Below are 66079 nucleotides of genomic sequence, written 5' to 3' on the forward strand. Positions count from 1 at the left end.
GCCCAACTTTGGCCTGATTTCAGAGCACTGACGAAAGGTTACCATAATTTTGCTGATGTTGGGCCAACAATGCAGTGCTATTGGATACAATTACAATACAGTTTTTCCTGCTTACATCAGGAAAAATAATGATGACAAAAGGATTTTAGAAGTTAGATAACGCAAAGTGGATTTACTGGTTTGTGAGCTAACTGGTTCATCATAGTTATAGATAGATTAAAAATTTTTTGGTCCTGTATGGAAGTTTGTAACAGACATCACATTGCACTACATAAAAAGCATAGACTACAAGGTTGCTGTAAACTATTAATCCAGGTTGCAGTTAGTTCTTCTACACAAGCCTTTAAATAATTGTAGTAGGTTGGGGATCAGACAAAGTGCCTTGGTAAAGCTGTCAAAAACCATCAGGATGGTGGTATTGTTTTGAGATGGAGGAAGGTCAGTTATAAAGTCAATGGCTAGGTCTGACTTGGAATCTGAGGCGTGGAAAGTGGCATGAACTGACCAGCTGACACAGTAAGATGTGCTTGAGTGCAAGTAAAAAACAAAATTGTTCTTAAGGGAATTCCAAACATACAGTAGCAATGAGGACAGTAACAAAACAAGTTTTTAATTGTGATTGCAGTTGTTAGGAGACATGTGAGATAATTGTCTAAGATGACTAATGCTACAAGTAGTGCAACATAAAGGAAGTGACAAAAAGCATATACACTGATCAGCCATAACATTAAAACCATTAACAATAAAATCACCTACATTTTCAGTTCTTGTTGTGCAACCAGGCATCCCTGGGTCTCTGGGTGTGCTGTAGTGTCTGGCACCAGGACGCTGACAGGAGATTCTTTAGGTGCTGTGGGTTGCGGAGTGGGGCCTGCATGGTTTGGACTTGTAAGTCCAGTGGATTGGACTTGTTAGTTCATATGATGGGTACCTAATCAGATGGGAATCTGGGGAGTTTGTAGGCCAGGTCAATGATCATTTCGAGCTGTTTGTATTGAATTTGTATTATGATCAGCATTGACATTTTTCAGCAATTTTGGGCTGCATTTTGTTTTCTGTGGAATTAAATTGCTTAGGCTGGCTTTTGGTCTCTATGTAAATGGGTGAGCTTGGGAGCCTTGGGATGGTCCTGTCATTTACTGTTATGTAAATGTTAGTTGGTGAAAAACATTGATCAGGTTCTGCAACATTACATTTACTTTCACATTCAGGCATTTGGCAGGCACCCTTATCCAGAACAACTTACATTTTATCTCATTATACATCTGAGTAATTGAGGGTAATAGGTCTTGCTCAAGGACCCAACAGGGGGCCCTTGAGCAAGGCCCATCACTCAAGTATTTATTTAGCCAAATGTTTTGTGAATATGGTAAGAGTGCAGGTCTGGGGGCTCATAGACATAGAGTTTTATGGTAAACTGGTAGATTTGATGCTGTCTTCCCCCATCACTCAGGTTTGTTGACAGTCAGTGATATTAGTTGTATTGTTTTTCAGGGAGCATTTGTGGAAGTGTGTTTTCTTTTGGCTCTCTTTATATAGTATATTTAGACCCTGCTTGCACTCTGCATTAAATATAAACTTACCTTATTAATTACATGATTGTTAGCATACCTAACCATTCTCTCTCTCTCAATCTATGCATGGCACTGTTGAGTTACCAGTGATGCTGACTTCTTTTGCCCTCCAGACCTGTCTGACTGGTGACCATGGTATCATATTGGCCCACTTATGGTCTTGGACTTGCATGCGCTTATTTTTGTGATGACTTGTGACAGCGTTTTTTTTTACCCAAATCTCCAAAAATGAGAGCGGACCTAACATAATCTACTAACTTGAACACTTTTTCTGGGTATATTGACCTTTCAAACTCATAGCACACAGATGTACCAGGGACTGATTAATGGTAATATTATTTGATATCACCCCAATTCCACGACTCAAATTGTGATTCTCAGAGCACACATTCTCATTTTCACACTCAAACTGGTCACCACATTGTGTTCTGCAATTAAAGTTTAAGGTGAATGAAAAAAGGATGCCAGTCAATGTATGTAAACCTGAAAGTGAGTGAACAGAGACTTCAGGCTAAAAGATAGGAGAGTTATATGAGTACTATATAAATGTGTGTAGCAAAAACCCTCAGCATAAAATTTGGAATCCAAGTTTCTATGCCCCATAGAGAAGTGTTAAAAGCCAAATGACTTTGAGGACAAAGGATTTTCTGAGTCTGACAGTTGAACTGCTTTGTGACAGAGGTCTTCTACTGACTTAAATCACAACTTTGAGGAACAGTCGGCTCTGCCCTTCCTTGTACAGGTTGTTAATGTTCACTGTCCAGTCCAGTTTGTCATCCAACTGCAGCCCCAGGTATTTGTATGTCCTTATCCTCTTAACATCCACTCCCTCATTGGAGACCAGCAGGTCAGACCTGGGCTGATGAAGGTCTATCACTATGTCCTTGGTCATGGTGATGTTTTGCTGTAGATAATTTAATCTGCGCCAGGCCACAAATTACTATCCGTCTCTGATATTACCCACAATAGCAGTGTTATCAGAGGACCTCTACATGTGGCATGACTCCTATCTGTACATGAAGTCAAAAGTGTAAAGAAAAAACAGGAAGGCAAAAGTACAGTTCCCTGAGGTGCTTGCATGCTTCTGACCATCTCTGATGTGTAGGCCTTGATCTTGAGATATTGCCATCTCCTTGTGAGGTAATCTGTGACCTAGGTTACCAGATCTGTATCCACCTGCATGTCAGTGAGCTTGTCTCTCAATAAAGTTGGGGCTAGATTGTGTTGAAAGCACTGGAGAAAACAAAGTACATGATCCTCACAACACATTTCCCCCTAATGAGGTGGGGATACTGTAGGTCTGATGAAGTAGGTACTGTAGCATCACCACATTAACTGCATTACAGAGTACATAAACTTCTGTACAGACTGCATTACAGAGTACATAAACTTCTGTGTGGACACCTGTGTACCTATAAGTAATATTTACTGTTTCCCCAATAATAAATCCTGTGTCACCAAGGACATTAAAGCTTCCTTAAATGAGAAAAAAGGGCTTTCAGGTCTGGTAAAAAAAAAAAAAAACTGGAACAAAGGCTGAAGAACAACAACATGAGAGAGGTGTGGAGAGGCATTAGGAGCATTACTGGCTACAAGATGAGTGGCCAAGCTATTTAGGGCGATGTTGAACATGCTACAATCTCAACACCTTCTTTAACAGATTTGATTTTCCTCTGTCTCACACCACCTTCAACTTTAGCTTTAATACAGGCTCCCCTGCTCCCCCATCCACCCCCACACAGAAAACAGCCACTACTTCTTCTGCAATCCCATCAATCAACATTTCACATGACCAGGTAAAATCTGAGCAGGCTCAGCAAAAAAGCTGTAGGTCTGGACAAAATCAACCCAAGAGTCCTGAAATCCTGTGCCTCTCTAACTATGTGGGGTCCTACAGCACCTCTTTAGCCTGAGTCTGTCTCTACAGAAAGTCCCTGTCCTGTGGAAAATATCCTGCATTGTTTCTGTCCCCAAGATACCACGACCCTCTGCCCAGAACGACTATAACAATAAAATTGTTATTAACATTAAAATCTCTAAAATCACATATTATGAAGGTGTTTGAGAGACTTATCCTGGTTTGCCTATTAGCCATTCCTGGGAGTAGATGACACCATTATACAGTTGCTCCACAGAACCTTCTCCCACCTCGACAAACCTGGGACCAGTGTTAGGATTATGTTCTTTGACTTCTTCAGTACTGGGGAGAAACTAAGGATCATGCAAATTGACACTCCCTTGGTCTCCTGGATAATGGACTACCTGACCTGCCATCCCCAGTATGTCATAGTTGAGAGAGCGCAAGCGTGGGTCAGAGCTGTGAAATCTGTGAGCGTGGTGTCAATGCCGAGACGTTGAGATGAGCCGTAGTCGAGAGAGTGCGAGCGTTGGGTCGGAAGCCGTAAATCCGTCAGCGAAGGAAACAAATCCGAGTCGTGAAGATTAAGAGGAAACGAGGTAAGCTTGGCAATGTGAAAATAATCAAAATAAACAAAAGAAAATCGGGTAAGGGCACTCAATATTCTGGGTGCTGCGCTTTCTTATAAACTCAAAGAAATCAGCGCCGGATGAGAAACCGGTGTGCAGGTGGGGCGGTCCGGGGGCGTGGGAAGTGACATAACAGGGTGGTAAAACAAGCCCGTGTGGTGAAGAGCATGACAGCGTGGGAACGGAAATGTCAAGAGGCGGAAGTGGTCTTTGATCAGCGCGAAAGCGCTGAGAACGTGACAATACAGAGTTCAGCCAGAAACTGATTATGACCAGGTGTTCTACAGAGCACCACAGGAGACCTTTTTTCGCAATGGCCATAAAATGATATAACTCTCCTCTGTTTTCACTATGCGACAGGGACTTTCAGTAGTTCCTGTTCAATAATATTTTATGACACTGCTGTTCCCACAACTTAAGTTTCAGATGCAATACCTGATTACAATACATTTGTGCAATATTTCTTTTCATTTACATTGCATTTCTGCATTTCAATATGTAACTTGATTGTGTGCTTTATTTAATTCTATTCTATTTTACTTTTATTTACTGTTATTTTTCTTTAAAGTGCCCCTATTATGCCATTTTAAAGGTTCGTTCAGCGAGAATGAAAGGAAAGGTGTACAGGACAGTGGTGAGACCAGCGATGCTCTACAGCTAAGAGACAGTGGCACTGAAGAAAAGACAGGAGGCAGAGTTGGAGGTAGCAGAGCTGAAGATGTTGAGGTTCTCTTTGGGACTGACAAGGATAGATAGGATCAAGAATGAGTTCATCAGAGGGACAACCCACGTTAGATGTTTTGGAGATAAAGTCAGAGAGGCCAGATTGAGGTGGTTTGGGCATGTTCAGAGGAGAGATGATGAATATATCAGTAGAAGGATGCTGAGGTTTGAACTGCCAGGCAGGAGGTCTAGAGGAAGACCAAAGAGGAGATTTATGGATGCAGTGAGAGAGGACATGAAGTGAGTTGGTGTGAGAGAAGAGGATGCAGAGGATAGGGTTAGATGGAGGCAAATGATTCGCTATGGCGACCCCTGAAAGGGAACAGCCGAAAGACAAAGAAGAAGATTATGCCATTTTAAAGGTTGCTAATATTGCTTTATGAGTCTCTTAAAACAAGTTTACATGTATGCAAGGTCAAAAAACACTTTAGTTTTCTCCAAAAATAAATTTAATTTAACCCCATTTCTAAATGATTCGTAAACAACTCGTGTGAAGCAGTTCGAAGAATCATCTGTCTAAACCTCTTCTTTCCGTGAGCCCTCACTGCTGTGATTTGTCAGATGGCGCGTCCTTTATGATTGGTCTACCGCTACAACGAAACGCCCATTACCATAACTGAACGACAGCTCTCAGTGGTAAGTGTCAAATGTTAACAAGAGTATGGTAACGTTAATTGTAATTTTAAAAATTGCCCGCGATGTAGAACGTTTTGCAAATATGTCACATAGTGACGTGGATCCGTAACAGAGAAAGATTCGAATGGCTAATGACTCATTTAGGCGAATGTGAGCAGACTCTTTTTTTTAATAGACAAAAACTTTGAACATTTATCGCGCACTGTCGGCGTTAAAACTTTGCAGATAGTTTATGATTACATACAGCTACATGACACACTGCATGAAATAATTTATTATTTCCTAATCTTCTTTTCTTTTCTTTTTTCACAGTAAATTAATCAGAGCAACTGTATAACCAAGACAAAGCAATTTCCCTCTGCGATTAATAAAGTTCTTTGAATCTTGAATCTTAACCATGTACTAAACAACTGTCTACTAAGGTCAATATCGTTGCATTTTAGGGCTGTTTTTCTTTGAAACTGGAATGAGGCATGATATTCACCGGTGTTTGTGGATCCATATTTCCAATCTCAAGTTAAAAACATACAGGAGGGAATTACTAAGGTTCCTTAGCATTCTCCTGTGGCGGAGTCTACTAGTTCTTTTCTGACCTGATGTTCTTCTTACAGCCTGTGATGCTTTTATACCATCCCAGACATCCATCATGTTGTTTTTTTTACTTTCTAAATGCCTCTTTGACCTGCTTCAGTGTGATCTTTAAATGCATGTGAGTTTAGTCACTATCATTTAAGGTCTTCTTTTTAGGTTAAGGAGGTGCTTGATTACACTGGTAATCCAGGACTTGTTGTTAGTCAAGTAGTTCAAACAGGCACAATGATGTCCATATATTAAAGTTGAAGTTGTCAGTTTTGCAGTGTGTGATCCCCTAAATGTTACCATCACATCATACTTAGTTTCCTAAATAAGCATGTTGTTTGTTGGCACTGCCACTTCCCTTGACCCTTCTTGAACTGGGATTCATGGAAAACAAACGTGGTACCCCTGGATAACACTAAAACAGACCCCGGAAACTATTGCAATATGGGAAGTTTAAATTACTTTTAACTAGGCGCAATATATGCAAAATTTCGGCCTCAACTGTAAACATTTAATGGTATGCTTAACATTGTATTTTTTACTTTCACTTAAGTCGGTTTTGTCTTTGCCTTCTAATTGCAAAATGTGAAGGAAACCAGTTCTAGATCAGTGTGTTAAACAATCCGTTGCGAGGAAATGTAAACATGTGACGCAGGTCTGGGAGGTTACAATTTCCATGTGCTTTGAATGAAACTAGGAGGAAATTCTATTACACAGCACATCAACAGACAGATAACTACCTGAAACCGGGAAAACTAAAAAATCATGGATATTTATTTGTGGAAAGTTGTGTGTATTATATGTGCTCTACTCTTTAATGCTACAGGTAAGTGTTAATGGAGTGCTGGCTCTAACTTATTATGTATTTAACGTATCACATTTCAGGCAAAATACTAAAGTTTTTTTTAAAACAGTAGATATCACATTTGTTATCAAGACTGTTATAAATAATAAAAATAATTATTATTATTTTATTATATTTTTTAACTGAAACATCTAAACAAACTAAACAAAATAAAAACTAAAAGAGTGACCAAACTCTGCTTCCTGTGGTGTTTTGTAAAAGTGACATTGCACTATATTCTTTACACACACTGCCTTAATTATAAATTATGCTGTTTTTTAACTATAAAACAAATATGTATTTTGTTTTCTATGCCCAAAAGAAAAATTGCTTTTGTGTTCAAAAATGAGTTATGAATTTTATTAATTTGGCTAAATCAATAATATTCTCATTCTTAAGAAAGCTTCAAACTTTGTTCAATAACCTACATGTTGGCTACTCTTTATGTTATTTTAAAAAGCAAAAGCAATGAACATACAGTGTTAAATCTCTTTAAAATTGTTTGATAAAGCACTGAACATTGTGTTGCTCTTTCTTTTCTATTAGGTTCACTCTCCCAGTTGAATGGTAAGATCTTGATAAAACCTGTGCGCACACCCACACTTAGAGAATAATGAGAGAGAGAGAGAGAGAGAGAGAAATAGAAGTTAGACAACCAAATGTGGATGTACTGGTTTTTGAGTTACCGTGATTGTAATGCTGTGATAAAGCGAAATAAATTCACAGCAAATTAACTAGTATCTGGGGATCAGATGGTCTGTTGAGGCAAGCCATTAAAGGGAGCAGCAACCACATGTAATTCCCACTTCTGTAAGCCTTAATTAAACACTCATGCCCATGTTAGCATTTTAACATACTAGTTACTTTTAAATGTTTAATTTAATGTACAATTAATGTGTTCGTCTTTTTAGTTTAGTAGAAGAAACTGAGTGTAATTTACATATACACCTTAAAAAATGTCTTATACTATTGTGACTCAATTACCATAGAGTACATTACAACCATAAACAATATGTGTATACAGTAATCATCTGATATTTTAGCATCACTACAGTTTTTATTTTTTCACACTATGTATTTATATATTTATTTTAATTTATAATTTAGCAATTTTTCTTACACAGGATTTTTTCCCTCATTGTTTCCACTCGGTTGCAATCTGCTAAGCAGTTAAAGCACAAAAAATATGCTACAAAGCAAGACTTAAATAACACAATTAATTAATAATAAACATTTTTATAGCTCATAATCCTCTCCTTCCATTCTGTTTGGAATGCTACCAATACAGTTCGACACCATTTACAGTACATTCTAGTTTTCGAGTGGTTTGAAAGTGCATGTGCGATCATTAAACCAGAGTCCACAGTTGTTCTGTCTTTTGTTCTGTAAGTCGAGATACATAATCTAGATTCTAATGGAATGTTGACTCCAAGCCAGAAGTCACATGGTGATATAGTTGTATTTGACACCTCTCACCTGACCTGCTTTGTGTACTGGTGCGCAGTCATGTTGGAACTGAAAGAAAAGCGTTAAGAGTTCCTTTCACTTCAAGTAAGGCGCTCAGCCCAACTCCTGAAAAACTACCCTACATCAGTTGCAACATGACTGCACACCAGTGCACATAGCAAGGACCATAAAGACATGGATGAGTGAGGTGGTATAGAAGAACTGACCTCAACCTGATAAAACACAGATGGGATGAATAGGGGTGGAGACTGTGAGCCAGGCAATTTCATCCAACACCAGTGTCTAATCTCACAAATGCTTTTGGAAGAATAGTCAAAAATTCCCATAAACACACTCCTAAACCTTGTTGAAAGTCTTACCAGAAAAAGCTGCAAAGGGTGGGCCAACATCACATTAAACCTTATGGATTAGAATCGGATGTTACTCAAGTTCAAATGCATGTGAAGGCAGGTGAGCAAATAATTAAATTGAATAAGATCCTTAAACTTCAAATTAAAAGCCATGTGTGTTACAAGATAATTCCCAGCACAATTTAATACTTACAAACTTAAAAAAAAATGGTTAATCATTTCATTATATAAAAATAATACCTATACTGCTGTATTTGACAAAGGGTGTGTATTTAATGACTTGTAGAGTATATTTATTTACGTAACAACAACCACAATTACACACCCTGTATAGGCAGTATAGGTTTTTTTTTTTTGTCTGAATAAATAGGTATTATTTTTTGTCAGACAAGGGAAAAAGCAGAAAAACTGTAATGAACTGTAATAGCTTGGACAAAGGACAAATGCATAGTTATGGCATAAACTCAGTAAAGAGAACAGACACAGATGGATAAACAGTATACAAACAAAGCACTAAGCTCAAACTAGACATCTAAATAATGAGATAAGCCAATAACAATATGGGCTGGACAATAAAAAAAAAACAAAAAAAAAAGCCAAAACCTGTGATGCCATCGTCATATACAGTAAGCTGAGACCCAAGACAGGGCAAAATCATGCTTCATACGGCATATCAAAAAAGAATTCATAAGAAGGTTTGAAAACTAAACCTTAAAGACAAGGAAATATAGCTCTATGAAAACAATTAAAATATCTAAATAATAAAATAATAGTGTAATACTGTAGAGCATGTGCTTTTCTGAACAAATTATTCTACATCAGAGAACTTGTACAATATACTGTAGTATAAGAACAAGTCATTAACAATTTGAGTCCTGGAATATGCTTGTGCCATCAGAGAAAAAAAAAACATTAATATGGTAACCTGGTCATTCATTACATTCAGTTCATCAGCTGACTTCATTTTTTTTTGCCATATAATGATGCTAAGTCTAGACCTGTCCAACTGAAGCAACCCCACATCATACCACTGCTTTCAGAGGCTTGTACAGTGGACACCATGCATGATAGGTGCACCACTTTATATACTTAACTTCTCTCCCGCCCATTACTCTAGGATAAGATCAGTCTGGACTCATTAAACCGCATTTCCTTTTTCCTTTGCTTCGAAGTCCAGGATTTATGATCCCTAGCAATTTTTCTTCTGATTAGGTTTACTAACAAGTGTTTTTATTAATTTTTTAAATTATTTTTTGTGTGTCTGTGAGTGAGTGAGTGCATTTATATTTTCACTATTAAACATACTGTAGCTGTAATTTCTACTGACCATTTTTAATAATGTAACTTTTAAGTGATCTCCAGTCATGATTTTTTTTTTAACCACAAAATTAACAGTTCAGCACTATCTTTACAGGTATTATTAATGTGTTGCTGAGTTTTTAATCCAATTCCAGTCATTTAAACTGGAATTGGATTAAACTGTGTAACTGCCGGCATCACTTAATATTAATTACAGTAACCTGGCAGAGCCATGTTAGTATAGAGCCTGTGTAGTTACTCTGTGGTCTCTTATTTCAGGAATAATCAGGATGATGCTTTAAAAAGCCTGACAAGATGAGAGAACACTAATATCAGTGGGCTGAAAATGAATTAAAAATAAAAATTTCTTGCATTTTACAATTCAGTATCTAGCATGTAATGTAATAATGGCTATTCCTCATACTGTGCAGTAAAGTTCCGATTTGAATAAGAATGTGTGCATTTGTGACCTCCCTCTTTTTTTTCAGTGTGTGGCCGGGCTCCACTGAACACCAAGATTGTCGGAGGTGAAGATGCTGCTGCCGGGTCCTGGCCGTGGCAGGTCAGCTTTCAGAGAGGAGGCAGCCATTTCTGTGGTGGAAGCCTGATCAGTGAGAAATGGGTCTTATCAGCTGCTCACTGTTTCCAAAGGTGAAGAAGTTATTGAAAAAGTCTAAAATAACCACACAGTGATAATGTAGATATTTGCATTTTTATTGTGTACAATATGTACAGTGTCTCATAGTTTACTGTAAGCAAGTTATTAATGTCTACTGTTGTAAATATAAAGCATAAAAAATAAGGGAAAGGCAGAAATAAATAAATAATCTTCTTTTCATTTTCAGCATTACTGCACCTGATATCACAATCTTTCTGGGATTGGCAAGTCTGCAGGGTTTTAACTCTAATATGCAGACAGCAACCACTAGTAACATTATCATCAACGAAGCGTATGATCCTGTCTCAAATGACAATGATATTGCACTAGTCGAGCTTGACTTTCCAGTGACTTTCAGCTCTTATGTTGTGCCGGTCTGCCTCACAGCAAGCAACAGTTTTCTTCCTGCTGGCACTAATGTCTGGGTCACAGGATTTGGTAGAATTGGTACAAACGGTAAATATGCTACATGCAATGGATTGCATATTTAAGCAGTTTAATTCAATGTATTAAGTTGTTTTGGGGGAAAAAATTATAACCCACTAGCGTTCAAGTCAAATCAGGACGTTTGATTTTGCAGAAAACAGAACACAATTATGAAAATAAAACCTCTAATAAAATAATCTGATACTCTAAGAACCAGGGTTTCAGTAGTGCTTAGATACCATCAAAGAAGAAAGTTTTCTTTGTACAATAGAGTCAGAATTTCTTTGCCAAATACGTAACTGTCTTGCAGTGACATCAGGACTGCGGCAATATCTCCCAGACAGTTCCTGTAATGTGCAAGTTGTCTTCGTGAATGCTTGCGTGTACACTTTATCAGTACAGTTTATCAGTTTTTTACTTATCCATAATTTTTGAAATTTCATCTACTGAGCGTTAATATTAACAACTAAAATGGCCTTTTTTTTTTTGCTTTGTTTTACATCTCATCACCATACTGTGCTAGAAGTCTTCCATTTACGAGACATTCTTCACACACACCAGTTCCATTCAAACACCCTTGTATAAAATAATTATAAAAATATAATATCTTGTATAATATCTTTTTATTTTATTTTATTCAGTAACTTTGGTAATTGTGTATAACCCAACCAAAATTTAAAATTTTATATATATTTTTTTTTATTGGAACTCTTTAGTATAACTCTTTGAAAAATCTTTAGTTTAATTGTATTCTCTTGTGCATTTTTTTTTTCTTTGTATTGAAATCTTTCTATTCTAGTCTGATCTTTTGTTCCATTTTAGGTCACAGACAGTCATTCTGTCATTGCCAAAGGATTTTACTGAATATCATACTGTGATGTGACGAATATAATTTGCATTTTAAAAGAACCGATCCTTCTTTTGGAATCTAAAATATGCTTACCCCATGTGCTGATATATTCAGAGTTTCTAAACTTTTGCAACTAATGCAACATCATAGATTAGCTTACGGAAATAACACAGCAAAAAAAAAAAAAAAAACTTACTCAACTCGTTCTTTGTTTCGGTGGGTGTAGCTGGTCAGACCAAACTTTTTTTTTTTTTTTTTTTTTTTTAGGAATGTTTAAAAATTTGAAAAACATTTCACATTTCCATGAAAGCATATTAATCTAAAGTTCATCTTGGATCTTTACAGTCAATCTGCCACCCCCTGAAACCCTGCAGGAGGTGGAGGTGCCGATTGTCAGTAACAGTGACTGCGCAAACAGTTACAGTTCTATCACAAACAATATGATATGTGCTGGCTTATCTCAGGGAGGGAAAGACTCGTGTCAGGTAAGAAACTTAACAACTGTCATAATCTTACTGCTCATAGCACAGTGTTATAGAAAATCAAAAAACAGAGGTGTAGCTAAAAGCTTGTTGTTTATGCAGGGTGATTCTGGAGGTCCATTGGTGATCAGGGTCAACGGAATCTGGGTTCAGGCTGGGATTGTGAGCTTTGGCCATGGCTGTGCACAACCTAATTTCCCTGGTGTGTACACCAGAGTGTCTCAGTACCAAGGCTGGATAGACGGCTCGAGCGGCAGCAATCAAACAGGATTTGTTACAGTCTCAAATGGCAATCAGAGCTCCCCCAACCTCTTCTGTCTGTTCCTTTCTTTTCTCATTATCCCCTTTCTCTTATCTCTCAGCAGCTTATGGTAGTTACTCAGTCACTTTACATGAACAATTTAAATAGTTGTAAGAAAACTCATAACATGGAACTTTGTGTAACAGAACAAGCAAGCATAATGTAATTATGTACAATGATATAATTTATTAAACTTTGACAATGTAATTATTTTTGACACTCATTTGTTCTTTTTCGAACATCGTATTCCAGATTTGTTATACCTTTGTCATTATAATAACCTGCACTCTTCAGGGGTAGATTATTCTTTTTTTCATTTGTTCATTCAGCAACAAGATCATCAGTAAGGTAGAGCAGTTGGTATTCAAATTCTTCCCAAATGTCTTAAATGGGGTGAAGCTCAGGGCGGCTGCAGAACACTTCCACTCCGACTTTAGCAAACCATGGCAAATCAGGTTTGGGTTTCTTTGTTAATGGAAAGTAAAATCGTCAAACTGTGAACTTTTACAGCACAGAAAGAAATTCTATACAATCGGCTACACTCTGTGGCAATGGTATGGCAAAAACCCACGTATGAGTGTGATAATATCAGCAAACCTCTAGTGTACGTACGGTTGGCAAATTTGGATGTAATACCCAAAATAAAAGTTAATAATAAATACTTGGGAGTCATAAAGAAACTCATGAATCGTGAAAGAAATTTCAAGCACCGTGGCAAAGATTCTACAATTTTCCCATAGTGTAGAGTAAGGAATTATCTCAAAAGTTTCTCTCAGTTGGTGAGTCTGCCCATGAAGGAGCACACTAGATATATGAGAAGTTGTTTAAAAATCTCCAGTAAAGGTTTAATTGTTTGCAGATATCATAGCTGCAAAGGTCTTAGCTTATGATTACATAATATACATTTTTCATTTATGAAACCTTTCAAGGGCCCTTGAGCTATAGATGAGGTGGAGTCAAATAGATGAAAGAGCTCCTATTGGGATAAAAATGTATCTATTGTAAGCATTAAGGTAAAAGTCAGATGGGTGTAGACGTCTACACAGGAAATGTCTAATTGTTCAGAATCTCTGCTGTTTTTGTTAAACAAACATTATTCTATGTATTCTGTCCTTTCATTCACATAGCTGAAAGCTGACTCCTTTTAGGGTGAAAATTTTCAGAAACTCACTTTTTAGTACTAACATTGTAAACAGAGAAAAGCAAGTTTTTGGCTTTAAGAGTGTTCATCGATATCACTTTTTGATATCAGAGTGTAACCTATCCAGTAATATATATTTTTAAGGCTTCTCGCTTTGAAGTTATATTGCTGTCTGTTGCTCTGAGGCCCTTGGCAACAAGTTTTATTTTAAAATGAAGGGGAAAAGAAAAATCTAATTTTAAGAAAATACCCACGTATGTATTACATGTCAATACCCTTTTGGCTATTGTAAACAGCTCTTTAATAAATGGGGCATTTCCTGAAAGTTTTAAACATGCTGTTATTCAACCTTTATTGAAAGGCCCTCATCTTGACCCCGCAGTACATAATAACTATCGTCCTATTTCTAAACTTTCGTTCATCTCAAAGGTTTTGGAAAAAGTTGTACTATCAGTTTACTTCATACCTGGATACACATAATATTCTAAATCTGTTTCAATCTGGTTTTAGAGCATTGCATAGTACCGAGTCTGCATTGCTGAAGGTCACAAATGACCTTCTGTTGCCTTAGAGTGGTTTGCCTCATACTTAAAGGGGAGAACTTTTTCTGTAAATATTGCATGTTTTACTTCTCCCGTTGCACCTATCCAGTGTGGTGTTCCACAGGGATTTTAAGATTCCCTTCCTGACACAACCCTCTGCATTTATCCAGACTTGGGACTGGCACAAGAAGACACTGGATTGCGCCCCCCCGTGGTTGCATTACTTTCCAAAAATCTATCATAGAAAAATATACTTTAAGTGAAAGGTCGGTGTAATTTCTAAAGCACACTTATTTAAACTTTGTTTTTCAATTTATATTTAAAAAAAATGCTCAAAATAATCGTTGTACCAATGTACAGAAAGTATACCTTAGAATACAAATTTTAATATATGGTATGTTTTTAGTTAAATTTGAATGTACTCATTCATATGTACTTATTTGTGCTTATATTTAGTGCACTACTCTCTCATGCACACACACTTTCAGACTCGTTTTTGCACGCTGATTATTTATGTGTGCGCTCTTTTGTGCGCTCAATATCATAAAGCTACACTTAGAACTCTGGATCTATTCCAGCCAACCAGTGACTAGAATAGGGGGCAATCCCAGCCAATCAGGAACTGGAGGCAGGTAGATTTGGACTGTCTGTTTTCTGTTTGGCTTCCCAGTTCTCTGCTTATAGTTTAAATTTATGGCTGGAAGCTGAATTATTGTGTACTGTAGTTTATATCATTATTATTTTATTTTCATTGGCATAAGGTAAAATTAATGTTTTTTGTTAGGTAATTTGTAATTAGGTACATAGTTTAAACTATAAAATGTATTGTATGTCTAATGTGCTATTGCTAAATCTTATGTACTTTGCTGGTGTTATAATTCTCTGTAGCTCTTGGCCTGTTTTCAGTCTCTGTGTAACAGCTAAAAATACTAATACTGTACCTGTATATTCTAATACTAATGTCTGTCCTTGTTCAGACAACAGTTTATATTTTAGTTAGTGTGTTTGTGAGCCAACCTGATGTTTTGTTGAACACAAAAGTTTTTTTGTAACCTTGTGCAAATTAAATCTGTTGAATCTCATGAATAAAATCTGCCTCATAATTACTGAAGTAATGTGTTTCAAAAACATCTTATAGTGTAGAAAATGCATTTAGCAGTTGTAAAATATCCTAAACACAAACACTGGTAACAGATTTGCAATACAGTATTATACAAGACTGTGTGTACTGTAATATAATAAAGTATATTTGTATTAACCACAAAGTGTACTTTTTGACTATTTGTAATTGTCCGGAAGTATAACAGCATGCTACTGCTGCAATAAGAATATGTTTATAGTATATTAATCATGTTTTTGTAACAGTAAAAAATTGCTGTAATGTACTTATAATACATTTTAATTTTATTAATTACTGTCAAGTATGTAGATTAGTACATAAGCATCCATAAACCTTAAGTGTACTAAGTATACTTAAAGTTGTTCCACTTTAGCACACAAAAGTATATTTAATACACTTAAAATTGTGGATTTCAAGTTCAAGTTTAAGTAGGCTTTATTGTCATTACAACCATATAAAGTTACTACACAGTGAAACGAAACAACGTTCCTCCAGGACCAAGGTGCTACATGCAACATAAATTTACAACATGAATTAACAGAGACACTAAACTAGCTAACCAAGAGGCCTAGTTAGCTGGCTAGCAGAGACAGGACAGAGAGACCTAACATAAATTACAACATAAATAAAAAAAAACTAACTGGCTAAGTATAACATTTTTATAGACAACATAAAGTGCACGTGCAAATGTGCAAACAAGAAAGTGACAGTGCGCAACCACGACATAACAGAACATAAAATATGGTGTTGAGGTAGTGGGTAAACATGAACATTCTTTAAAAACAGCAGCAAGAATTGAGGAATTAGTGCAAAAATTAGTCCAGTAATGATTATTGAGCAAAAGAGGTAAACAGTGAAGCATTTACAGATTGGTGTGTACGATAATTTAGTGGTGTAGGTCAGTGTGTCTGCACTTGTGTTGATTAGTCAGTCCAGTCCCAATATTTTGAGGTAGTTGAGTTAAGCTGTGTGATAATGTTTGTGTGTGTGTGTGTGTGTGTGTGTGTGTGTGTGTGTGTGTTTGTGTTTATCAGTCCAGTCCCTTTTTGTTGAAAAGACGGATGGCTTGTGGAAAAAAACTGTTGCACAGTCTGGATATGTGTGCCCGAATGCTTCGGTACCTTTTTCCAGATGGCAGGAGTGTGAAGTGTGTGTGAGAGGGGTGTGTCCGATCAGCCACAATGCTGGTGGCTTTGCGGATGCACACTGAAAACCCTAATAAGTTAATTGGACTAAATTGATTGAGTAAACTCGTTGCCTCAATTTAATTGAGTAATGGAATCTTCCAAAACTTGCATATTTAAGTTTATTTAACTTGGCGGTTTTGTAGACTGTACTTAAATCATTCAGTTCAACAAACTTAGCACTTTTTTAATGTACTTAAAAAATTGCGTTCACTTGGTATAAATATTTTTTAAGTGTACTTATCTATTTAAGTTAACTCAACATGAAAATGTAACTTAAACCTGTTAAACAATGTTCTTATATTTGACTGCAAGCTTTGTGCACACCGAACTGAAATAAAACAATGAACAGCATTTTTAAGTTTAGATTTTTTTTATTAAAATGCCAGAATTTTCCGCCGGAAAGAATGTTGGAGAGTACTTTATCAGGCACACAGCATGTACGGCATGAGCAGCACCGGAGCACATTTCACACGCACCCCTTACCCACACACACAAACAGGGCCGAAGCCACTAACCCAAACACCCTTCCCCAACATGGTGAACACCGACATCCCCGCAAAGCATGCTGGTGGTCAGCCGCCGCCCCGCCCACGCCACATTCACATTTGTGAAAATTGACCTTTTGAAAATGTTTTTTCCCCAAAAGGATTAATCATGATTTTGAGCTCACAACACTTGAAATCTTAAGTTTATGCATTTTGATGGTAAATAAGTTAAATGAACTTATATTTTTAAGTGATGGGTCCAAAATGCAAAAATTTAAGTAATGTTTAGTCAACATTACTTGATTGTATAAGTAAAGACAACATTAGGGTTTACAGTGCAGCGTGTGGTGTAGATGTCTTCAATAGAGGGGAGAGAGACCCCTATGATCTTCTCCGCTGTCCTCACTATCCGCTGTAGGGTTTTCGGTCCGATATGGCACAATTCCCAAACCAGACAGTGATGCAGCCGCTCAGGATGCTCTCGATAGTCTCTCTATAGAAGGTGGTCAGGATCGGTGGTGGAAGCTGGGCCTTTCTCAGTCTTCGCAGAAAGAAAAGATGCTGTTGGGCTTTCTTGTGTAGGAAGCTGGTGTTGAGGGACCAGCTGAGGTCCTTCTCTGGGTGGACACCCAGGAATTTGGTGCTTTCGACGATTCCCACAGAGGAGCCGTTGATGCTCAGCGGAGAATGGTCGCCTCGTGTCCTCCTAAAGTCAACAACCATCTCCTTTGTCTTTTCAACATTTAGAGACAGGTAGTTGTCTTTACACCAGTCCGTTAGCCTCTGCACTTCCTCTCTGTACGCTGACTCGTCGTTCTTGCTAATGAGACCCACCACGGTCGTGTCATCAGCGAACTTAATGATGTGGTTCGAACTGTGTGTTGCTACACAGTCGTGAGTCAGCAGTGTGAACAGCAGGGGACTGAGCACACAGCCTTGTGGGGCCCCAGTGCTCAGTGTGGTGGTGCTGGAGGTGCAGTTTCCGATCCGCACTGACTGAGGCCTACCGGTCAGAAAGTCGAGGATCCAGTTGCAGAGGGAGGTGTTCAGGCCCAGCAGGTTCAGCTTCCCAATCAGTTGTTGGGGGATGATAGTGTTGAATGCTAAGCTGAAATCTATGTACAGCATTCGAACATATGTGTCCTTCTTGTCCAAGTGTGTGAGGGCAAGATGTAGTGTAGAGGAGATAGCGTCATCCGTTGAGCGGTTAGGACGGTACGCAAATTGCAGTGGGTCTAGTGAGGAGGGCAGCACTTCATGATGGTGGGTGTGAGTGCAACGGGACGGTAGTCATTGAGACAGGACACAGTAGACTTCTTGGGCACGGGGACGATGGTGGTGGCCTTGAAGCACGTGGGAACGACGGCGCTGCTCAGAGAGATGTTAAAGATGTCGGTGAGAACATCTGCCAGCTGTTCAGCACATTCTCTGAGCACTCTGCCTGTGATGTTGTCTGGTCCAGCAGCTTTACGTGGGTTGACTCTGCAAAGAGTTTTCCTCACCTCAGCTGTAGTGAGACACAGCACCTGGTCGTTCGGAGAAGGGGTGGTCTTTCTCGCCGCCACGTCGTTCTGCCTGTCAAACCGAGCATAGAAGTTGTTCAGCGCATCTGGGAGGGAGCCGTCACTGTCATAGGCAGGTGATGTCGTCCTGTAGTTTGTGATGGCTTGTAAGCCCTGCCACATGCGCCGTGTATCGCCGCTGTCCCTGAAGTGATTGTGGATTCTCTGGGCGTGTGCGCGCTTTGCCTCTCTGATGGCCCGAGAAAGTTTGGCCCTTGCTGTTGTGAGGGCCACCTTGTCTCCCGCTTTAAAGGCAGAGTCTCTGGTCCTCAGAAGTGCACGCACTTCCGCAGTAATCCACGGTTTCTGGTTGGGTCGTGAGATGATGCTCTTGGAGACAGTGACGTTATCGGTCCACTTGTTGATGTAGCTGGTCACTGATGATGTGTACTCCTCCAAGTCAGTGAAGTTGCCGTAAGTTGCAGCCTCCCTAAACATGTTCCAGTCAGTCTCGAAACAGAGATGGCTCCTGCTGGCCAGGTTTTCACCTGCTTCAGAACCGGTTTTCAGCGCCTGACGAGTGGTCTGTATGCTGGAATTAGCATAACAGAGATGTGGTCTGTGTAGCCGAGGTGGGGGCGGGGCTCTGCCCGATATGCGCCGGGGATGTTTGTGTAAACAAGATCCAGCGTGTTTTTCCCTCTCGTTGCAAAGTCCACATACTGATGGAATCTAGGAAGCACTGACTTGAGATTTGCATGGTTGAAATCTCCAGCAACAATAAACAGTCCATCCGGGTGTGTATTTTGCAGTTCACTGATCTTTGTATACAGTTCCCATAGCGCTTCCTTAGCATTAGCGCTAGGTGGAATGTACACTCCGATAATGAAAACAGTGGTAAATTCTCGTGGTAAATAAAAAGGTCTGCATCTAACAATCACAAACTCCACTAGCAATGAGCAATAAATAGAAACTAGCACAGAGTTCTTGCACCATTTCGTGTTGATGTAAACACATAAGCCGCCACCGCGACATAGGATTTAATATTCTACTTAGCATATTTTTTCTCACTTGGGTTTTAAGTTAAGTTTTAGCATTTATTTGTCACATATACATTACAGCACAGTGAAATTCCTACTTCGCATATCCCAGCGTAACTGGGGTCAGAGCGCAGGTTCAGCCATGCTACAGCGGAGCAGTTAGGGTTAAGGGCCTTGCTCAAGGGCCCAACAGTGGCAACCTGGTGGAGGATCGAACCGCCGATCTTCCAATCAGTAACTCAGTGCCTTAGCCCTCTTAGACCACTGCCCCCCATATATATAAGGAATCACTCCTTGTTATTTGTTTGCTTGATCAGTATGTTGTTTTAGAATGTGGATATCAAATCAGTTATTCCTTCACCTAGCAATTCTAAGTTAAAGATATGGGGATGGGGAACTAGTTCTACATCATTGTGGGAAGCAAATTCTTATGACAGCATACAGCAGGTAAAACAGGTAGGGGAGATTACAGTTGTCTTGTGCATTATATACAATAATCTAAGGAAGAAGCAACTCATATGCTTAGAAACACAGATGAATCCCTGAAACCAGAGAAGTCGAAAAGTCGTGTGTTCTGCTCCTTCATGCTACAGGTAGGTGAAATGCTGGTTATGACATATATAACCTTTTCCTAAATGTACATTACTTTATTTTGAAAATTATAAATAAAAAAGGTGTTCTATTGGATTCTATTGATCACTGGAAAGTCCACTGAAGATTCAATGAAACCAATTTAATATAATCATTGGATAAATGTACAGAAAGCATACATTAGGATATAAATTTTAATATACGCTAGTCTTAGTATTTTCTGTTTAATTTTAATTTACTTATTTATACTTATGTTAAATTCACTGCTCTTTCTCACACATATGCTCAAACTCGTTTTTGTGCGCTGAAACTCTTTTACATGTTCAAGCTCATTTACTGTATGTGTTAAACTCACAGTATATATATTTTTACCCACAAAGTGTCCTTTTTAAGTAATTAAAATTGCCCATAATGCTATTGGCACGCTACTGCTGCAATAAGAATATATTCCTGATATAATACCTCTGTATTTGTATTACAGCAAAAATTGCTGTAATGTACTTATTATACATTAAAAATATACTTTAATTATATGTACGTTAGAACACAAAGAGCCAAATACTTAAAGTATTTCTACTAAGTATGTTTGAAGTTGTTCCACTTTAACACAAGTTCCTGTAATGTGCAAGTTGTTTTAATGAATGATTGTGTGTACAGGATCAGACATTTCACTCGCTGAATGTTTAAAGGAACAAATGCAATGGGCACCATCATTCACGAACATATGGCCTTCTTTAAAATGCTTGCAGAATTCTAACATTTTAAAGAAGGCCATATGCCTATCTAACCGTGCTGTGATTGAAAACTTCTTACTTATGCCAAAAATTTAATCGTAAGTCTCTGCTTGATTCGGCTTGTCTCAAGCGTCTGAGGTGGTAAAGACGCTGTCGGGCTCTACCACCTGAGCTGTCCAGAGTGGAGAGCTTCAAATACCTCGGTGTTCACATCACACGGGACCTGTCATGGTCCTGTCACATCAACACCGTGGTGAAAAAGGCCCGACAGCGTCTATACCACTTCAGACGCTTGAGAAACTTTAGACTGCCCTTCAAGGTCCTCAGGAACTTTTACTCCTGCATCATAGAGAGCATCCTGACGGGAAACATCTCAACCTGGTTCGGGAACAGCACCATGCAGACGAGCTCTACAGAGGGTGGTGTGATCAGCTGAGCGCATCATCCGCACCGAGCTCCCTGACATGCACTTAATCTACAGCAAGCGGTGCTGGACCAAGGCCAGGAAGATTGTGAATGACCTCAGCCACCCCAGCAATGGACTCTTCTCTTTGTTGAGATCAGGAAAGCGATTCCGCTCCCTGAAGACCAACATAGAGAGACTGAGGAGGAGCTTCTTCCCGCAGGCGATAAGGTCTCTCAATCAGTACACCACTCAGTACTGATCCATTTTGCACATCCACACACATGGTCATTAGTTAAATTACCCAATTACCCTATCACAAGTCACTTTAAATATGTCACTTTCAAGCATATTTGCACACCCTCTGGACGTTTTGTTACCCGGATGCACAAGTCACTTTAAACACTTTAAATATGTGGCATTTCTGTTTATATTCAATTTATATTCAACTTCCTTCCCACAAAAGTCCATAAACTCTATATCTCTGTATTGCACAACCGTTGATATTTTTTATTTTTCATATTTTTCTTATATTGTATATTTTGTCCTGTACAGTACAGCTGTCTCTTATTTTCTATATTTTTCAAACATTTTTCTTATATTAGTAGTGTTTTGGTTCAATATGCCAAATCTTTATTCTGAGACATGGTTTCTGGGCTGGTTTGCTATGGTTTCCATTCAAGTCTTCTTTAGCTAGAATATTGGTTGTTTTGTTCATGTTCATGATCCTGTTTTGGTTCTATTTGTTTAAATCAATATTAAACACTTAACATCTGCATTTACGCAGTGCCTACTTCCTTATAAACCTGACATTGCACCAATGGTGATTTTATGCAGTTCGTTCTTTTTATAATGTCATTCCCTGAATGCCTGCATATTTTCTCCTTTGAGCTCTTTGAGTTGATTAGTTTTTAATATACCGTATGTGTTTTTGTGTTCTTCCTTTTCCATTAGGCACATTCGCCCAGCTGAGTGGTACTGTAAGTTCATGATGTATTAATCCAACAATTCAAACTGGCAATTTTCTTATCTGGCATACAGGCACATAAATTTTTTTAATAAGCAGGATTTGTACAAGTATATTTGGGAATGTATGTACAGTTGTGCTCAAATGTTTGCATACCCCTAAAGAAATTGTTAAACCTTGCCATTTATTTGGAAAATATGACTGCTAATGCCAAAGTTTTTTTTTTATTTATTTAAGGATTGTGATCACATAAAGATATTATTTATCACATTTTTGTTTACTTGTTTGACCTGTTTTAAAACCCTGATGATAACTCAAACAACCCTGAACAAAAGTTTAAGTATCCTGTTTGGCCACATTATAAACATACAGGTTGACACACTCAACGGTTTAAATGACTATTAAAAAGAAGTTTCCACACATGTGACTTATAGTCAGTGAGAGTTAGTGAGTTTCTCAGCTCATTAGGTGCACTGACTTGGCTGGATATTGCACCATGGGGAAGACTTTCAGAGAAATATAGTTACATGAACACAAATGACCTGGATGGTCGAGTTGCCAGGAGAAAGCTGCTACTCCTCCCATGCCACAAAAAGGCCCACTTGCAGTAGGTCAGAAACCACCTAGAAAAGTATCACAGCTTCTGGAGCAGAGTCATTTGGAGTGACAAGACCAAAATTGAACTTTTGTTCATAGTCACAACCATAAATGCTATGTTTACAGTAAAAAGTACACCATCCCCCATGTAAAGCATGGTGGTGGATCTCTTATGTTTTGGCTCTGTGTGAGCCCCAGTGGCACAGGGATGTTAGTTAAAATTAGTGGCAAGATGAATGCAGCATGTTATCAGAAAATAATGGCAGACAATTTGCATTTGACAGCACGAAAGCCACGTATGGGACACAATTATTACAAAAGAGTGGATGCTATCATTGATGCTAAAGAGAGCAGTAAACAATATTAAGACTTAATATTGTAACTATATTGCAAATAATATTATTGCATAATATTGCAAACTTTTAAATAGGGATTATTTCTTTATTTTCTTTATTTTCTTTATTGTTACGTTTGTTCTTTATTTTCTTTATTGCCATTCTGTTATGCCTTATATATGAACTAAAATAAGAGTCATATAAGAAATAAAATTATTTTGTTTTGCCTTCTGACACGTTAAAAACGGTATACATCTTGCAAATTCTTTTAAGGAATGCAAACTTTTGTGTGTACATGTTCCAGAAATGATACACTGAAAAAAAATGATACTTTGGATTAACTTAAAAGAAATTGCTTCAATTTGTTACAAGCATTTTTTTTTACTTTTTATTAAATCAAATGTTAATTTTATTTAAGGTTAAATTTTTATCAAATATAAATATATTTTTAAGTTTCCCTAAAGCAAAAATAAATTAATCTATCCAAATCAAAAACAAACGTTGTTACAATGCCTTAGGCCAGTAAAACAAATTTTTCGACTTTGTAACAACTTGATTTTCACTTTAGTAAAAATTTAAAGTTTTAAGTACACTGAAAAAAAGGTACTTTGGATCAACTTTAAAAAATTGCTTCACTTTGTTACAAGCTATTTTTTTACTTTCTCTCAAATCAAATGTTATAATATTATTTAAGGTTTAATTTTGATTAAATATTAATTTTTTTTTAGGTTTTCCCAAAGCAAAAAAAAATCATCCATCCAAATCAGAAACTAAAGTTATTACAATGCCTTAAGCCAGTAAAACTTATTTTTCTACTTTCTAACAACTTGATAATAACACTTTACAAAAACATTATATTTAAGTTTAGTGTTTACCTTAAAAGAAACAAATTACATTCATGTAGTATAAAGTTATGGGAGTAAATTATAGTAGTAATATTTTTTTTTCAAGTTAAAAGTATGATTGCGTACAAACGAATTTTATGAATTATACATAAAAATCAACATATAGTCTTTTTCTGAAATAAAGAAATGTACTTATTTCTATGCCAAAAAAGTTGATTTAAAAAATTAATTTTAAGAATGAAGACAGTGAACAAACAAGTTCTTCTCAAAAACATTTATTACATCCTTGAAACCATACATTACTGTTTCTTTTTGTTGTACTATTATTTCTCCAATTAAAAGACAGAAAACAAAAATTAAATTAATAAAACAACGCACTATAACTTAATAATTTAAGTTTAAGAACTGTATAAACCTATTTGCTAACCATGTGAAAATCTGACAATTGTTTGACAAAGTGACTAAAATTCTACAGGGCCACAAAAGTGTGTTTAAGCTCACCAAGATAGCTCAAGTTTAGCGCATAGATGAGGCCGAACAACATGGAACATTCATGTGCGACTGATAGAAACTCAGTAAGTCACAATCCCGATTTCATGTGGTGGCTAAAGACAGGCCCAAAGACTTCCTACCTGAGAACAAACAGGGCCATCATGCACCTCACAAGTTCTGCCTGAGCTTCATCTTTCTGAACAACCTAATAAAAGAAAGGACATTTGATAGACAAGTTGCTATATTTGGCAAAACAGTGTCTGATGTATGCATGTAAAAATCAATTAATGCTCCCTATAAGTGCAAAAAAAAAAAAAAAAAAAAAAAAAAAAACCCACCTAGGAGCAAAGTGCATTAAGTTTAATGTAAGTATGTGAATGAATAGGCAAAAACAACTGACATACATATACACACACACATAGGGTTTAATATGATGTTGGCCTTTTGCAGCTATAACAGCTTCAACTCTTTTGTGAAGTCTTTCCACAAGGTTTAGGAGCATGTATGTAACTAATGTTAATACATACTATGATTTTTTTTTAAATGGCCCTGTGTAAAGGTTGTGCTGCAGCTGATTTGCAACTGACCATATTTATGAATATGAAGGGGCAGAGGTAGTTGTGTGGTTTTTTGATGTTGGTATACTGATTGGAAGCTCACAGGTTTAAACTCCAGCACCACCAAGCTGCCACCTGGACCTTTGAGCAAGGCTAATTTATCAATTTAGTAAAATCTTTCAGTTCTAAGGTTGAAATGTCTTATGAACAAACGCTTACCAGTGCTTAATCAGTTGGTCCACATCTTCCACTCAAATACACCATAAGACATTTCAGGAGATACTCTCTTCATTCATTCACCTCCAGGATCTAAAAACAAACATAGTATTGTTGGTTATGTTAGGCTTGTGAAGCGTGATAAAATGAACATGGCAGACATTGAAACCTGTATTCAGACAGCATACACTAACCTGTGAACAAGTTAACTAAAATGTTTTATTCTGCTAGTTAGGTTTTAATTTAGTGCGTCACAGCCACCTTGATTTTGATGACTTCTGTGGCTTCCATTCACAATATTACATTTGACACCAAGCTAATTTCTGCTTTTTTGACCAAGTACATACCAGATCAAGAACTTGAAAATGAAGATTATATCTCTGGTCTTCCCTCTGACCATTTCTCCCTTGTTTCTGATGATCTCAATTAATTTGTAGTGTTAGGGACACGTATGTGTATTGTAGAAGGACACATATGTTCGAATGCTGTACATAGATTACAGCTCAGCATTTAACACTATCATCCCCCAACAACTGATTGGGAAGCTGAACCTGTTGGGCCTGAATACCTCCCTCTGCAACTGGATCCTGGACTTTCTGACCGGTAGGCCTCGGTCAGTACGGATCGGGAACTGCACCTCCAGCACCACCACACTAAGCACTGGGGCCCCACAAGGCTGTGTGCTCAGTCCCCTGCTGTTCACACTGCTGACTCACGACTGTGTAGCAACACACAGTTCGAACCACATCATTAAGTTCGCTGATGACACGACCGGGGTGGGTCTCATTAGCAAGAACGACAAGTCAGTGTACAGAGAGGAAGTGCAGAGGCTAACGGACTGGTGTAAAGACAACAACCTGTCTCTAAATGTTGAAAAGACAAAGGAGATGGTTGTTGACTTTAGGAGGACACGAGGCGACCATTCTCCGCTGAGCATCAACGGCTCCTCTGTGGGAATCGTCGAAAGCACCAAATTCCTGGGTGTCCACCTAAAAAAGGAGCTCAGCTGGTCCCTCAACACCAGCTCCCTACACAAGAAAGCCCAACAGCGTCTTTTCTTTCTGAGAAGACTGAGGAAGGCCCAGCTTCCACCACCGATCCTGACCACCTTCTATAGAGAGACTATCGAGAGCATCCTGAGCGGCTGCATCACTGTCTGGTTTGGGAATTGTGCCATATCGGACCGCAAAACCCTACAGCGGATAGTGAGGACAGCGGAGAATATCATCGGGGTCTCTCTCCCCTCTATTGAAGACATCTACACCACACGCTGCATCCGCAAATCCACCAGCATTGTGGCTGATCAGACACACCCCTCTTACACACACTTCACACTCCTGCCATCTGGAAAAAGGTACTGAAGCATTTGGGCACACACACCCAGACTGTGCAACAGCTTTTTTCCACAAGCCATCCGTCTTTTCAACAAAAAGGGACTGGACTGATAAACACAAACACACGCACACGCACACACACACACACACACTCACACACACACACACACACACACACACACAAACATTATCACACAGCTTAACTCAACTACCTCAAAATATTGGGACTGGACTGACTAATCAACACAAGTGCAGACACACTGACCTACACCACTAAATTATCGTACACACCAACCTGTAAATGCTTCACTGTTTACCTCTTTTGCTCAATTATCATTACTGGACTACTTTTTGCACTAATTCCTCAATTCTTGCTGCTGTTTTAAGGAATGTTTATTTAAACCCACTACCTCAACACCATATTTTATGTTCTGTTATGTCGTGGTTGCGCACTGTCACTTTGTTGTTGCTCTTGTTTGCACATTTGCACGTGTACGTTATGTTGTCTATAAAAATGTTATACTTAGCTAGTTAGTTTTTGTTAATTTATGTTGTAATTTATGTTAGGTCTCTCTGTCCTGTCTCTGCTAGCCAGCTAACTAGGCCTCTTGGTTAGCTAGTTTAGTGTCACTGTTAATATATGTTGTAAATTTATGTTGCATGTAGCACCTTGGTCCTGGAGGAACGTTGTTTCGTTTCACTGTGTACTAACTGTATATGGTTGTAATAAATTGTATTTTATAAATTGTGGTTGTACAATAAAGCCTACTTGAACTTGAACTTGCTTGTCCAAGGAAACCAGCAATCTTGCTTGAAGTGGAGCAGTTGTAATTCTCAGAAACTCATTACTGATCTTAAAAAAAAAAAAGAATAAACACAAATTGGACTGGCTCAAGTTCTTAGCAAATCCTAATTACAGTGTGTATAGAAAGAATCCCCCCCCCCCCCCACACACACACACACCTTTAAAATAACTGCATTTTGTTGCTTTGCAAGTGCTCACTACTGATAATACTGTAGCGTTTTTACGCCAGAAAGAATGCTGGAGAGACGAGTGAGCTTATTTGCTGCCCAATGCAATGGCTGGGAGTATTTTATTAGGCACACAGCAGGTATGGCATGAGCAGCACCTTCACTCAGGAGCCTACATTCAATTCAGCTTCAGCCTGAACCAGAGCACATTTCACACGTCACAATACAATAAACCCACAAACATAATTCAGTTTCGCAGGATAATTGAAATTATTTTCTGATATTATCAGATAATTCAACTTCTAATTTTCAGTGCTCCGTCATTTTGAGGGAGTTTATTTTAGGATAATTAGATTACACTGACATTTACTAAATTTACAGCAATTCTATTGTATAATTTTCATTTTAAAATTTATCCACATAATGTTTTTATTTGTGCATTCTGGGACTTACCAATTTCTGCAGTATGGGTAAAGTAATGCCCTTTCAGAAAAGCTAACAGACCTGTAAACACAAAAGTGAATGAAGATTTTATTTCATTTTTACTTTTAAACTTCATTCATGACACAGTAAAGGCTAACCTCAGCTTGTAGATGTGTGTAAACACTAGGTGAACTTGGGACAGTGCTCTGCCCATTCATGCTAATACTACCAAGCAAACTGGAAGTTTGTTTAAAAATGATATATATAAAATTTACTGTTTTTGTGTTTTGTTTCACATTTTATTTAATTTACATGGTTAATTCAATCAGTCGACTGTTGTACTTTTACTTGTAGTAACCTTAAATCAATGTGTCAAATTGCTGCCAGTGTTAGGGATTATATACTGATTAGGGTGACCATATTTTGATTTCCAAAAAAGAGGACGATCGGCACGGCCTCCAGAAGAACTCAGACAAGCTTCTTGGTGGTTGATGAACATTATTTATTATATTTCAGTGGTGCAGAATTAAACTCTGTAATAAAATAAAATGAAATCTGTAAAAACTTATAACAAAATAATATCTCTCTTAGACTCTTCAAATAAATAATTAAATATTGTTCTAAATATGCAATGCAAAACATTTTTTTGCAATGTCAGAGTCAGGAAATGCGTTTTTAAGCAAAGTACTAGTGCAATCCATGGACCTGTAACTGTTGTGACGTTTCACTGTATGAAAAGCCATTGCACTTTCTGCTGCATTTCCATCATCCTCTGATTTTCCTGGTCTGACAAAAAACTCTTTGCAGATGAACTCTCACCCCGCACTGCTTTTATTTATCTCGGTGTCCATGTGGGCTTTCAGATCCCCAGCACCTTTATTGGTTACCGAGACATATATGTACCGGCTTTGCACACGGTGTCCCGACCGGTGTTCCCTATGTTTCCCCGGTCGCTCAAATCATGACGTCCTAACGTCTATGTTTCCCTCTCACCTAACGCTGAGAAGGCGAACGAGGATTTTAACAGTTTTTTTCTCTCGTTTTTTTTTTTTTTTTTTTTTTACGAACTTAGTTGTGTGGTGATATATAAGGTTATACTTTGTAATTTATTATAGCATGTAACTCAAGGATGTTACAGTAGATGGAGGCAGATGATTCGCTGTGGCGACACCTGAAAGGGAACAGCCGAAAGACAAAGAAGAAGATGTAACTCAAGGATAGAGTGCATACTCGTGATAACCATGATACTAATTTTTTTAACCCACTTAAACATCCAGTTTTATGGTGTACATATCAAACACACAGGTACAGCAATTATAGGACACCACACTCATGGTTATTCATCTTATTCACATTTGTCTGTCTATCTATCTGCCCGTTTGTATATCTATCTATCTATCTATCCATCTATCCATCTATCTATCTATCTATCTATCTATCTATCTATCTATCTATCTAACTACCTTAGCACCCACATATGATGGGGAAACATGATATCCTAAAATCCATGATATAATGTTTGGATATCCATGATAAAACAGACATACATAATTGGCACAGCACATATTATAATAGCATTTTTACATTAAATAATGTATCTGAATTGGTTCTTTTTCTTTAATTTTACAAAGTATGGAAACTTGAAGTTTATTACAAATGTTAACTGGGTGAGTTGATTTCCAGGAGTCTCTTGTTAAGAATAGTGTTTTTAAAAAACCATCATCTCACTGTATTACCTAAGCACACATGTCTCTGAGGCAATTTCAGACATCTCAGACACTTCCACATCCAGTAGGAGGAGGAAAACCGATTTTCCTAAATCCCAGGAAAATACGTTTCCCATACTTTTGTTTAAAAGACAGTGTTTTTTTTTTTTTTTTTTTTTTTTAACCATTCTGATCAATATTTTATCATTGCTACGGGCACACATGTCTCTGAGACAGTGTCAGACATCCATGATACTTCCAAAGCCAGTAGGAGGAGGGAAACAGATTTTTTCTGATGATCAGGAAAATATGTTTCCCATACTTCAATTGAAAGACAGTGTTTGTGAAAACATTCTGTGCATTGTGTTACCTGTGCCCCATGTACACATGTCTCTGAGACAATTTCAGACATCCATGATACCTCCACAGCCAGTAGGAATAGGGAAACAGATTTTCCTTATGCCCAGGAAAATATGTTTCCCATACTTCAAGTGTTTTTGAGTGTTTTTTTTTTTTAAAAAAACTGTCTGATCAATATTTAATCTTTGCTACAGGCACACATGTCTTATATTCCAAAATAATATTTGCATGTCAGGTTCTACATGAAAATAGAAAAGCGAATGTGACAAAGTAACACAGAAGAACTGTGTGCGTGTGTATTTGTGTTTTGTTATACATGCACACACACACACACACACACAGTATGTATTTATGTACAGTACCAGTCAAAAGGATGGACACACCTTCTAATTCAAGGTTTTTTTGCTTTGTGATTTATTTTATACAATAAAGAACAATACTGGCTATTTGTTAATTGGATTTGGTACCATTTGTAAATGGTATTAGGCAATTAATTAACAACCACAACACTGCCAACAGTCAGCTGCTATTTTTAAATGCAAAGGTCAGGTCTGTGTGCTAAACATAAATATACCTTTCAGATTGTGAAATTAAATATTATAAAAATGTAAAAAATAAATATAAAAAGAAAAAGGAAAACAAGCAAACTTTAAAATAAATAAATTTTAAATGCAAATAATAAATCAATTACAAAGTAATTGGGGGGTCCTAATCTGTTAAAACAGTCTTACAACTTCACACTGCGCACAAAAAAAGTCCACATCTGTTCGTGGGTTTCCACTGCAAAACATGTGAATCCACCTGTCGCAGGCAATCTGAAAGGTAAACAAAATCAAATCAACTTTGCATTGTGTTATCTTTTCCGCATGTACACATGTCTCTAAGGCAATTTCAGATATCTCTGATACTTTCACAGCCATTGGGGAGGGGGGGGAACAGGTTTTCCTGATGATGTATTATCATCTAGAAAGTAGTAGCAGTGCAGCCAGTACATTTGCCTTTCAACAGACTAGTGTTCTCAGTTTTCTAAACAATAGGATAAGTGTGGGTTTCCTCTGTACATTAATTATTTAGTTTTTTTCCCTCACTAAAAAACATATGCTAAAACATAGTTAGCAGTTGATTAGACTTTTATATTGACTGCTCTACAGGTCACCATATTAGATAAAATGGGTTTGTGCCTAGATATTGTCTTTTACCCATGAGTTGTCCGTCTCTACTTCTCCGCAAAATGAACAGAGTTCACTGATGTCATCTGTTAACCATAAGGTATACAGGTAAAAAAAAAACATATCTTAAAAAATAACAAAATGAATATCTATATTCATTCATCTTATTGATACACATCAAATTATTTACCAGATTACTGGAGAAGTCTGACTGCCATTTTTCTCCGATGCTTATCAATGAGCTGGGTTTCATTAGAGAACCACACATTTACATTTACATTTACATTTAGGCATTTGGCAGACGCTCTTATCCAGAGCGATTTACATTTTTTGACACACAGGCTGATCCTGGAGTAACCTCTGTGCGAACTACACAATTTAAAAATTTTATAAAAGTAAAAAAAAAAATTGTTTTTACCAAATATTAATTAAGTATATCTGGCATACCTTGCACACAAATACACCACATGACACTCCATCTCTTTGTAGTGAGTGTGGGAGAGTCATACACCTCCACCTTGACACATTGCACCCTTTACTTCTCATAAAGGCTCTATAATAATAAAAAAAAGGTTAAAAAAAATCAGGATTTGATTTGAAATGTTAAATTAACATTTGGTAGCTGTTCATAGGAACTCTCAACATGCAGTATATAGAGGTTCTGATGCAAGTAAGGGGAGCTATAATTGAAATCCAGAACAGACATATAAGAGAGACGGCAGAAATTTTAGTTCGGCCAAATTACCAATCTCATATCTTCATAATAATAATAATAATAATAATAATAATAATATGTTTAGAATACAAAAAGAATACAAGCAATGACAATTGACAAACAAGATACATACAACAGAGGGGACATTTAGACAAGCAAGTGTTGACAACAAGGAACCATTCATAATAACATCAGAAGGACTAGCAACTTTGTGAGAGAAGAGAAAGAGAGGAGAAAAAGTTACTTAGATGTAGTGAATATAAAAATATAAAATCTTGCTATAAAAGACAAAATGCCAAATCAGAATGCAATGTCTTCAACAAAGGACATTCATCCACATCCACATTCATCCATAATATTTAGAATGTTAATTTGTCCAACTACTTTATAACGTGAACAATGCATACTACATAATAGATGCAACAGCAAATTAATCTACAGAGAGGTTGCAGCTTTAAAAAAGGAACAAAAACAATGACTCACAAAGAAGATAATAATTTGCCAGGGAATTTATGTAAGATCAATAAGTTAGAAATTTAAGCAGGTGATTGAAGAGAAGTAAAGAGAAAGAAGAAAAAAGTCTTGGAATACCATGCCATCTTACAAGGTGAGGTGTAAAGAGATAGTTGGTTCCATTTCATGAACTATAACTTTATGCATGTATGCCTACTTACAGCAATAGTCCAGTGTCTATGTTCACCAATGACACCAAGAATCATCTTGAACTCAGTTGGGTCCAGCTAAAACAAAAATATTTAAATAGTACTTGTATATAATTATTTTAATACTCTTTATTAGAGCTTTGCTCATTATAAGGATTCAGTTCCTGTAATCCTGTACCTTTTTAAGGATGTTGTAGGATCCCTGCCACACCTTGGTCATGAAAAATGCTTTTTCAGTTTTCTCTTCGTTATGCTCCCTTACCAAGGCAAATATGGAAGCATTTATAACCTTTAGAAAGACAAATGTTATTTTTAATGATGCTGTTATATTTGAAGTTCATGTAGTGTTACCTTGTCCAAACCATGTGTGATGGTCCTACCTCAGTCTCAAGTTATCCCCCAGGTGCAAGTCGTGCTATGTCCCAGTTGAACAATTTATAAGCACCAATTCTAGACAGTAGAAATGTTTTTTTATCTCCAACGCTGCCTGACCAAGCTGCATCAACACCTGCCAAAGTTTAGCAAAAATAAAATATATATATATTTTGTGAGAACTTTTGAACTAAAACAATTCACATTGTGGTGTATAAAAAATTGGATGTATAGAATAAAAATGTCAGGTACTTTGCTTAAATTTGGAGAGTGATTTAAAAGCTGGGGCAGTGGGCTCTGGGCAGCTGCGGCGGGAGACAGTGCGGCGGGAGACATTGGGCTCTGGGCAGCTGCGGCGGGAGACAGTGGGCTCTGGGCAGCTGCGGCGGGAGACAGTGCGGCGGGAGACAGTGGGCTCTGGGCAGCTGCGGCGGGAGACAGTGGGCTCTGGGCAGCTGCGGCGGGAGACAGTGGGCTCTGGGCAGCTGCGGCGAGAGACAGTGGGCTCTGGGAAGCTGCGGCGGGAGACAGTGGGCACTGGGCAGCTGCGGCGGGAGACAGTGGGCCAGAACTGACATTATTTTGATGTATTTTCGTGTGTACTTAAAATATTTCTTAAGACGACGCCGTGTTTACGCAAAAAAATGATCGGATAGGGAACGCACCGGCTTCGTGTGGACGGAGTCTTAAGCCAACATCTTGTGATCTGTCTCTGGACAGACACCTCTCTATCTTCATCTCCTTTGATTCTTCAGGATCTCACCAGGACGTTTACAGTGGTTTAGTTTAGTTTTGAGTGGCGTTTAGTCAAACATATAAAAACCAATCTTTTGTTGTTAATAAACAGAGACCTTTCTGACAGACAACGTGTGTGTGTGTGTGTTGGACTGAGTCTCTCCTGGCGCCAGAAAAGCTTACCGAAGCACAGCAGACAGACAGAGCAACTCGCCTCTTCTACTACGCAACTTAAAAATTTTTTTTTACAACTATATAATATCTTACTGTACATAGGTTGTGTAAACAGGACCTTACCTTTGGATAGTAGCATTCATCTGTTCCACCAGGCCATTAGTTTGTGGGTGGTTAGGAGAACATAGACTTCTCTTAATGCCAAACAGAGAGCATACTTCTGTGTTTACCTAGAGAAAGAAAAGCACGAAAAAACTAAATGTAACATTTAATTGATAAATATAATGCATTCCATAACATTTTATTATGCAACTTCACATTACCAGTCTAAATTTGGGACACTTCATCTGGCATGTGGCATTTTGTGATTTATTTTTTACATTATAGAACAACACTGGAGAAAACTTTAAAATAACATATTGAATTAGGTAATTAAATAACAATAACCACAATCTGAAATATTTTTTGCAAAAACAGTATTGTCAGGTTCATTTGAAAATCACATCAAGCACCATGATGAAACTGTATGTCATGAACACAAAAACGTCCCTTCCATACAGCAGAGAAGTTCTCTTAGAGTAACCAGCCTCAAAAATCACCAATTATACAAAGCAATTACAAAAGTTTTAGGCCTGTTATGAAGGCTTTATGGAGCATAAGAAGCAAACAACTCTCAAAATCAATTGTTCAAATGAGATTACTGCATATTTTGGATGCCTTCAACATTGTTTTACAAACAGAACAAAAATAAATTAATTAATTAATAAATAAAAAAGATTTAGTTTGACATTACAAAGTCCTCACTTGCTATTCAAACAAATAACTTAACCAACCTGATTGACAAATTCCCTGCCCTGATTGGTGAGTATCCTTTTTGGTGCTCTAAATCTATGAAAAAGATTCACAATGCACATTGTGACATCTTCTGCTGATTTGCATGGTAATGGGTATGCCTCTACCCACTTTGTGAAATAATCAATCAGTACACAAATGTACTGATTGCCTTTCTCTGTCTTTGTCAACTTCCCAACGAGGTCCATACCGACCAATTCCCACGGTTCATTTACCTTAAAAAACAAAAGTTTATAAATATTAATACATTTTGCTTAAGTAATCACATAAGTAAAAATGATTAAATTACTTACAATTATGGGAACATGGGCTTCTTTATGTTTTAGACTGGCATGCTGGGCACTGTTTAATCTGCATTTAGACAAAGCAACAAATATCAAAAGGTTTAATATGAAGTTGCAAGTGGATAGACAAAAGTTTATTCACTTTACGCACGACTTTAGCTCAAATGTGTGCCCTTGTGACGCACATAAAAAAGCACTCCATCTGCTAAAAGATTCAATAAATTAAGTATAACCTCAGTTGCATGTATTCACTCCCACTTTAAGCCATATATCCTAGAGTAGGAAACCTTTCGATTAACAAAGATGACCCTACCCTAATTCTCTGTGGTTGTTAATAACAAAATAAGTTTAAGTTTAAACTTAGATGAGTAAGTAAGTAAGCAAATAAGCCTTTATTTGTCACATATACATTACAGCGCAGTGAAATTCCTTCTTCGCATATCCCAGCGTAAATGAAGTCAGAGCTCAAGGTCAGCCATGATACGGCGCCCATGGAGCAGTTAGGGTTAAAGGCCTTAATCAAGGGCCCAACAGTGTCAACCTGGTGGAGCTGGAAATCGAACTGCCGATCTTCCGATCAGTAACCCAGTGCCTTAGTGCCTCAGTGCCTTAGCCCTCTGAGCCACCACAATTATTATCAATAGTAATAATAATAATAATATTGTCATAAATAATATTATTGACAATAATAATAATAATAATAATAATAATAATAAAAAGAAGAAGAGTAGTAGTATTAGTTATGATTATGATTTTTGCCTCTGTTGATTCATGACCACAGACCAGTTCTGATCAGTTTATAGGGTCCAACAATCCTATTAAACCTAATCTGAGTAGTCCATGCTAAAGTGACCTCCTGAATTTGAATTAACACCCTACAGTGTCCAATTACATCCAGTTGGACTCAAGTTAACTGAGTGAAAATATTAAAACATTGGCAATTTTACTATGTACAGTCTGTGAATAATTGCATATGATCACATGATATCACTAAAACGAAACAGACGTGGTTTAGTCTTTCCTGAAAGTGTTAATACAGACTTAACACTGTTAAATATAAAAAGCCAGAAAAACAAGCGAGAGATAAACAATGTTGGTTTGAGGTGTCGTTATGTTATAGTGGTGAAAAAAAAAACATGTTAATACATCGTCTGGCAGTATCAGTAGTAATATAAACATTAAGAAAAAAAAACGCTTAATGTCTTTTTTTTTTTTTAATAAATGGTAAATAATTATAAACTTACCCAGTTTTTAATATCGATGGTCATCCCAGGCCAGTAATAACGTCTAGAAACTGCGTCCTGGGTTTTTTCCTTTCCGCTTTGCCCACCTGTTGAACTGGCATGAAATTCTTAAAAAATATTGTTTGCCTCCTCAGCAGTATGCACAACTTTAACACAAATTTCTAGATTTGTGCCCTTGTGACGCACATAAAAAAGCACTACATCTGTTAAAAAATTCAATAAATTAAGTATAACCTCAGTTGCACGTAAATGTGTGCCTGCCACAGGCCAGAGATTAATTTTAATATAGAAGCATTTGCATTTATTACAAAAAACAAACTGTGCAATAATAATAACCTATACAGGTAGGCCTGTTAGCTACTGTACATGTAACCAAAAGGGCCAACTAGCTAACAAAATTTTAGGACAGACTATTACCGTTTACTACATATTGTTTTGCACGTCGTCGAATTACGTATTTCTCCGATTTTGTTCGGGAATCAGGATATTTTCCGGTTGTTAAATAATTCAAAATTTCGTTATATTGTGTCGCATCCATCTCGTCTCTATTCAAATTTATAAACAACTGAAAAACTTCTTTCGTCCACCACAACTTACTGGCGCAGTGACTCAATAACAAAAAACAACATAGTCTTCACTACTAAATGGCAAAATATGAAATTACAAAATGTATGAAACTAAATAGATCTTTTTGGAAAAGGTTTGGAAAGGGCCTGATTATACAGGAAATTTTTTATCCTTAAAAAAAATATTTATGTCCATACATTCTTATACGTTTATACCCTTATTATACCATTGTAAAGACATAGGCAAACTTATTTAATAAAAAAATACAAAATAAGTTGAATAATATAGAGAGATAGTTAAGGATTACAATACATCTAAGTTATCAGATGTCTGAAGCATAAGATGAATGTATAGAGGATCAGAAACAAAAAAAATCAAGCATACATTAAGCCTGTAAACATTCAAGGTTCTGTAAGCAGGTTTAGAAACTCAAAATAAAAAAAAAAATCTGTTACCCTTTCTATACTGGCTTTATGGTTTTAAAACCATTGTCTTTCAATTGAAGTATGGGCATCAGGAAAACCTGTTTCCCTATTCCTACTGGCTGTGGAAGTATCAGGGATGTCTAAAATTGTCTCAGAGACAGGTGTACATGGGGCACAGGTAACACAATGCACAAAATGTTTAAACAAACACTGTCTTTCAATTGAAGTATGGGAAACGTATTTTCCTGGGCATCAGAAAAAATCTGTTTCCCTCCTCCTACTGGCTTTGGAAGTATCATGGATGTCTGACATTGTCTCAGAGACATGTGTGCCCGTAGCAAAGATAAAATATTGATCAGAATGGTTTGAATAAAAAACACTGTCTTTTAAATTAAAGTATGGGAAACGTATTTTCCTGGGCTTTAGGAAAATCGGTTTGCCTCCTCCTACTGGATGTGGTATCTGAGATGTCTGAAATTGCCTCAGAGACATGTGTGCTTAGGTAATACAGTGAGATGATGGTTTTTTAAAAACACTATTTTTAACAAGAGACTCCTGGAAATCAACTCACCCAGTTAACATTTGTAATAAACTTCAAGTTTCCATACTTAACTGTGTGACTTATATGTGACTTAACATACTTAAAAAAAAAAAATTCAGATACATTATTTAATGTAAAAATGCTATTATAATATGTGCTGTGCCAATAATGTATGTCTGTTTTATCATGGATTTTAGGATATCATGTTTTCCCCTCATATGTGGGTGCTAAGATAGACAGATATACAGACAGATGTGAGTAACATGAATAACTATGAGTGTGGTGTCCTATAATTGCTGAACCAGTGTGTTTGTTATGTACACCATAAAATTAACCAGGCTGAAGTTAGCTCCTTATTCGTAGCTTCCAATTTGTTTGGCTTCTTATTGCGCAGCGTCTCACTCTGCGGCTGAAGTTAGCTCCTTATTCGCCTCGTTACTAACGGGAGTGTTCACGTTGGCGAAAGCTGCGCAGTTTATCAATAAAACCTTATTTTGGTGGCTTAAACCATTCTGGCCAAGCAAATATGTATTATACCATACCTAGCAGGTATCCAACGATATAGTAAAAGTGAAATTGTCCTGGCGCAGATTGATTTTACACTATAAAAATTAAATGGATATGTGCCATTCTACTGTATTATGCACAATGGTGTAAATAAGAAGCCAGATTTCCAAGACTATTTTAGTAGCTTAAATCTCTCTGGGCCAGGCAAATATGAACTATACAACACCTAGCAGGTACCCAACTATATAGTAAAAGTGAAATTGTCCTGGCCCAGATTGATTTAACACTTTAAAAATTAAATGGATATGTGCCATTCTACTGTATTATGCACAATGGTGTGAATAAGAAACCAGATTTTCAAGACCATTTTAGTAGCTTAAATCTCTCTGGGCCATTAGCATTTAGTAACATAAAAATATACATTATACTGCAAGAGTCAGGGTCGGAACAGAGTTTGCAAATGTTTTAATGTCTTTACACACTTTATCAACCATTTTCACATTTTATCAACAAACTACCGGGTCTAATTTTGCTTCTAATTGTACAATTAATATTTTAATTTCTGTTATCTTAGCAGGACAATTCAAAAGTGGGTTACCATTCAGATCAGCCTCCATTTATGGTAATGCGTATAATGTATATTAATGTGTGTAATATATGTAAAATGTAGTATATATGCTAATTAAATTAGTTTGTGTGTTTGTTTGTCCTGTGTGGTTGTCTATCCTGTCTTCAGCATATTCAGTGATTAAACAAAAGAAATGGGATCAAATGTTTTACTGCCGTAGACTGAACAGTGTTTAAGGTTTTTGTAACAAACTGAAATACAGCCTATTTTATTATCTTTTTTGCCATTAACATCAGCAGTAAACTAATCACTGTGTTAATCACTGTATATGTATTAAGATTAATATATTTTCTGATTTTAGAGTCACCAAGTATATCAGTGCATTTTGGGAGCTGAGAGGTGGCGCAATGAAAATAAACAGCTTTTCCGGTGGAAATGTTGCTTCACCTGTACATGAACAAGGATGAAGCAGAGAAGGCCCTGTGTAAATTTGACACACTAGAAAATGTTGGAGAAGATGAAAAAAAAAGATATTCTAGTGAATTTTTCATTTGTCTTCTCCGAAATGAAGGACATGCTAGTGTTTTTAGAAAATGTAAGAGATACAATAAAAATTAAATTAGTTTACTGACAAAAAAATTTAGGATAATCCCATATAGTTTGTCATTGCATTTTGGATTTGCATCTCTGTATTGTTAATACCTGTTTGGGTAATTTTTTAATAAATGTTATTATTAGTTATCATTACTATGTGCAACATTTTTTACTATCATTAATGTGCTGTATAAAAGAATTAAAATGTATCAGTTTGAATAGTAGCATACTCTCCTAACATACTTATAATTTAGTAAGTGTATATAGCAAGTAAGGGATAGGCAAATATTAAAAATATAGTGATTGCTGAATAATTAATACATATCCATTAATCAGTCAGAGCGCTCGATACACTGGAAAATTCTGTTCTAAAGTTTAATTGACATTAAAATCACTACCATTTTAAAAATAACAATGAAAAAAAAAACGAATTTTCAATTCAAAAGTCGATTTAATAGTCAAATATTTCCATCCTTTCTAAAGTGTAAAATCAATCTGGGCCAGGACAATTTCACTTTTACTATATAGTTGGGTACCTGCTAGGTATGGTATAATACATATTTGCTTGGCCAAAATGATTTAAGTCACCAAAATAAGGTTTTATTGATAAACTGCGCAGCTTTCGCCAACGTGAACACTCCCGTTACAGGCCCGTAGCCAGGGGGGGTTCGGGTGGTTCGAACGACCCACCCCCCACTGCCAAAGGTCCAGAATTTTTTGTTATTATTATTATTATTTAAAAAATATATTTTTAAGACAGATTAAAATTGTTGGCCATTATTTAAAATAACACTTTATTACAAAACATTTTACAAAAAAAAAAAACCGCGACGTGACAAACCTGCGCAGCAACTGACGTTTTTTTAAATCTGCGCGGCGTATAATATGGATCAGAAAGAGCAGGAGAGACGGAAGAGAAAGCAGGCAGCAGCGTCATTATCGCAGTATATTAAACATATGTTTAAAAAGACTGCCAAACAGAGTAATTCTGTTACTACCTCAAGATCAAATCGCTAACGCTAGTTAAGTGGTAGCTAATCGTCAACCCCACATCACACACAGAATAGTTCTCTTGTGCCTTTTCTTGGGCGGTCTGAATGGCTATGACAAGTCTGTAACATCCTAAATAAACATTAACAGACAGTAGCCTATCTGATGGATCTGTGAATTTATTATATTAAATAATGTTAATCTATCAAAAAAAAAGAAAAGAAAGAACGACGAGTTCAATGCGTAAACAAACCTGCTTGACCATGCATAGTATTGGGATTTATTAACATTTTATTTTAAATTAATAAATTATTCTATTAAATTAGTAAATTTATTAAATTATTCTATTAAATTAGTAAATTTATTAAATTATTCTATTAACCATGGGTGATGCTGTCTGGTGTCTATACGCGGTGTAGACAGCATTCGAATGAAGTTTATCATAAATAATTGTTACATAAAACATAAAATAAAATAAGCCCACAAAAAATAATTTTTATCCATCCCACAGTCTTGTAAGTACATTAACTGATCGTCTTTTCCCCGTAATATTTGTATATTATTATTATTAGATAATTATTGGTAATATTTTTATATTTGTTTATATTCCTCATTTCGATCTCTTTACGTTCTGAATGTAAATGATAGCCTACTGTAAATGCTTGACATGCCAATAAAGATTGAATTATGCTATATGACTGGGATTTTAAAGGTTAAATTTAACATATTTTATTATATTTCGCCTAATTAATAGACTATATAAATAACAATTCGTTGAATATTAAATATATTTTATATAAGTTCAATAAAGTGAAGAGGCAAAGACAAAGAAATGCGAGAGCATGTTGATGAGAGAAATTGAATTTGTAGTTTAATAATATTCCAGTAAAAATTCCTTAAATGTATTCTGTTGTTAGTGTGGTTTTTAAACTTTTAAACACTGAGTGTGTGTGTTTTTTTTTAAAGTGAAAAAAGGCGCACGTGATCTTGATAAGCAATTTGACAACATTGTAGCAAATATTTTTGGTGCATCAAAAGCATGCACATTATGATACCAGCAGACAAGATAATCCAGCACATGTCACTAAAATGCAGTATTTAATCCTCAAAATCAAATACAAAATAAGTAAATACTTTAATACAAAATACTGAGAAAAAAGGTCCACTTTTTTAAAAAAAAAAAAGAACCCCCCCTTGCACTAGGCTGGCTACAGGCCTGCGTTAGTAACGAGGCGAATAAGGAACTTCAGCCGCAGAGTGAGACGCTGCGCAATAAGAAGCCAAACGAATCGGAAGCTGCGAATAAGGAGCTAACTTCAGCCTTGTATAAAACTGGATGTTTAAGTAAGTTTAAAAAAAAAAAAAATGAGTATCGTGGTTATCACGTGTATGCACTCTACCCTTGAGTTACATGCTATAATAAATTACAAAGTATAACCTTAAATATATTTAGAATCAATCAGTATCACATCTATCACCAAACAGCTAATGTACGTGTAATAAAAGTAGTCGTGATGTCAGTACTTGCCCAGCAAACCAGCCTTTTGCAGCGGCTTAAAACTGAAGTCTGAATTATCTTTAAATATACAAAAAAAGCGAAAAGACACTCGATTTTGTATAGGTTATCTGTTCAATTCACAAAGTTCGTAAAAACGAGAGAAAAACTGTTAAAATCCTCGTTTGCCTTCTCAGCGTTAGGTAGCGAGTGACGTCATGATTTGAGCGACCGGGGAAACATAGGGAAACTGAATTTTCCGGAACACCTGTTCGGTATGTGGGAAGTTTTCTGTGCAGTTCATCGGTGAAGCTGCACTTACGCTTCGGCATATTCCCTGCTATACTGCTCCGCTCTCTGCATTTGCGCAAAAAAGTAGTACCCTAGTATTGTGTGCAAAACGCCAGTCAATTTACGTAGACGCGTAATGTATGGAGTTAATTATGTGCCAAAATTTAACAAACAAACACAATCTGCTTTGCAAAGAAAAAAACGACTTTCTCACAAATGCAGCGTCTTGCAAACAAACACAATCCGATTTGCAAAGAAAAAAATTCAACTTTCTCACAAATGCACCCTCCGTATTTTCTCACAAATGCACCCTCCCTATTTTCTCATACATGCGCCCAACCTATTTTCTCACAAATGCAATGGAGCAACTTCCTCTTCCAAAACAGCAGATGGCGCTCTCGGTCAATTTACTCTATTCTCCCAAGACCTCAAACAACGTGTTTATATGGTTTACCCTTATGTCCCAGAGGAATATGAGTGGGCAACAGTTTTGAGGGGTCTATTGTATATCCAGACAGCCAGACGTATTAACAATCCACTATCTTTAGGATAGAGCTCTGTAGGTGAATAATACAGTTATATCAAACCACAGTTGCATTTTAATTAACTATTGAAGGCTGAAAGAACTGCCATTGGCTTTTTATATCCATACCAGACGTATGCGACATGATGCATCAAAATCTTTTATAATTAGTGATCATAACTACATTTAAGGAGGGTGCATTTGTGAGAAAATACGGATGGATGCATTTGTCAGAAAATACGGAGGGTGCATTTGTGAGAAAGTTGAATTTTTTTCTTTGCAAATCTGATTGTGTTTGTTTGCAAAACGCTGCATTTGTGAGAAAGTCGTTAAATTTTGGCACATAATTAACTCCATAGTAATGGTCCTATGAAAAACCGGACATTTTCGTGAAATTATAAAAACCCGCCAGGACGCCCCGGGCAGGACGTAAAAAAGTGGACATGTCCGTGCAAAAGAGGACGCTTGGACACCCCAATACTGATACCATTAAAAACCTATACTAAAGTGTTACCAGTATGTCAGGAACATGTGCTAATGTCCCGTTACGAGGGAATATAGTTTTAGCGATATTACATTACTTACACGTTAGCAAGTCCAGAAGCATAACTATAAGTACACTACAAACATTACTCACTCCAAACTGGCTTGTTCTATGTTTAGGTCACTTTCCTATTAATGTTTACATCGTTAACCGACGGTACTTTAATATAATTAATTTCATGTTATTCGGCACAGCCGACTTAGCGTAGAAACTCCGGTGTTTTTGAAAATAACCACGTTAGTTCGCTAATGCTACTGTAGCTAATATAGGTGTTTTTATCTAGTAAACACAGACGCAAAACTCAATATACAAAGTAGTTGTTCCTGACATAAATCATAAATTTGCTCATGGAAGAGATACATTTAACACAGAAATGACATAAGTTTGCTTTCTTACCTGTTGTTTTCTTTTATAAAGTATGGCCGCCAGCAGAACGGGATTCAGTCCACGATAATACTACGTCATGAGGTCACGTGACACGGCAAACGTTTGATTTGAAGCAGAAATGTCCTTTGAGTGAACGGATTACATTTAAGTTTAAACAGGGGCTGCGATGTTTGCTTTAATACGGAGCCCCGGTAGTCACCTAGGGAGGGGAAAAAAAATAAAAATAAAAATCTGTGGCAACAGTTTTGTAATTTGTGCCCTCAGTTTAATAATCCGTTCCCACAACTTCTTAAACCGCTCCCTCAGTTTACTTATCCGTGCACTCAGATTTTGTAATCCGTACCCACAAATTCATAATTCTGTGCGCACGCTTTTGCAATCTGTTCCCACAGGTTTGTACACAGACTTCTTTAGAAGAACAGGAAGCTCCTCGCTACGTGTAAAGGAATCTTATTACATATTGTTTTAGTGTGGATTATTAAGTGTAATACATCAAAGTCTCTTACAGCATGCTTACAGTGATCTTTAGATATCAATTGTAGCAGCTTTGAGGTAATAAGAATGATTTGCATTAAAATATTGTGATAATTTGTGATAATCAGCACGTTACAATTATTATTATTATTATTATTATTGTTGTTGTCATTATTTAATAAACCTGGCATTGTGTATTGTAACCAACTGTTGATTAATTGCTTTCTTTCTCTTTTGGAATTCTTTTGGATAAAAACTAATTCTAAATGCATAGCCTAAATGTAACAAAATGCCTACCAGCAGTAATAGTAGTAATTATTATTATTATTATTATTATTATTATTATTATTATTATTATAACTATAGCATACAAAATAATTAATAAATGCTTAATTTATAAATAACCTATTATAGTTTTGGAAATGTGTTTTTCCGACTATAAAAGGTAAAAGTAAGTAAGTCAATTCAGCATCTTACGGTTTATATACATCATACGAATTGCTGCCCAATGACAGTCTCTGTCTACCCTTAGGCTTCCATCCACCTTGAGCTTACTTTTTCCTCACCCTATAGGATAGACAGATTTGGACTAATTTTCAGGTTATTTATAAATAAAGCATTTCTGAATTAATTTATAATAAGTGTACTTAAATGTAATCTATTATCATTATAAAATAAAAATCTTCTTCTTTGTCTTTCGGCTGTTCCCTTTCAGGGGTCGCCACAGCGAATCATCTGCCTCCATCTAACCCTATCCTCTGCATCCTCTTCTCTCACACCAACTAACTTCATGTCCTCTCTCACTGCATCCATAAATCTCCTCTTTAGTCTTCCTCTAGACCTCCTGCCTGGCAGTTCCAACCTCAGCATCCTTCTACCGATATATTTACAATCTCTCCTCTGAACATGCCCAAATCACCTCAATCTGACTCTCTGACTTTATCTCCAAAACATCTAACGTGGGTTGTCCCTCTGATAAACTCATTCTTAATCCTATCCATCCTTGTCACTCCCAAGGAGAACCTTAACATCTTCAGCTCTGCTACCTCCAACTCTGCCTCCTGTCTATTCTTCAGTGCCACTGTCTCTAAGCCGTAGAGCATTGCTGGTCTCACCACTGTCCTGTACACCTTTCCTTTCATTCTCGCTGATACTCTTTTATCGCACAACACACCTGACACTTTTCTCCACCCATTCCAACCTGCCTGTACCCGCCTCTTCACCTACTTTGAACACTCTCCGTTGCTCTGGACCGTTGACCCTAAGTACTTAAAATCCTGCACCTTCTTTACCTCTGCTTCCTGTAGCCTCACTGATCCTCCTGGGTCCTTCTCATTTACACACATGTATTCCGTCTTGCTGCGGCTAACCTTCATTCCTCTGCTTTCCAGAGCATACCTCCACCTCTCCAAGTTTTCGTCCACCTGTTCCCTGCTCTCGCTACAGAGCACAATGTCATCTGCAAACATCATAGTCCATGGGGACTGTCTTACCTCATCTGTCATCCTGTCCATCACCAGAGCAAACAAAAAGGGGCTTAGAGCCGATCCTTGATGCAGACCCACCTCCACCTTGAACTCTTCTGTCACACCTACAGCACATCTTACCACTGTCATTCAGCTCTCTTACATGTCCTGCACTACTCTAACATACTTCTCTGCCACTCCAGACCTTCTCATACAATACCACAGCTCTTCTCTTGGCACCCTGTCATATGCTTTCTCTAAATCTAAAAAGACACAATGCAACTCCCTGTTACCTTCTCTGTACTTCTCCGCCAGCATCCTCAAAGCAAATACTGCATCTGATGTACTTTTTCTAGGCATAAAACCATATTGCTGCTCACAAATGCTCACCTCTGCCCTTAACCTAGCTTCCACTACTCTTTCCCACAGCTTCATTGTCTGGCTCATTAGCTTTATACCTCTATAATTGCCACAGCTTTGCACATCTCCCTTGTTCTTAAAAATTGGCACCAATACACTTCTCCTCCATTCCTCTGGAATCCTCTCACTCTCCAAGATCTTGTTAAACAAACTTGTCAGAAACTCTACTGCCACCTCTCCTAAGCACTTCCATACCTCCACAGGTATGTCATCAGGACCAACAGCCTTTCCACTCTTCATCCTCTTCAACGCCCTTCTCACCTCACTTCTACTAATATATGCTACTTCCTGTTCCACAACAGTCACCTCTTCTACTCTTTGTTCTCTTTCATTTTCCTCATTCATCAACTCCTTAAAGTACTCCTTCCATCTTTCCATCACCCTCCTGGCATCTGTCAGTACATTTCCATCTCTATCTTTAATCACTCTAACCTGCTGCACATCTTTCCCATCTCTATCTCTCTGCCTTGCTAACCTGTACAGATCCACCTCTCCCTCCTTACTGTCTAGCCTAGCATACAAGTCCTCATATGCTCTTTGTTTGGCCTTTGCCACCTCTACCTTCACCTTACTCTGCATCTCCCTATACTCCTGTCTACTCTCTTCAGTCCTGTCAGTGTCCCACTTCTTCTTAGCTAGCCTCTTTCCCTGTATACACTCCTGGACTTCCTCATTCCACCACCAAGTCTCCTTGTCCACTTTCCCCTTACCTGATGATACACCAAGTACCCTCCTACCTGTCTCCCTGATCACATTGGCTGTAGTTGTCCAGTCAACTGAAAGCCCCTCCTGACCACCCATAGCCTGTCTCAACTCCTCCCTAAAGACTTTACAACATTCCTCCTTTCTCAGCTTCCACCACTTTGTCCTCTGCTCTGCCTTTGTCCTCTTCGCCTTCCTCACCACCAGGGTTATTTTACACACCACCATTCTGTGTTGTCTGGCTACACTCTCCCCTACCAACACTTTGCAGTCACTGATCTCTTTCAGATTACAACGTCGACACAAGATGTAGTCGACCTGAGTGCTTCTGCCTCCACTCTTATATGTCACCCTATGTTCCTGCCTCTTTTGGAAAAAAGTATTTACTACTGCCATTTCCATCCTCTTTGCAAAGTCCACCACCATCTGTCCTTCTACATTCCTGTCCTGAAGACCAAACCTGCCCATCACATTTTCATCACCTCTGTTCCCTTCCCCAACATGTCCATTGAAGTCTGCACCAATCACCACTCTTTCATCTCTGGGGATGCTCTGCATCACGTCATCTAACTCACTCCAGAATTTCTCCTTCTCTTTTAACTCACATCCTACCTGTGGGGCATAACCACTAACAACATTGAACATTATCCCTTCAATTTCCAGCTTCAGACTCATCACCCTATCTGATACTCTCTTCACCTCTAGAACATTCCTTACAAACTCCTCTTTCAGAATAACTCCTACTTCATTTCTTTTCCTATCCACACCATGGTAAAACAATTTGAACCCTGATCCTAAGCTTCTAGCCTTGCTACCTTTCCACCTGGTCTCCTGGACACACAGTATATCCACCTTCCTTCTCTGCATCATATCAACCAACTCTCTTCCCTTCCCTGTCATGGTCCCAACATTCAAAGTCCCTACTATCACTCCTAAACTCTTGCCTTTCCTTTTCTCTCTCTGCTTTCGAACACGCCTTCCTCCTCTCCTTCTTCGACCAACAGTAGCCCAATTTCCACCAGCACCCTGTAGGTCAACAACACCAGTGGCGGTCGTTGTTAACCCGGGCCACGACCGATCCGGTATGGGAATTATATTCGTGATTCGCATCACTGATTTGGCAAACGTTTTACGTCGGATACCCTTCCTGACACAACCCTCTGCATTTATCCAGACTTGGGACTGGCACAAGAAGACACTGGATTGCGCCCCCGTGGTTGCATTATTATAAAATAAAAATAATTATTATTAATATTTAATAAACCCGGATTTGTGTTTTATGACAGACTGTTGACTAACTGCTTTCTGCCTCATTTAATAATAATCTCAATAATAATAATAATAACAACAATAATAATTATAATAATGTACTGATTATCACAAGATTTTAATGCAAATCATTCTTATTAAATCACAGTATTCTACCTCAAAGCTGCTACAGTTGATAGCTAGAGAATAACTGTAAGCATGCTGTAAGACAGTTCGGTGTATTACACTTAACAATCCATAATAAATAGGATAATAAGATTCAGGAAGCTTCCTGTTCTTCTAAAAGAAGGCTGTATACAAGCCTGTGGGAACAGATTGCAAAAGTGTGCGCACAGAATTATGAATTTGTGGGTACGGAATACAAAATCTGAGTGCACGGATAATTAAACTGAGGGAACAGTTTAAGTAGTTGTGGGAACGGATTATTAAACTGAAGGCACAAATTACAAAACTGTTGCCACAGATTGTTTTTTTTTTCTCCTCTAGGTGACTTCCAGGGCTCCGTACTTTTAAGCAACGTAAAATTCGTATAGGAAATCAAAAATTTCCATCAGATCAATGTAGAAACATACTTTGTATCAATGACACAGCAGTTTCACTTTTTTCAGTGTAGGTGTTATCCAAACATGAGGTTACCTGCTCCAGTATGCACAAAAGATTTAAAATTATGTAGCAAATGAGTCAATAATAAAATGGGATAAAGATTACATCAGAACAAGTCTTATAACAATGAACAAAAGAGAAAAAATACTGTACATGCGATACTTTGTATGTGTTTAGCTTAAACTGTATCATAGGACCTTATTGTTTTGCTACAGTAATACTGGTGTGACTTATAAGAGAAGTAAGCAGTAAAGAAATCTTGACTTGCCGAATTTTCCATAGATTGTTTGTAATCAAAATAATTCCCTTTGTTAGCCTGACTAGGTAGTTAAAGGTTGCTAGGTAGCCTGATATTTTAAACAGTTAACCCAACTTTTTTTGTTCTTATTGTTTACTTTTATGGACACACTGTACAGTACTTTTGACTAATGTTGTAATGTTATTTAAATGTAATAATTTATATTCTTTCTAATTAATAGTAAAAGTTATATTAAGTACAGTATGTGTGCCCCACTTTCCTCTTTTTCTACAAGTGTGTGGTCGGCCTCCACTAAACACAAAGATTGTTAGTGGTGAAAATGCTGCTTCTGGGTCCTGGCCTTGGCAGGTCAGCATTTAGTTTCAAGGCAGCCATATTTGTGGCGGCAGCCTGATCCGTGAGAACTGGGTCTTATCGGCTGCTCACTGTTTCCAAAGGTATAGGAGTTATAATTAAGAAAGTATATAATAACCACATGTAGGTATTTGCATTTTCTTAATGTACAGCTCCTATGCAATAGTTTAATAAAAGTACACAGCACATTCCCCATTTCTGAATTAACACCCACCATATAAGATTATAGGACTGTTTATAAGACTATCAATATCTTTTGTTTTCAATTTTAGCTTTGGTGCAGCATCCATCACACTGGTACTAGAAGCGGAAAATCTGCAGGGGACAAGCACTAATATCCAGCAAAGAGGCAGTGGTAAAATAATCATTTTCAAATTTTAACAGTACCACTGGTAACAATAACATTGCTCTAGTCCAGCTGTCCTCTTCAGTGACGTTCAATGATTATGTGTTGCCGGTGTGCCTCGCAGCAACCAACGTTCTTTTCCTGATGAAACAAATGCCTGGGTCACTGAATGGGGCAGAATTAATACTAATGGTGAGTGACGCATTGAGTGTTTAATGTTTAATAAGGTGATTTTAACATATTAAGTTTATTTTATAATTAAATAAGGAGAAAAAAAAATTCCTTTCTTCAGAGCATTTTCCTTGTGAAAAAATCTTTGTGAAGAAATTGACGTGACAGTGAAGCAGTTAGAAATTCTCAAACTTGACTTAGCAACATTACTTAAGTAATAAAGGAGCTGAAAAATATCTAACATTCAGCAAAGCTTCTACCAGTTTAATTATCTTTACCTGTATTTTTTGTCACTAAAGTAGATTTTTCAGCAGGTTTCATTATCTGTAAAAACATGTTGATTAAATGTAATCTTGGGTATTTCAGTGAATCTGCCGACCCCTCAAACAATGCAAGAGGTGGAGGTGCTAACTATCAATAACACTGCCTGTGCAACTGCATATGGAGATGATATTATAACAAACAATATGATATGTGCTGGCATGGCTGCAGGGGGAAAAGGTGGATGCAACGTAAGAAATCTAAAAACATATGTTAATGCTAATACCATGTAAATTCAGGACACACTGTTAGTCAAGATCAATCAAACCTGGATTCAGACTGGGATTGCGAGCGTTCCCACTGTGTTCACCAGAGTGTCTCAGTACCAAGTCTGGATTGAGGGCAAAATCAACAGCAGTCAACCTGGATTTGGTGCATACTCAAGTGGCAATTGTGGTTCCCCCAACCTCTTCTATATGCTCCTTTATTTTCCACCATCCCCTTTCTCCATATTCTAGTGATGTAAGTTAAAGACAGAAGCACAACAATAAGTTAAACTGCAGTCAACTTATTTTAAGAAAAAAAAACATATTTAGCCTTTATCTGTAATTCAGATTTAATACATTATAGTCTCCAAAACTGCATTTTTAATGGCAGTGTAACTTTATGTGAAACAAAACCCAGAACATTGTGCCTGAAGAACATGATGTATACAACATAATCTTTTGCTTTTAAGATTTTCTTACTTAAATAAACCAAACAATCAAGTTCAATGTCTCTAGATAATAAGGATTACAGGATTTCTCTTCTAGAAAGAAAAATTTGTCCACACACACAATTTATAGCCGGATTGAAAATAAAACAGCCTATCAGAATGTACCCTTGTCCAGTCTGTGATTAGTTGGTTTTGTGGCGCACAGTGTGCAAGCTGAGCAAGCATGGGGGTAAGAAATTTATATGCATGCAAAACATTTTTTCTTTTTGATTAGAAATTAGATAATACAGTGGAACCTTGGATCACGATCATAATTCGTTCCGGAAGCGGGCTCATGTTCCAAAGTACTCGTAAACCAAATTTTATTTCCCATAAGAAATAATGGAAAATCTAATTATTTGTTCCACAGCCCAAAAAAATAAATACATAAAAATGATTAACACAAAATATAAAGTAAAAATAAAGCAAATTAACCTGCACTTTACCTTTTAATAAAAGTAAAAATAAATCTGTGTGTGTGAAGCCCCTTCTGTCCTGAGAGAGAGTGTGTGAACCGGGCACGGTGTCAAATAAGAGAGGCTAAGGGAGAAAATATTATTAATTAGATTTTTAACCATCTAATGAGACTTTCTTACACAGTAAACCCTTCTCCATTCTTATTTGAATTTCACAAAAAACACACATTAAGAGTTTTGTCGGAAAAATGACACATGTGAGCGCATACTAACGGAATAACTGCTGTAATGTAAAACAAACAAACAAATGAAACTGCACTTTACCTTTAAAAAGAATCGTGACAGAGCAGTGTTTCTGTGAAGAGCAGAGAGTGTGTGTGTGTGTGTGTGTGAAGCAGAGAGGAGGTGAGAAGGTTGTCTATAACAAAATGTTTAATTAAAAAAATAACATTATGTAAACTTATTTTAGAAGCTTTGTGTTTTAGGCAAACCATGGCACGGAGCAGCCATTTTTCCTAGCAAAAGTTGACACGAACTTTCACAAAGTGAAAAGCCCATTGCACCGATCAGTGAAGAGAAACCTCTGGCTTGGAAAAAAAAAAGTGCCTGCTATGATTGAACTGAATGCATTCATTGAATTTTTGCAGAATGTTGAAGCCAAGAAAAATTATGTTTACACTTTGTTACTGTCATTGCAGTTATTCCAGAATTAATGGAGAATAGTTATATGTCATATGTCCTGTGAAATAAGACGATTTTGATGTTGTGTGAACAGCATAGCATATACAAAATAAAGCTACTGTATGAGAGATGTTGAAATATAACTATTCGTTTCACTTTCGAATTGATATAGCCCTTTATTCCTTTTACTCCTGCTATTAATAACACTGATTTAATGCCCTTTTCCAAATGCAAATTTAATTATGTTGTGAAATGTAATGTGCAAATGTGCAATTTTTGTGTACAAGAGACATGGGGTACACACACTGTGTGTGGGAAGCTGTTGCATTTGCTATGTCTGGTTATGTCTGCTATAACCTGTTTTCCACTGGAATTTTTTAAACTATGATATAAATTCAGGGGACCATGATGTCTCCCTATCTTAAAATAACAACTGACTGTTGCTGTTGTTGTCACATACTGTAATTGCCTAATTCCATTTGTGTTATTTCATAGTTTTGAATTTTACAGAATATATATCTGCTTGAAGTTTACCATGCACAATAAGTGAAAATAAAATGTTGAGTAAAAACAATGTTATATATAAAAAAAAGGTTTTGTCTGTACTCTCTCTTTTTCGAAATCCTTACATTTCATACTTTGGAGGACCCAAAACCAGTCATTATTTCTACCATAGTATGTTTCTGGCTGAACAAAACCAAAAATTATGTCACCGCATCTAGACCTTTTTTCCAATTTGGTCCTTTTCCCTCTGAGTGGGTGTGTCTATACGCATCACTCAACAGATCCAATCAATGTGTGATGTTTTTTTATGTATAGACTTGATCAATGTATCATTCTTCTATCATATTCTTTATGTCGGAAGTTTAAAACCAGTTTGTTTCATATGTTCCGAAACCATGGCCCTAATAAAAAACAGTAACGTGAGGCCGTGTAACATACCTGAACTGAGAGCCCAGTGTTATGCACTAAAATGCACTGATAAAACAGCACTGTAGAAGTACAGGTGAAAAACTTATGACAAAGCTTAATCTTTATCCAATATACTTTTTTGATTTATCATCTTTGATTCATTACAGACAAAATACAACTTAGGGTAAACAAAGTAAAAATTATTTATTTGTATTTATTAATTAATAAGTTAGGCAAAGAGTTCTGCTGTACAAAAAACAGGCAGACATGTAAGTGGCTTCCTCCTGACATTATAATATCAATTCATATTACTTTATATTATATTATTACTCACTCACTCACTCACTCACTCACTCATCGTCTAAACCGCTTTATCCTGTATTCAGGGTTGCGGGAATCTGGAGCCTATTCCAGGCGGCTTAGGGCACGAGGCGGGGTACACCCTGTCCATCGCCGAGCGATATGATATGATATGATATGATATGATATGATATGATATGATATGATATGATATATGATAATCACAGGCCCTACGCTAAAACCAAAATTTGTCTACCAACTTGTCCATAGCCAGCATTGGAGTTTGGTATAAATGATATGGCTGTATAAACAAAAGGAAATTTCAGTCTAAACTTTGCTGCTTCAAAGATATCTGGATATAGACACTTTGAAAAGTTATGATTCAGTTTATTCTTCTTTTAGAGAATAGAGCTTTAGCAATAATATTAATAATAACAATAGTAATTAAAAAAAATAATTTCCCTTAATTATGTGATTTTGACTGCAGAGAGGAAGAATTTATGGCACAACCCAGTAAATAAAAACCTCTTACATGCAAGTCTAGCAAGACATACTAAAACATACTATAAAGTTTTAATAAGGCAAGTACAGATGTCCAAGGTCTACTCCCACACTGTCTGTCTTTCACAAATGAGAATGACTAACTTGGGGAACTAGTTCTAAATCAATCTAGGAAGTAATACATTACTAGATCACGTGACAGGTGACAAAGATAGGGGTGGTTATGGTTTCAAACTTGTTTTGCATAGCCTACATCAAGGAAAAACTCTTTTATACATTTAACAACATCAGGATATAAACTGAAACTAAAGGAGTCACGAAGGAAAATGGAGATTAATTTGTGGAAACTTCTGTGTGTTCTATGTGCTCTACTACTTAAGGCTACAGGTAAGTGAAAAGGAAGTGTGATTCAAATTAATCGATCATATATTTAACATATTAAAATAGTAGGGATACCTGACAGGTGAATAAAATATTGTTTTAAAAGAGTATATATCACAATTGCTGGATACTTATGTTTTTTTATTCTTACAATTCTTACATTATGATCCTTCTTTTTGTATATTGTACATTTACATCTAATTTATATGCATCTAAGTATATATACATCAGTTTACTGGTATATATATATATATATATATATATATATATATATATATATATATATATATATATATATATATATACCAGTAAACAGTAAACTGATGGCAGGATAATGGCCACCCAAGGCTCTTTAATATTATATAGGCTCTATATATTTATGCCTGTGGGGAGCAAAGGCTATACTGTGGACTGATCCCACAGAAAAGCCAATGTCACTTGTGGTCACCATGAAAAAGCATCTGAGCATTCATTTCACCACAGCCCGCCATGTATGGGGACAATCAGGCAAAGACCCCAAGGCTGCCAACCTGGCCTCCTAATGAACCCAGAACCCATTCTGATCAAACCCCCATGGTGCCGGACACTGTCCTCGTGGTATAAGGGGAACATACACAGTACTGGGCATAATATTTTACATAGTAATTTTATGGCAGATCAATGTAGGTTTTTTGTTGTTGGTCTTCCGGTTGCTCCCATCAAGGGCTTTCCATAGTGGACCACTGTATCTACATACAACTTGGCACAGGATTTACACTGGATTTTTACAAAAAAATACAAAAAAAACAAAAAACAATGAAGATGAAGAAGGCACTTCTTTACTTTTTTTGTTGGCCTTATTCCTGTTGAGATGTGCAGTGTGTGTTTACTTACTGTGCTCATGGTATCATTGATTTTTTTTTCTTTGTAGTTGTTATTCTCTGCATGACTGTATATTCTCTTTTATCCTTCCAAACAATTATTCTTTAATCTGCTGCAAATGCAAGTAGTTTGTTATTTAACTTAAATAGAAAAGGAACTGCAGTACTTGAGTGCACTATTGTGAAAATCATGTTTTTGTCAAAAAAAATAAAAGAACTTACTTACTCAGTGACCTATCTTACATAAGGCAGTTATTAAATATGCTGATTTATTTACAATTATTTACTACTGTATAATTTTGTTGGATTAGTTTTATGTACAATATGTTTAAAATTATTGTCAGGTATTTCTTTGTCTTGTCTAACGCAATAATGTCATTGCTCTTGAAAGAATCTTGCTAATACAGGTTCAGCAGGTTTATGCTGTATTTATAATCTAAAAGCTAAACATACTGGGGAAAATTTACCACCATTGTTTACATTTACATTTAGGGATTTGGCTGACGCTCTTATCCAGGGCGACTAACAAAAAGCTTTGAAGTTTCCGTCATTGGATACTTACACTGGGTTACTAGATTACTAAATGCCATCAGTCATTGTTCATACAGTATATAGTTCAACATTGTGCTTCTCTATTTTTTTAATAGCCTCCTTCTCCCAGCTACAAGGTAAGTCCTTGATTCAAACCACACTAAAGTTGTTTATTTTTAGTAAAAAAGTTGAACAAAAGATTTACCTGTATGTTAACGGACAGGTTTGCAATAATCTAATGTAATAAGAGTATGTAAACCCAAAGGTCAACACAGCTTTTACATGAAAGGCAATTATAGCAGTGAATGCTTCAGTGTTTTTTTAAAAGAAACCCAAAACCTTAAAAAAAAATATGACTTAGTAGTAATTAGAGGGAATAAACACAGTATAGTTTTACTATATATGCACAAAGGGCAAATAATGTGGGGGGGTGGTGCTGTAACTGTGACACCAAGGCAAGCAGGCTTTGTGGGCAGTCGGCTTGCCATACATTTACATTTGGGCATTTGGCAGACGCTCTTATCCAGAGCGACTTACATTTTTATCTCATTACACATCTGAGCAGTTGAGGGTTAAGGGCCTTGCTCAAGGGCCCAACAGTGGCAACGTGGTGGTTGCGGGGTTTGAACCTGGGATCTTCCGAACCGTAGTCCAATGCCTTAACCACTGAGCTACCCCTGGCCCTGCCATACAGCGGAACAACATGGAGCGCGCAGGAGTGAGTGGAGCGATGCCCTGCAGAGCTCATCGGAGAGAGACTGGAAAGGGTGAGCAAGTGATGCAGCTGGACTGGAAAGGGTCGTGGCTGGCTATTTGACGCATGCCCGCAAGGATACAGGATGACGGAGCCAGGGGTAAGGAGGAACCCCAGTCTGTGTCTCAGCAGAGGGTGCAAGGCGAGGAGCAACAACGGCGGAGGCTAGTGCCCCAACACTTGATGGCGAGCTCATCCACCAGATCTACGCGTGCCTGGCGACAAATGAGCATGAATGCATGCAAACCCTGCTGGAGATCCAGTCAGTCTCAGAGAAGGCTCAGCCAAGCCAGAGAGCACCGCTGCGGGCCCAGATCTCCCAGAGTGCCCAGCGATGGGCTCAGATTTCCCAGAGAGCCCAGTGGAGGCACGAGCCAGCTCCGCCTCTGCCAGGCCTCAACGAGCTGATCAAAGTTGATGTGAAGACGATTAGCGCCAAATACAGGGCAATCTTGGAAGAAAACCAGTAACAGATTTTTATTTGTTGGTTGTATTTTTTGTTGTTGTTTTGAATTTTCATAATTATGTGCCCCTTTGTGTCTATCACATAAAATCCTGATGAAATACATTTATGTTTTTGTGTGTAATGTGACAAAAGTTCGAGCGGTATGCATACTTTTGCAAGGCAATGCATTAAATTTTATATTTCTTTATCTAGTGTGTAATATATTGTGTAATAATAATTTTTTTAAGGAACAGTAACATTTAGTTATATTTCAGTTATATCAAGGTGTCCTTCTGTGCTATCCCTCTTTCATTCTAGTGTGTGGTAAACCTCCACTGAACACCAAGATTGTTGGAGGTGAAAATGCCGCTCCCGGGTCCTGGCCTTGGCAGGTCAGCATTCAGAGAGGAGGCAGCCATTTCTGTGGTGGCAGCCTGATCAATGAAAACTGGGTCTTATCAGCTGCTCACTGTTTCCAACGGTATATGAGTTATGATTGAGAAAGTCTAAACTAACCACACAATAGTAATGTATGCACTTTCATGGTGTACAATAAATAGGGGTTCTCATTGTTTACTCTAAGCATGTTATCACTAGTTGTTTAGAATGTAAAACTTGATAAAAATAAGGTCATGGTAAGTTGAATATAATGTGAGTCTCAATATTTTCTTTTTTTTCAGCATTGGTGCAGCATCTATCACATTGTTACTAGGAATGGAAAGTCTTCAGGGGACAAACCCTAATAAACAACAAAAAGGTGCTAGAAACATTATTGTCAACCAAAACTATAACCCTAGCACCAGTGACAATGATCTTGCACTAGTCCATCTCTCCTCTTCTGTGACATTCAACAACTATGTATTGCCGGTGTGCCTTGCAGCAACCAACAGTTCTTTTCCAGGTGGTACTAATGCCTGGGTCACAGGATTTGGTAGAATTGGTTCAAATGGTGAGTTACCAATTTCATTTATTTAATTTCATTTATCGAGTTTATTTAAAAATAAAATCAGAAAAGAAATTAATCAATCTGTGTATTGGAACATTCTTCCCTGCTGAAAGATCCAGTTTAGTCTAACTGGCCAAAACAACCCAAGATATTTAAACCAGTACACCTGTTTCACTTTTGACCTGTTTCTGATCTACTCTTACTAATACAAAAAATACTTACCAGCAAGCTAAGAGCTTCTACTAGGCAGTTGGTTAGGCCAAGCTTGATTTTTCAGCAGGGCCCATTATGAAAAATGGGTTGGTAAAGCTAAATGACTGAACTTTACAGTGAATCTGCCGTCCCCTCAAACCCTGCAGGAGGTGAAGGTGCCAATTGTCAGTAACAGTGACTGTGCAAAACCATATCCAGTTGGTACTATAACAAACAATATGATGTGTGCTGGTTTAGCTCAGGGAGGAAAAGATTCATGCCAGGTAAAAAAAATAAAACCCTGACATATTATTTTGTACGTGGTATAGTGTCATGTGGTAGAAGAGCGTGCATTCTGATTAAAACTTGTTGTCCTTGCAGGGTGATTCTGGAGGTCCACTGGTCATCAACATCAACAGATCTTGGGTTCAGGCTGGGATCGTGAGCTTTGGCTATGGCTGTGCTTTACCTAAATATCCCGGTGTGTACACCAGGGTGTCTCAGTACCATGACTGGATTAACAGCAGTATCAGCAGCAGTCAACCTGTATTTGTAGCATCAAGCATCAGTCTTGGCTCCCCCCACCTCTTTTGCTTGTTCTTTTTTTTCCCCTTCTTATTCTAACTCCCATATTTTGGTGATAGTCAAATTAACCATACAAGCAAAAAAAAAATTATATCTTGGTGACTCTCTTGCACCCCTACCTTTGATGCAAGATGTACATAAATTACTATATACTGTACAGATATAAGGAATTAAAAATCAAACAAAATAAAGTGTCTTAGTAAATTACTGAGCCATGATTAGCCATGAGAGCAACTTTGGGACATCTTGGCAAATATTCCAAGAAGGAAGACCATTATTCTTTCCTCTGTTGCAATTTTGATGATGGTTCCTACATTAGGTCATCTTTTTGCAAGGTTATGTACATCATTTTCAAATCCATGAGTATGAATCCCACCTTGGGGTCTGTGTGCACAGCCAGTTTGTATGTTCTTACCATGCTTGGAGGGTTTCCTCTGGGTACTTCGGATTTCCGCCCACAGTCCAAAGACATGCATATTAGGCTACTTGGTGTTGAATGTTGACTGGAGGTCCCACCACAGTCATGAATGGGAATAAATACAGTGGTAATCACCATTGGCCTCCATTGGCCCTAGTTGGACTACAGAGGTACCTAGATGGATGGATGGAAAATATAAATTATCCACAATATTTAGCATACTGAAAATTTAACATTAACATCTAATGTTTTCTATATTTTGCAGAACATTTTAAACTTTGAAAAAAAAAACAGAGACATGCAGTGCATTAATGTATATACATGTCCGACCATAAGTTAATCGTTCATAATGATTCACACCAGCAAGTTCACCTTTAAATGGCTCGGAAAAAAACAACAACAAAATTAGGGTTTTGGAGTGGTCTAGTCAAAGTCTGGACTTAATTCCGATTTTGATCCTTAAACAGGCCATTCATGCTCGAAGACCCTCCAGTGTGGCTAAATGAAAAAATTTGAAAAGAAGAGTGGGCCAAAATTCCTCCACATTAATGGGAAAGCCTCACTGCCAGTAGTCACAAATGCATGATTGCAGTTACTGCCACCAAGGGACACCAGCAATCAGGTTTAAGGGCGATTACTTTTTCACATAGCTTTTTCCCTTAATAAATGAATTAAAATTTGTTTGACAATCTGACTAATTTAGGTGTGACAAATATGCGGAAAAAAAGCACTTCACAGTACTGTATTTGAGAATACGCCACATCTTGTTCTATTTCTTGTTAATTATATTCTATTCTGTTTTTTATTTTGTATGTGCTATACTAGCTTAAGTACCTGATGGAAAAAGAGTTTGTAGAAATAGTTAAAAGGTTAAAGGTAAAAACAAGCTGATTACCTATATAATTTAATCAGCAATATTATTATTTCAGGTTGTATCATATATTATATCACTGTTGGCTCTAGGTTGCAGCTAGGTTGTTTATCTAAGGATTTGAGGATCCTGGGTTGAGGTCTGGTTAGTTGCCACACCCCGTACTACCTAGCCAATGCATGCAGTGCTGGTCCCAAGCCAGGTTAGAAAAGGGTTGTGTCAGGAAGGACAACCATTATATGGAATTGGTTTCCATGGGATTGGAAATTGTACAAAATTTACCGAGTTCATGGCAAGATCTTGATATAAGATATATGTATGTATATGTATGAAGAATATATATATATATATATATATATATATATATATATATATATATATATATATATATTTTACACTCACACAATATATATATATATATATATATATATATATATATATATATATATATATATATATATATTCTTAATACATTTCACAAATTCTAAACACAATTCCCAGATGTACAACTGTGTACAAACTTTTTGCATGTTTAAAATTCACGAGTGTATCATGGGCCCTGCGATGTATTGGCACCTTGTCCAGGGTGTACCCCGCCTCCTGGAATAGGCTCCAGGTCCCCACGACCCTGAATACAGGATAAAGCTGTATAGAAGATGAGATGATGAGTGTATCATGAACTGTAAATGTAAAAATTGTCTTTCCTATGTGAAACGCCCTGGATTTGTGTATGTATTTTAGAGACTTTGCTGGCAGCAACGTGGGTCAATCGTATTCTTTAGCCAACCAGATGCGACCTCACCATTCAACCAATCACAGCCCTCCAGTAGCTCAGCTTTGCCCACCGTTTGCGCAATCTGAGTTAATTACAACGGAAATAAAGCTTTACCTATTCAAACCAAGAACAGGATGCACGTATAAGTTATTACTTTATTTCATAATGTTTCAGCAATTCGAAAAAATAACACAACTAACCACTTTATCATCTTTATAAAGACTTCACCCTCATTTCATATTTGTCTGTTTTTCATTTTTTAATGAAACAATGCAATCACTCAGCATAGTAAAAATAGCATGTGACTGACTATTGTCTTTACAATTTAAGTGTGGTGAATTAATCATTTATTATGACTCTTTCCAAACTATTGTTTTGTAGGTCTGTTTAAAACATGCAGCATGATTTAAAACATTTATTTTAAGCAGTATAACTTACTGTCTGTACATTTAAATACATATATATTTTTTAAATAATTAAGGAATTTCTCCAGCAGTACATTCTTTAACGACTTAATGTTCATTTGGTTCGTGTTTCAGAGAGACCGCCAATGAACATTGACTACCTACAGTTCATTTACAGACAGGAGCTAATGGTTATTAGTGCCTTGGATGAAATTATACATATTCCAGAAGATGTCATGACAGCCCTTTCAAATCTAAGCAACCTAATACAACGTCAGTGGATCAGACAAATATAAATATTTAAAAAAACTATAGTGAAATGCTGTACTCTGACACGTTTTGCCATATGCTATGTAACGCTGGTGTTATTTTATTTCGTCAATTAACTCTTGTTACCTGTTGTAACAATATTTTATAATTTTTTATAACTCACTTTAAGCTGCATAAATTGATCAATTGAGAGCCATGATTTTCGATTCTTTACAATAAACATAATTCTCCCACAACACTCATGGTTTTACTTATTGTTTTACTGGATAAATCAACATTTTTAACTAATCTCCTGGATGAATGAATGAATGAATGAAGTAAATTTTAAGCAACCACTTATCGCCACCTGCTGATATAACTGATTAAACTTTTATTTGAAGCTTAAGTCACTTTTAAAATCCCACATTTTTTAAAACTCTATTTTGGTTTGTATTGTAGACATTAGTGTTTATATCAGAAATACAAACTTTTATCCTAGTACCTCTGTAATGCATTACAAAGTAATGTGTTAGAGTATTTGGATTACTTTTTTGATGTAACGAGTAATCTAACACGTTATGTCCGCATTTAAGTACTAAACAACATACTGTCCATGAGGCATCACAAAGGAGTTGGCTAAAGAGTCTGAGTGACGCACGTTGCTTGCCAGCGAAATCTCAAAAATACACAAACACAAATCCAGGGCGACTCACACAGGAAAGATGAATTGCACATTTACAGTCCATGATACACTCGTTAATTTTAAACATTAAAAAATTTTGTACACAGTTGTACATCTGTGAATTGTGTTTGGCATTTGTGAAACGTATATTATGAATGTACACTCACCTAAAGGATTATTAGGAACTCCAGACTAATACTGTGTTTGACCCCCTTTCGCCTTCAGAACTGCCTTAATTTTACGTGGCATTGATTAAACAAGTTTAAAAATGTTGGCCCACATTGATAGGATAGCATCTTGCAGTTGATGAAGATTTGTGGGATGCACATCCAGGGCACGAAGCTCCCGTTCCACCACATCCCAAAGATGCTCTATTGGGTTGAGATCTGGTGACTGTGGGGGCCATTTTAGTACAGTGAACTCATTGTCATGTTCAAGAAACCAATTTGAAATGATTTGAGCTTTATGACATGGCGCATTATCAGGTTGGAAGTAGCCATCAGAGGATAGGTACATGGTGGTCATAAAGGGATGGACATAGTCAGAAACAATGCTCAGGTAGCCTGTGGCATTTAAACGATGCCCAATTGGCACTAAGTGTGCCAAGAAAACATCACCCACACCATTACACCACCACCACCAGCCTGCACAGTGATAACAAGGCATGATGGATCCATGTTCTCATTCTGTTTACGCCAAATTCTGACTCTACCATTTGAATGGCTCAACAGAAATCAAGACTTATCAGACCAGGCAACATTTTTCCAGTCTTCAACTGTCCAATTTTGGTGAGCTCGTGCAAAATGTAGCCTCTTTTTCCTATTTGTAGTGGAGATGAGTGGTACCCGGTGGGCTTTGCTGCATACCTCGGTTGTAACGAGTGGTTATTTTAGTCAAAGTTGCTCTTCTATCAGCTTGAATCAGTCGGCCCATTCTCCTCTGACCTCTAGCATCAACAAGGCATTTTCGCCTACAGGATGTTTTTTTCCTTTTCACACCATTCTTTTTAAACCCTAGAAATGGTCGTGCATGAAAATCCCAGTAACTGAGCAGATTGTGAAATACTCAGACCGGCCCGTCTGGCACCAACAACCATGCCACGCTCAAAATTGCTTAAATCACTTTTCTTTCCCATTCTGACATTCAGTTTGGAGTTCAGGAGATTGTCTTGACCAGGACCACACCCCTAAATGCATTGAAGCAACTGCCATGTGATTGGTTGATTAGATAATTGCATTAATGAGAATTTGAACAGGTGTTCCTAATAATTCTTTAGGTGAGTGTATATTGTGTACGTGAGTTGTTTTTTGTGAATATATATATATTTTTTGTGCACGTGAATTGGTTTTCACACATGTGAATTGGTGAAATGATACGCATGTGTGCATTGCGGTAGTGGGTGATGTTTCGCCTGCCATGCGGAAGGCCCGGGTTCGATTCCCAGCCACTGGATGCAGTGCCGGTGTCCCAAGCCTGGATAAAATGGGAGGATTGCGTCAGAAAGGGCATCTGGCGTAAAACCTGTGTTTTTCTTGGTGCTGTGATATAATCTGAGAAATAACTGCTCATAAGTTCACTTCTATTCAACATTTTGATTTCATTTAGGATGCAGATTTTGCATGATGTTGTAACAATCAGACAAAATCTTATGAGACTGGGTTTGAGTCCTCCAATGTATAAAACATAAAGATATCATTGAAGTTCTGACCAATGTACAGATCCACACAAGATGACGCTGTGAATCAGCCCAAATGGGTTTACTGTTGACAGCAACTTCCAAATTGCAAACTACACAGCAGTGGCAAAGTATGTTTTCAGACCAGATCGCATCCATCACATTTAAAAGCTTTACATCTTGAAATTATGAAATTACTTAAAATGAAATTTAATGTGCTGAGGTACATACAGTATATTTTGTATACGTATTTTATTATTTATATACATTTTAAAATTATATTTGATCATATATTTTTTCATTCACATTTTACTTAAGATGCTGGTAGCATGCAAGTAAAAGCAGTTGAACGGAAAGCTGCTCTCCAAATGAAACCTATTTGAAAAAAGTTCGCACATTTAATTTTGTTCTGTAATGTATTGAATGCTGAAGAGAAAAGATTTTATACTTACAGTATACCTTTCGGTATGAGGTGCCGTATAGGGCTTAAATCAAACTTCCCTCATGCACACACACATAAAATACACTTGCAAACACATATATGAAACAGTCACACATACATATATACTACTAACTGCTCAAAGAACTACATATGAAATGCGCGCACACCTATAAGGCGCGCACATACACACAAACTATCCATGTACAAGAGTGGCAAAAGTTCCATACAGTAGGTGACTGGTGTTGGACATGATGGACAGCATTTTAGTCAAGGTCCTTTTCAGCTAACCATGGTTCTGCTCTCCTAATAACCTTGCTCAGTCATGTGGCGTCTCTGCTTTTATGGTTCTCTCCCAACACACACTATAGCACAGAACAGGATACTTCCCTCTACTGATTGGTAGAATATCTGTAGGAGCTTTTTGCAGATCAAAAAGAGCCTAGTTTCCTTTCTTCCTAACTTTTTAAAATAGATGTTCTGTGTTTGCTGAGCAGTTCAGTTTCTTGTCCAGCAGTAGCCTACATATTAATAATTATAAGATCAGAGATAAAGTCGATGGCTAGATTTGGCCAGGCTGCTTAGATGTGGGAAAAGGCATGAGCTGACCAGCTTACACAGTACAAAGTCCTTAACCCTAAGTGCACATGGAACATGGAAGTTCTGAAGACAATTCCAAACATCCAGTAGCAAATAGCAAAACAGGTTTGTAGTTGTGATTACACACTGTACCACATATATTCAGGAGACACATGAGCTAGAGATGGCTAATACAGTAGTGCATTACTCATAAAGTGAGTGACAGAAAGGCTGAACACTGATCATCCATAACATTAAAACTATTAACAATAAAACCACCATTGGGTTCCTGATACGCCATGGGTCCTATGAATGGCAGGCTGTTATGCACTGTGTGTTGTGATGCATGCATTTTCTTTGTGTTTGTGTTTCACGTTGTGTTTTCTGTGGGATCAGACATGATAGGCTAAAAAATCTAGAAAATATATACTGGCAGTGACCAACCGATAAAACATTGGCAGCAGATTTTTACTCCTCAGAAGAACAGCCAGCTCTAAATTTTTTTGTACAGATAGTTAGAGTTTACTGTCCAGTGCAATTTATCATTCAACTGCAGCCACAGGAACTTGTATGTCCAGTATGTATGTATAATCCTCTCAACATCCACTTCCTCAATAGAGACTGGTAGCAAACTCAGAGTGTAAAAAGTCAATCACCTTTTCCTTGGTCTTGGTGATGTTCAGGTGTAGATGATTTAGTTCTTCACCAGGCTATACGCCCTCCTATCCTTTCCTGATACGCCCCACAATAGCAGCATCAACAGTGAACTTCTGCACACCTGTTTTTTTTGTTGTTGTTGTTGTTGAGATGATGCCAGCCTGTTCTATTAAAGACATTCCAACCTTATCTGCACTTTTCTTCTGTATTTCTCCTTCAGTCTGATGTTGAGTTTCCTCTGCTTGCACTTGGGTTCAGTCCGGTTATTATCCTTAAATGTCTTCATTTACAATGATGTCCATACAAAAGTTGAGGTAGTTAGTCGTGCGGTGTGTGATTCATGTTATTAAAATAAGGCTCTTTCAACACTCAGTGTACAGTCAGTGTACTCAAAACAGTCCTTCAGAATCTCATTAGCCTTGGGGCACCATTTCCTGAACGAGCATGTCTTTGTTGGCTGGTTCAAGACACAAGATGTCACTTTGCCCCCTTTTTGAGCAAGGCTTAAAATAAAATTAATAATACTGTATCCCTGGATAAAACTGAAGCAGAAATTTGTAAACACTAGTAAGCATTACAGCTTTTTGATGGTAGTAGGAGCAGGCTACTTAGCCATGATTGACACCTTATCTTTATCCTTTTGCTTCACCTCTGGCCCAACCCAGAAATGCCACCTTGTAGGTATTAAACTTACATTTCTCCCTATTTATGTATTCATTCTCCCATATTGTATGATCTTCATAGATTTCTGTTTGCTTATTTTTCCTGCACCACTGAAAACACTCTGATTTTCTTTTTGAAACAGTCATTTTGGGTCGATTAATTGCTGCTAACCACAAATCTCTTTACTGTTTGAAGGCCTATAGAATGTCTATAGGAAGCC

The 66079-nt window shown here is 37.2% G+C and overlaps 2 protein-coding genes and 1 long non-coding RNA gene across 4 annotated transcripts; 2 read left to right on the top strand and 1 right to left on the bottom strand.

Annotated features, from left to right (window-relative positions):
* The first annotated feature begins 6697 nt into the window (after positions 1-6697).
* LOC128544967 (serine protease 27-like) lies at positions 6698-12750 on the top strand. Its single transcript, XM_053515281.1, has 6 exons — positions 6698-6825; positions 7390-7410; positions 10448-10610; positions 10805-11073; positions 12239-12378; positions 12478-12750. The coding sequence occupies exons 1-6, from the start codon at positions 6765-6767 to the stop codon at positions 12748-12750; spliced, it is 927 nt and encodes a 308-aa protein (XP_053371256.1). The 5' UTR covers positions 6698-6764.
* A 21279-nt stretch (positions 12751-34029) lies between these two features.
* On the bottom strand, positions 34030-36621 carry LOC128544386 (uncharacterized). Its single transcript, XR_008365783.1, has 4 exons — positions 36433-36621; positions 35198-35255; positions 34886-35119; positions 34030-34282 (listed from the first exon to the last, which is right to left on the bottom strand). It is a non-coding gene; the product is annotated as an uncharacterized LOC128544386 (long non-coding RNA).
* Positions 36622-54050: 17429 nt separating this feature from the next.
* LOC128544383 (serine protease 27-like) lies at positions 54051-58518 on the top strand. 2 transcript variants are annotated; one of them, XM_053514433.1, is made up of 6 exons: positions 54051-54140; positions 55642-55662; positions 57043-57205; positions 57405-57673; positions 58001-58146; positions 58244-58518. In XM_053514433.1, the coding sequence occupies exons 1-6, from the start codon at positions 54080-54082 to the stop codon at positions 58484-58486; spliced, it is 903 nt and encodes a 300-aa protein (XP_053370408.1). In that variant the 5' UTR covers positions 54051-54079; the 3' UTR covers positions 58487-58518. The 2 variants fall into 2 exon arrangements, with proteins under 2 accessions (XP_053370408.1, XP_053370407.1); XM_053514432.1 differs by lacking the exon at positions 54051-54140 and having other exon boundaries at positions 55490-55662.
* The last annotated feature ends 7561 nt before the right edge of the window (positions 58519-66079 follow it).

The sequence above is a fragment of the Clarias gariepinus genome, chromosome 16 (assembly GCF_024256425.1).
Source record: "Clarias gariepinus isolate MV-2021 ecotype Netherlands chromosome 16, CGAR_prim_01v2, whole genome shotgun sequence".
NCBI classification, from domain to species: Eukaryota; Metazoa; Chordata; class Actinopteri; order Siluriformes; family Clariidae; genus Clarias; species Clarias gariepinus.

What these genes read in the sequence shown, in the direction of transcription:
- LOC128544967 (XM_053515281.1), top strand. Translation starts at nt 6,765, where the DNA reads ATGGATATTTATTTGTGGAAAGTTGTGTGTATTATATGTGCTCTACTC. An exon ending in TCTACTCTTTAATGCTACAG is followed by an intron (nt 6,826 to 7,389) that starts GTAAGTGTTAAT and finishes CTTTTCTATTAG; the next exon opens with GTTCACTCTCCCAGTTGAAT. An exon ending in GAGGGAAAGACTCGTGTCAG is followed by an intron (nt 12,379 to 12,477) that starts GTAAGAAACTTA and finishes TTGTTTATGCAG; the next exon opens with GGTGATTCTGGAGGTCCATT.
- LOC128544383 (XM_053514432.1), top strand. Translation starts at nt 55,578, where the DNA reads ATGCCATCAGTCATTGTTCATACAGTATATAGTTCAACATTGTGCTTC. An exon ending in GCTGCTCACTGTTTCCAACG is followed by an intron (nt 57,206 to 57,404) that starts GTATATGAGTTA and finishes CTTTTTTTTCAG; the next exon opens with CATTGGTGCAGCATCTATCA. An exon ending in TGGTAGAATTGGTTCAAATG is followed by an intron (nt 57,674 to 58,000) that starts GTGAGTTACCAA and finishes TGAACTTTACAG; the next exon opens with TGAATCTGCCGTCCCCTCAA.